Here is a 72089-nt window from a genome sequence, read left to right as displayed (position 1 = left end):
ATTATCTTCAAAAGATTAGTCTTAGATAAAATGATATGTCAAAGAATGAATGCCTTGAATACCTTATATATACAAAACAGTGGTTTAGTGTCAAATCACAATCTTCTGTTGTATCTAAATTTGTATTCCTCGAAATAAAACAAATCTTCCTTGATTGAATTTACAAGAGACTATAAACTATGGGTGTTCTCAATATTTGACGCAAGTATTGACGTAGAAAAGAGGTGCAAACTACCCTCAAGCATTTTAATGCAGTTTGAAACTTGAGAAACAAATGGCTTGACCTACCAGCAATTTTGTGGCGACTTATCATCTTTCGGATTTTAAATTTCACAATTTTTCGCATGATCAGCTTTTTGTCTTCTCACCATCATTTCCCCCGTCGCTGACGCCATTGTGACACAACCATGACTATTTCCACTCATGTCATTGCTATCTAACGTTACCCCACAATGAACCTTTCATATAACTAACACATCGTCACGCTAATAACCAAATTGCGTAAGTCATTTTTAGCAGTTTTGAGAAAAACGTAAAAAACTTTCTAATGATATTGCAATGCCATTGAGAGTCAATAATTAGCCATGGTTCAATTTTTTGATCGTAGCCGGATTTAACTTAAATTGTATGACGCAGTCATGTGACGTCATAATGGCGCACTGTGATTTAGGCAAAAGTGTGTCTATGAATATGGGACATACGCAATTTTGCAACTTGACTATATGTACCAGTCCTGAAAACCAAACAATCCAAAAATGAATGTAATTCTTAGTATATACGATGTCTAATCCCTAAAATAGCAAATCTGTTTCAATTACATTATTTTTTATGTTTAAAAATATATATTTCATCAATATAACACGCTCTGCACATCCACCGAAATAAGACTAAAGTTAAATATAAAGAATAAAACAGCAATGTACCCTGTATATAAAAGCCAATCAAGGTGAACTGGACTCAGACAGTAAATATCACAAGTGCACGCCTTCCTATACTGTAGTATAAATTAAAATTTATTAGCGCTAAGCTAGAATCTGAGATGCAAAAACTCGAAAATACTTCGCGGAGGTTATTTTTGCCTTTGTGACGTCACAATAGTCCTGCGTTAACAATGATAATTCATTATGACGAAACAATTGAACAAAATTGCATATCATACAAAATCTCTATTTTTATGGTTTCGGAATTCTTAAAATAAAATCTGAGTTAACAGACAGCTGCGCAGCATTACATAAATACCTATTTTATGAAAAACTCAAAACCGCTAAAAAAGACTTACGCAATTCGGTTATTAGCGTGACGACCTGCTCTTATAAAAAAATGCTCCAAAACGTTCATATCGGTTCAAACAGCAGTTCAAATCATTCAAACAAAAAATGCCGTTTCTCACGTGATATTTTGCGATTAAATACGGAACCGAAATTCGTAACTGTTATCAAGGTCACGCAATACAAACAGTAATCTTTCTTATGAAATTATTCGCATAATTACGTAAAACGCCAAAAGTAGGTTTACAGTTATAAAAAGTAGATTTTGAGTCTGAGATTATGTAGGTATTTAAAATTTGAAGAATGCTAGTTATATCTTACACAGAAACTGTTCAATCTCTCAGGTGCTCAAAATTGCTTACACCAACATTTTAACATTCTTCATACTTGTTCAAAACACTGTGACAAACAATGCGGCAAAATAAAAGGTACTCCTGTAGTATGCGCCCCAAGATGTCGCATAACCTGAGCTCTAACCTGGTACACAACCTGAGTTGAGGTTGTGCGCCATCTTGGTGCGCATACTTTAGGAGGTCAAAAAATTTTTTTTATCGGTGTACCGTTTAGACAATACCCATGTATATGCTTTTTTTTTTCATAAGACTGGTACTTCTTCAAATAGAAACTGCTATTTTTTGTAAAATGTTTTATGATCAAATACGCAACCGAGAAACGGAACTGGTAACAATGTCACGCGATACAAACAAGAATGGTTCGTAATAACGTTTCAGCATAATAATGTATATAATAAGATGAGGAACTTAAATGGTAAATTTGGTACTCATGCCACGTATGTTGAATAAAAAAAGTATGTACTGATATGGCATCCCATGCGTAAAAACAGGATTGCGTTTAGGGAACCAAATTTGATCGCACAAATGTACACCCAGTTGTTACGTAAGCTTTTCACCCACATAACCAAACAACGAAAAGTATCTGCTTCCCCTGCCGCCAACGCTATCGTCACAAAACAATAACTATTCCCACACAGTTCATTGTTATCGAAGATAACAACACAATGATCTCTTTCTATAACCTTGCGCAAAATTATCTTCTTCATAAATTGTGATTGCGCTGGTTTCAACCGTTCGATACAAATGGGTTCATACAATAGCGCAGGTGTTTGGCGCCACAAAAAGGTTTTGAAAACCATTGCCATGAAGTCTAGACAAAACCTTTTTTTTTTCTATAATGAATCAAAACTTTGGTATCGATGTATCGTTCAAACAAAGAAATTGACTTTTCTCACGCGATGTTTGACGAACAAATACGGAACCGAAATTAGTAACAGTTATCAAGCTCACGCGATAGAAACAATAACCTTTCTTAGCAAAGGATTCTCATGATTACGTATAAAGGTGGACCAAAAGTAGGTTTACAGTTATAAAAAGTAGATTTTAAGTCTGAAATTATGTGGGTACTTCAAATTCCAAAAATGTTAGTTATATCTTACACAGAAACTGTTTAATCTCTCAGGTGCCTGAAATTGCCTCCACCAACATTGTAACATTCTTCACACCTGTTCAAAACAATGTGACAAACAGTGCGGCACAAATTGTGATATTTATCAATGTCTTTGAAGGCGTCATGCATATAATTTTTTGATTCATTCATTGTATTAGACCAATTTGTCGAAGGGCAAGTTGAAATATTCGACAAAATCATATGGTCAGATGAATCGTGCTTCAAATTATCTTGATATGCGAACAGCCATAACTGTCTGTATTCGGCCGGTGAAAGCCCTAATTTGATCACAAAGAACCAGCTTAGTAAGTCTGGTGTTACAGTTAGGGGCGCATTATCTAGCGATTTTTATTTACTTTTTAGAGTTGGAGAATAGAGAAAACTATTTGGAAATGCTTCGTGAAGGTACTGTAACTTGATACCAAATGTAACTTTCATGAACTCTTCTTTCAGCAAGATGGGACACCCCTACATTATGCGTTAAGAGTAAGAGATTATCTTACAGTTAGGGGCGCATTATCTAGTGATTTTTATTTATTTTTACAAAATTGAGAATGGAGAAAACTATTTGAAACTGTTCGTGAAGAGGTAGTACTGCAACTTGATACCAAATGTAATTTGTATAAACTCTTCTACATTATGTGTTAAGAGTAAGAGATTACTGTGGTGGTTTGAAGATGAGGTAGCATTGAATGGCCACAAGGTTCACCTAACCCCCTGCCCCGACACCAAGACATTTCTATTTTCGGGGTGTTGTAAAAACAAGGTGTAGAAGAAGAACAATAACAAAGACATTAATGAAGATCTTAGTTCGCGCGTCACTGTGTTTTGTACAGGTGTGAAAATGTTACAATGTTGGTGGGGGACATTCTGAGCACGTGAGAGATTAAAAGTACCGTGATAACTAGATAATGGAGTCTCTTGTTCTGTTCATTTGCTAATCACTACATTGAAAATTATAATTGAAATGGTAGATTGAAAGGAGATTCGGAGAGATTCAATCATCGCAATTACATTTTGTCACTGGGTAATCATCCATTTGTCAATATCTATAGTCTGTTGCCCATAGACTTTTTGATTTATCCAGCACCCACACTTTTCTAAATTCCGAAGTGTCGAAAGGGGCGATTTTTATTTCAAATAGAACTGACAACATAATTGATCGATATACATGATATACAATACAATCAAAAAGATGAATATACAGCCAACTCATAAACACATAGCGCATATTCATCCTAATGCATATTCTAAGTTCCGATGAAATGAATAGAAAAATTTTCATTGGCGTGTTGTTTAAACACGAACTACGAATATGCTTTCTTCGTGAGACTACTACTTCTTCAAATAGAAACTGCCATTTTCCGCAAAATGTTTTAGGATCGAAACGACAAAGATAACTGTTAACAATGTCACGCAATACAAACAAGAATCATTCGTGCTAAAGTTTCGGCATAATGCTGTATATAATATGAGATGAGGAACTTAAATCGCAAATCTAGTTTAAACATATGCCACTTATGTATGTTAAATGAAACAATTATATAGTGATATGGCATTCACCGCGTGAAAACGGTATCAGATTTAGTAAAAAAAATGTGATCGTTTTTGTTGTGCTTTATTGACGCTGACTGACAAACTTTAACTGAAAATAACATTAGGAAAATTACTAACTCAACCACTGAGGTGCGTACACAAACCTGTAGATTTAACCTCGCTATCGCAAAAAAAAGACATTCTTTGTTGATATCGATAAATTTTAGCTATTGATAATCTTATATAAATGATCTTTAATAAATGCTAACGGAATCTCGAATCCATGGCATTTATAAATAAAGGAGGTCCTAAGAATAACAGAAGTATCTGATAGGCGACTTACGATGAAATCCGCTACCTAATCATTCTAAAGGTTTAAATCAAAGTAGTAAGTAAATCTAGTGCCACCGCCTTACAATTTGCTGGTAGGACCCTAGCTGTGAGTAAAAACGTGATGTGTCAACAAGATGATGAACTAGTGTGATGCAAACCAAGTAATATGTTTACATATATCAAAACATTTAGTTGAATAAAATATCTTCTGACGATTATGGCCATCTTTAGTAGTGAACATTTTAAACCAACTGGTCTATTAGTTTGATTTTGCCCATCTTCAACAATTTCTCATTCCAACAAATACAACAACTATTTTTGCAATACGATACACTTTGTGTCTAAAAGTATCTCTAGTAACTTGATAATGCTGGCTCTTGTTCGGTTCATTTGTTAACCTCTATATTGAATCAAAATGATTGGAATTATCAATTGCAAAGGGGTTTCGGAGCCATTGCAAATAATCACAAATACATTTTGGCGTTGGATGATCTTCCATTTGTCAATATCTTCAGTTTGTGGCCCATTGGCTTTGTGACTTATCGAGCAAGCTCACTTTTCTAGACTCCCCGGTGTCTAAAACCAGCGGTTTCTTTTCGAATAGAATTGACAACAGACTTGGTCGATTTTTGAACAACCTGTAGTAAATAGAATGAGATCGATAACATAATATACAAATACAGTCAAAATATACCACCTATACAGCCAACTTATATACATATAGCGCCAATGCCAAATGCCTATACATCCAAATCAATCTAATATGCGTTCATTCAAGTGATGTACATACACAGCAAAAATATGCATTTATATTCAACCAAATGTACGTATACGGTCATTTAAGTTATGTACACACAAAACCCAATGACAAATGCATATATATCTAACTCCATATACATGTATACAGCGCCATGCAAGTACTGTACATCAATAGTCAATGTTATATGTTTATTTAGCCAACTGAATATTCATCAACAGTCATTTAGTTAGGTTATATATGAAAAAATTCAATGTCATATGCATATACAGCAAACTCAATTTACATACACAGCCAATAAAGGTATGTACATGAAAAAGTCACCGTCATATGCCTGTACCGCTAACTCATATACATATATGGCCATCTGATTTATGTACCTGCAAAAATCAATGCTATTTGCATATTCAGCCGATGTCATATATAATGACCCCACATATTTGGAATAATAAATCATTTTTCTAAAATTATTTTATATTATTATAGTTTTGAGAAATATCATAACATAATCACTTACAATATTCCATTTATTCTGTCAAAGGATATGCTGGTTCATACAAAGTAACAACAGGCGTCTTTACATTTGTTCATGTTTTTTTTTTAGTTATATACATTTAGTTAGAGTGCTTTAACTTTGCACTCTAGAAATCTGGAGATATCTAAGTGTACAAGTTTATCGTTGAGAAATTTTTAAATAAGTTGATTTTATTGAATATTATTTATGAAAAGTAAACGTGGATTTGAAAAATCAATCGTATGAGTCAATCTTAAAATACCAAGGGTCCACGACTAAAAAAATTGTCTAATCTGGAATATCTATTTACAGTAAAAAATTCCAATATTTAGCATCAAAACTTCAGTGAGTTCATGATGAAATTTTGATATAGCTTTAAAGCGTAGCTTACAAAATGAGGAACTAAAATGAGGAACTAGTATCAATGTCACGCGATACGAGTATAATAAGTCTTTTCTGCCAACGTTTCGACATAATAATGTATATAATAAAATAGGTAACTTGAATAGCAAGTCTGGTTTAAACTCATGCCACGTATGATAAATCATAAAAATTACATACTGGTATGGCATCTCCCGCGAAAAAACAGGATCAGATTTAGGGAACCAAATGTGATCGCACGAATGCACACACAAGTTTTATGCAAGTTTTTGTTGTACTGTCTTGACACGGTTTGATGAACTTGAACTGAAAATAAAATTAGGAAAATTACTAACTCGAACACTGAGGGTCTATAGTTATTCAGACCTATACATTTAACCTCGCACAATATCATTCATTGTTGTCGATAAATTAGTTATTGATGATCATATATACAGGATCTATTTCATAAATGCCAACAGTACCTCAAATCCGTGGCATATTTAACTAAAGGAAATTGTTTTAAGGCTTTACTAACCTCTATATTGAAGGATAATTGAAATTATGATCTAAAAGGAATTCCGGAGAGATTAAATTGTCACAACTACATCTTGACGTTTGCGAATCATTCATTTGTCAGTATCTAAAATTTGTTGCCCATTAGCTGTGGAACTACACTACATTTTGCGTGAAATATTCCTAGACTACACAGTGTCTTAAACAAACGTTTTCGTTTCGAATAAAGTTAACAAATTGATCGGTTGTTTACAATTCATTATCATGTTCTAGAAAAGATGACACTTTGGGTAAAAAAAACACTCATTGTTGATATCGATAAATTTTACCTATTGATAATCCATAAACATATATAAATGATCTTTAATAAATGCTAACGGAATCTCAAATCCATGGCATTTATAAATAAAGGAGGTCCTAAGAATAACAGAAGTATCTTATAGGCGACTTACACTGAAATCCGTTACCTAATCATTCTAAAGGTTTAAATCAAAGTAGTAAGTAAATCTAGTGGTGAACATTTTAAAACAACTGGTCTATTAGTTTGATTTTGCCCATCTTCAACAATTTCTCATTCCAACAAATACAACAACTATTTTTGCAATACGATACACTTTGTGTCTAAAAGTATCTCTAGTAACTTGATAATGCTGGCTCTTGTTCGGTTCATTTGTTAACCTCTATATTGAATCAAAATGATTGGAATTATCAATTGCAAAGGGGTTTCGGAGCCATTGCAAATAATCACAAATACATTTTGGCGTTGGATGATCTTCCATTTGTCAATATCTTCAGTTTGTGGCCCATTGGATTTGTGACTTATCGAGCAAGCTCACTTTTCTAGACTCCCCGGTGTCTAAAACCAGCGGTTTCTTTTCGAATAGAATTGACAACAGACTTGGTCGATTTTTGAACAACCTGTAGTAAATAGAATGAGATCGATAACATAATATACAAATACAGTCAAAATATACCACCTATACAGCCAACTTATATACATATTGCGCCAATGCCAAATGCCTATACATCCAAATCAATCTAATATGCGTTCATTCAAGTGATGTACATACACAGCAAAAATATGCATTTATATTCAACCAAATGTACGTATACGGTCATTTAAGTTATGTACACACAAAACCCAATGACAAATGCATATATATCTAACTCCATATACATGTATACAGCGCCATGCAAGTACTGTACATCAATAGTCAATGTTATATGTTTATTTAGCCAACTGAATATTCATCAACAGTCATTTAGTTAGGTTATATATGAAAAAATTCAATGTCATATGCATATACAGCAAACTCAATTTACATACACAGCCAATAAAGGTATGTATATGAAAAAGTCACCGTCATATGCCTGTACCGATAACTCATATACATATATGGCCATCTGATTTATGTACCTGCAAAAATCAATGCTATTTGCATATTCAGCCGATGTCATATATAATGACCCCACATATTTGGAATAATAAATCATTTTTCTAAAATTATTTTATATTATTATAGTTTTGAGAAATATCATAACATAATCACTTACAATATTCCATTTATTCTGTCAAAGGATATGCTGGTTCATACAAAGTAACAACAGGCGTCTTTACATTTGTTCATGTTTTTTTTTTAATTATATACATTTAGTTAGAGTGCTTTAACTTTGCACTCTGGAAATCTGGAGATATCTAAGTGTACAATTTTATCGTTGAGAAATTTTTAAATAAGTTGATTTTATTGAATATTATTTATGAAAAGTAAACGTGGATTTGAAAAATCAATCGTATGAGTCAATCTTAGAATACCAAGTGTCCACGACTAAAAAAATTGTCTAATCTGGAATATCTATTTACAGTAAAAAATTCCAATAGTTAGAATCAAAACTTCAGTGAGTTCATGATGAAATTTTGATATAGCTTTAAAGCGTAGCTTACAAAATGAGGAACTAAAATGCGGAACTAGTATCAATGTCACGCGATACGAGTATAATAAGTCTTTTCTACCAACGTTTCGACATAATAATGTATATAATAAAATAGGTAACTTGAATAGCAAGTCTGGTTTAAACTCATGCCACGTATGATAAATCATAAAAATTACATACTGGTATGGCATCTCCCGCGAAAAAACAGGATCAGATTTAGGGAACCAAATGTGATCGCACGAATGCACACACAAGTTTTATGCAAGTTTTTGTTGTACTGTCTTGACACGGTTTGATGAACTTGAACTGAAAATAAAATTAGGAAAATTACTAACTCGAACACTGAGGGTCTATAGTTATTCAGACCTATACATTTAACCTCGCACAATATCATTCATTGTTGTCGATAAATTAGTTATTGATGATCATATATACAGGATCTATTTCATAAATGCCAACAGTACCTCAAATCCGTGGCATATTTAACTAAAGGAAATTGTTTTAAGGCTTTACTAACCTCTATATTGAAGGATAATTGAAATTATGATCTAAAAGGAATTCCGGAGAGATTAAATTGTCACAACTACATCTTGACGTTTGCGAATCATTCATTTGTCAGTATCTAAAATTTGTTGCCCATTAGCTGTGGAACTACACTACATTTTGCGTGAAATATTCCTAGACTACACAGTGTCTTAAACAAACGTTTTCGTTTCGAATAAAGTTAACAAATTGATCGGTTGTTTACAATTCATTATCATGTTCTAGAAAAGATGACACTTTGGGTAAAAAAAACACTCATTGTTGATATCGATAAATTTTACCTATCGATAATCCATAAACATATATAAATGATCTTTAATAAATGCTAACGGAATCTCAAATCCATGGCATTTATAAATAAAGGAGGTCCTAAGAATAACAGAAGTATCTTATAGGCGACTTACACTGAAATCCGTTACCTAATCATTCTAAAGGTTTAAATCAAAGTAGTAAGTAAATCTAGTGCCACCGCCTTACAATTTGCTGGTGGGACCCTAGCTGTGAGTAAAAACCTGATGTGTCGATAAGATGGTGAACTAGTGTGATGCAAACCAGGTAATATTTTTACAAATATCAAAACATTTAGTCGAATAAATTTTTTTTAAGGATCAGCATTCTGTCGATTATGACCATCTTTAGTAATAAACATTTTAAAACAATTCATCTATTAGTTTGATTTTGCCCATCTTCAACAATTTCTCATTCCAACAACAACAACAACTATTTTTTGCAATACGATACACTTTGTGTCTAAAAGTATCTCTAGTGACTTGATAATGCTGGCTCTTGTTCGGTTCATTTGTTAACCTCTATATTGAATCAGAATGATTGGAATTATCAATTGCAAAGGGGTTTCGGAGCCATTGCGAATAATCACAAATACATTTTGGCGTTGGATGATCTTCCATTTGTCAATATCTTCAGTTTGTTGCCCCTTGGCTTTGTGACTTATCGAGCAAGCTCACTTTTCTAGACTCCGCAGTGTCAAAATCCAGCGGTTTCTTTTCGAATAGAATTGACAACAGTCTTGGTCGACTTTTGAACAACCTGTAGTAAATAGAATGAGATCGATAACAAATTATACAAATACATTCATAATATATACCACCTAAAGGCACCTATACAGCCAACTCATATACATATAGCGCCAATGCCAAATGCCTATACATCCAAATCAATCTAATATGCGTTCATTCAAGTGATGTACATACACAGCAAAAATATGCATTTATATTCAACTCAATGTACGTATACGGTCATTTAAGTTATGTACACACAAAACCCAATGACAAATGCATATATATCTAACTCCATATACATGTATACAGCGCCATGCAAGTACTGTACATCAATAGTCAATGTTATATGTTTATTTAGCCAACTGAATATTCATCAACAGTCATTTAGTTAGGTGATATATGAAAAAATTCAATGTCATATGCATATACAGCAAACTCAATTTACATACACAGCCAATAAAGGTATGTACATGAAAAAGTCACCGTCATATGCCTGAACCGCTAACTCATATACATATAGAGCCATCTTCTTTATGTACCTGCAAAAATCAATGCTATTTGCATATGCAGCCGATGTTATATATAATGACTCCATATATTTGGAATAATAAATCATTTTTCTAATATTTTTTTATATTATTATAGTTTTGAGAAATATCATAACATAATCACTTACAATATTCCATTTATTCTGTCAATGGATATGCTGGTTCATACGAAGTAACAACAGGCTTCTTTACATTTGTTCATGTTTTTTTTTTTTAAATATATACATTTAGTTAGAGTGCTTTAACTTTGCACTCTGGAAATCTGAAGATATTTAAGTGTACAATTTTATCGTTGAGAAATTTTTAAATGAGTTGATTTTATTGAATAATATTTATGAAATGTAATCGTGGATTTGAAAAATCAATCGTATGAGTTAATCTTAGAATACCAAGGGTCCACGACTAAAAAAAATTCTAATCTGGAATATCTATTTACAGTAAAAATATATTTTCAATATTTAGAATAAAAACTTTAGTGAGTTCATGATGAAATTTTGATATAGCTTTTTAAAGCGTAGCTTAAAAAATGAGGAACTAAAATGCGGAACTAGTATCAATGTCACGCGATACGAGTATAATAAGTCTTTTCTGCCAACGTTTCGACATAATAATGTATATAATAAAATAAGTAACTTGAATAGCGAGTCTGGTTTAAACTCATGTCACGTATGATAAATCATAAAAATTTCATACTGGTATGGCATCTCCCGCGAAAAAACAGGATCAGATTTAGGGAACCAAATGTGATCGCACGAATGCACACACAAGTTGTTATGTAAGTTTTTGTTGTACTGTCTTGACACGGTTTAATGAACTTGAACTGAAAATAAAATTAGGAAAATTACTAACTCGAACACTGAGGGTCTATAGCAGTGATTCTCAAACTACGGTTTGAGAGCCGCATGCGGCTCTCAACAACCTTTCTCGCGGCTCTTGTTAATACTTTGAAAATTAATTACTTTCAAAAAAAAAATTTACATTGAAAACTAATCATTGACTGGAAATTTAAATGCGGGAGTCTATTAGTTAGTCGAATGGATTCCCCCGTGTTTATTTGCTTAGCGTTGACTAGCGTTGTCTACAAGATGCAATAGTGACGCGACAGTAAGCGTTTTCGCTGCCACTTAGACACTTTTCACTTGGAAAGATTTTAGACATCAATGTAATCATTGGCTTGGTTTCGTGGATTTCCAGTTTTTGTCGCATTTCCGAATATTATATATAAATCAAATAACTCAATAATTATTTAATTTTGTCCCAGTAATCGAAAATAGTCCCGATATATCTGGCGATCATCTCAAGCAGCTACTGCATTTTGAACCCTCCACGATTACGACCCGCTTTGACAAACTTATTAGAAATCAAAGCCAAATTAAATGGCTGTTAGTCTAGGTTGGGCAAAATCGAATTTGTTTTCGAATCGAATAAATTGAATATTTTTAACGAATACGGAATAGTGGAATATTTAATATTTTTTTTATACATAACAATGATCCAGAACGTCGGAGGTCAATACTCAGGTCACGTGGTACCAGATATTCGAATAGTAAAATGGCATTCGAATATTTCATTATTCGAATATTTTGCCCAGCCATAGTTGTTACGTGTGTTGTTGTTACGATGACTTGGTATTTTAAATAAGCGCTTAAGGTTTGTAGCTATTTTACCTTGCGTTGTTTGTGTGCGGCTCTTCACAACTTCGAGGTTTGAAATGCGGCTCTGGTACTAAAAAAGTTTGAGAACCACTGGTCTATAGTTATGCAGACCTATAGATTTAACCTCGCACAAAATCATTCATTGTTGTCGATAAATTAGTTATTGATGATCATATATACAGGATCTATTTCATAAATGCCAACAGTATCTCAAATCCGTGGCATATCTAAGTAAAGGAAATTGTTTCAAGGTTTTACAAACCTCTATATTGAAGGATAATTGGAATTATGATCTAAAAGGAATTCCGGAGAGATTCAATTGTCACAATTACATTTTGACGTTTGCGAATCATTCATTTGTCAGTATCTAAAATTTGTTGCCCATTAGCTGTGGAACGTCACTACATTTTGCGTGAAATATTCCTAGACTACTACAGAGTCTCCTAAACAAACGTTTTCGTTTCAAATAAAGTTAACGACGAATTGATCGGTTGTTTACAATTCATTATCATGCTCTAGAAAAGATGACACTTTGGGTAATTTTTTCATATATTATCGTGCGTACGTGATATTAACATGTCAAGTTAGCTCTGTCAAGTGTTAAGGTGTAGTGATCTCTTTTTTGTTAATTCTTTAATATTAAAAAAACATGAAAGCCGTATGAATGCCAACATGAAAGCCGTCCCACCACTGTCTTGCGTCATGTCAGTATATTCTTCATCCGAGTCAAAGTGATTTGCTAGCGCTTTTAAACTAGAATACCGGTTAGAAACCGAAGACTTATCGATCGAAGGTTAGGGGATCCCCAAAACAGTGGTCTTACTCCATAGTGACAGCGTGTGTCCAATCACTAATTAATTAATAACTCGCTAATTATAGGACATAATCCATCCAAAATCAATAGGCTCCTGATCCGAGCTATGATGAATGCACATGCAAATTTTGGAGCAGATTCAACCTCGCTTCCGTGAGATATCGCGTGCATCTAACACACAGACAAACAGACAGACAAATACATATCAACATACTTACCGATCTTAAGATCGATAAGTAATAACACATAAATCCCAAACGACCATATCGTCACGCTAATAACCGAATTGCGTAAGTCATTTTTGGCGATTTTGAGTTTTTTATAAAATAGGTATTTATGTAATGCTGCGCACCTGTCTGTTAACTCAGATTTTATTTTAGGAATTCCGAAACCCATAAAAATGGAGATTTTGTTTCGCCATAATGAATTATGCTTGTTACCGCAGTACTCTTGTGACGTCACAAATGCAAAATAACCTCGGCGAAGTATTTTCGAGTTTTTGCATCTCGGATCTTAGATTAGCGCGTATTAATTTGAATTTTTACTACAGTATAGGAAGACGTACACTTGTGATATTCACTGTCCGAGTCAAATTTACCTTGGTTGGCTTTTATATTGGGTGCATTGCTGTTTTATTCTTCAAATTTAATCTTAGTCCTATTTAGGTGGGTGTGCAGAACGTGTTATATTGATGAAATATATATTTTTAAACATAAAAAATAATGTAATTGAAACTGATTAGCTATTTTGGGGATTAGACATTGTAGATACTGAGAATTACATTCGTTTTTGGAATGTTTAGTTTTCTGGACTGGTGCATATAGTGAAGTTGCAAAATTGCGTATGTCCCCAAATCATAGACACATTTCTGCCTAAGTCACAGTGCGCCATTATGACGTCACTTAACTGCGTCATACAAATTAACTTAGATCCGGCTGCGATCAAAAAATTGAACCATGGCAAATTATTGACTCTCAATTGCAACACAAAATCATTAGGAAGTTTTTTACGTTTTTCTCAATACTGCTAAAAATGACTTACGCAATTCGGTTATTAGCGTGACGATATGTTCCAAAAATCATTGCTACACTTGGCCTTCAGTTTATTTTTATTTGCATAGCAAATTTACCCGTAATATTTTTTGTAGGCCCATAGTGCTGTCAATATTACCTCAGATTACAGTTTAGGGCACTTATTTACGACAGGAACTTCCAATTAAGCAAACGTTATTCATCAGCGACCCTAACAGGATTTGCTTGAAATATTGTATATTTTCAATAACCACCTCGGAAGATGCAACTTTCCCACTTCCCTTTCATGCCAAACCAAAATAACTGACAAGTTTCTCAAACCAGATCAAATATTTATTCAAGATTTATAAAAAAATAAACTACTTTTTATTTATCGTACAACTTGGACAGTTTTCTCTCCTTTGTCCCAATATTTTTACATTGTCTTCGTTGGTCGAAGATACATTGCTCCCAAATACGATCTACTCATAAGTGTGTCAATAGAGGCTTCTTCGGGCATTTTTATTTCCATTCTTACGAGCGTAGGTTTTTCAATTTGGAACATTTTCGAACCTTTTAATACAACACAGGAATGGTTTTGAAGATGTGGATGCATTTTCTCTAATTTTTTTCTACTTGTTGAATTTCGATGGTTGTGAGAACAGACTACGCTTTCTTCCATTTCCAAAACATCTTTCGTTTCATCTTCACGCTTGCCACTAGCTTTCAGAAGATGAGCCTTATAGCTGTTAAATTATATAAATTTCATTGTTATTAAGAATAAGATCCTTATTTGGCAGTATTCGATACAATATTCATTACCTGCTTTTAATGGAAATGTTCGACCTGAAGTGGATCTGGAAATATATGTGATACCACCCGGGTATTGTGAAGTTCATGTGACCGTCTACGTGCTGGATTCCATTCTGAGAATGAGCAATTTCGTTGCCAGTTTCCCAAATCCATGATACATTCCTCATATCTGGATTATCTCTTTTATCTAAAATATAAATTTAACACTATGGTAATTTTACTGGACATATATGCAAAAATTAAGCTCCATACCTAGAAACATTTGTTATATTCTGTTCTAATGTGAATAATTGAAATCATGGTGTCCAGGTGGGAATATATAAGTAACGGGTGTATAAATAAATTGTTGCATGAGTATGAAATTGAGAAGTTACATTAAAAATGATACTCACTGGCGAAAGAGGGTCTTTCACTCTTTTTATCAAGGTACCAATGTGCAGATGGTCTCGGAACATTTAAGTTGAGTATCTGTATTCGATTTAACACCGAATTACTGTCCTCCATGTTCATGGCACTTTTTAGTGCTGTTTTATATAATAATAATAAATTAAACTGATTGCAACTATTTAAACATGAAGGAGTAATTTCGATCAACCACATATTTTTTTTTTATATTGTTTTAGTGATTTTACTGGGATGAGAATCACGACATGAAAATAATTAACAAAATATACCGAATATAAAAAAATGAACTAATATTGATATAATTAAGGGAGTAAGGAAATGCGGAATTCGAAGTTACACTGCACATATGGAACTAATGGTTTATTATGCACAAAATCGAATCAAGCTTCCCTTCCAATATTTTTCGATTTTAGGGAATAAGTACGAGATATAAGATTAATACTTTCTTGGCAATAAAATAAAAAGATACCGTCAGAAAATATTTATCATCTTACTATCCATATGAGCTTGGTAAGAAGGTCCTGATTTAATCTTTTTATCAATTATCTAAAATTAAATAAAATATCAGTTTAAAACTCATGCAAAGGTTGTATATCGCATTCTCATATTTTACATTTATTAAAAGTAATAATTTATTTACCGCTGATAAATATTCTTTTCTGTCTTTTGTTAATTCGCAATCTTTCGTGTTACCATCGTTATTTTCCGATCTATAAATATGTAATATTCATCTATAGTTTGAAGAGCAAAAATTTTATTACGAAATTATGTGGAAAATACAAACGTATCACATTTCCATATCGCTATCGTTTCAATTTAAAACATGCTGTTGATGAATAAACTAAATTCTATATATTTCGCAAATAATGCAAATGCAGCGTAGCAAATTGATATTTTTTAACAAATTTCTAGAAAATTTAGCAAAATTATATCTTCAGAAACTTGTTATTCACCATTGTATTTTATTTCTGGCGAATATAAAAAATGTTCATACTTTACATCACCATTTGCGATATATGTACATTATTGCCTATTTCTCCGTCGACCTCGGCTACGCTTCGTCGAGCTGTATTTACTAAGTATCGACAATTGTAACTGTTTGCTATTTTGTATTTTCCGAGCTATCACCCAAGCCATTGCTCACCTTGGCATACATGTTGCTTCACATCCGTCCTTTTCAAGTCCAGCTTTGCAAAGGGCACATTGAACCTGAGGTCTTAACTCTTCAAGTATCTTTGCTGCCTCTGATTTACTCGGATGAAAAACTAAAGCAATTGCTGCAACAAACACCGAGGCTGCCAACATAAAGCAGGAACAAGCCAAAAGAATAGTCGACACTTTCAACATATTGCTAGTCGTAGTTTATAACAAAATTGAACTGAAAAAAAATCTCCATGATAAATAGACTATAAAATAGGGTCATACGTAACAGATTGCGCTGATCTTCTACTTCTACTAGTATTTCTTGTTCAGCTCAATGCAGGCAGTATTTAGCGAAATTCAGTAACTCGTAGTGCTCCAGGCTGCATCCAATGCTAATATTACAATTTGATGTCATCAAACTAAAAGGGGATATATCTAAAAACGCTCAAAAGGCCATTTCATTCTAACAGCACATATCGATGTACGAACGCGCGCGATATACAAACGCCTTGAAGCGAGTATTTGTAAAAAGAGGAATAGCTGCGAACGGACATCATTGAATAGATTTACGCCCCAGTGATCACTCGGTAGATGTAAACGAGTCTACAATCGACAACGACCTAAATATAGCCGTAAAGCGGAACCAAAGCCACCTGGTTGTATATCCAAGCGGGGGAGATTAAATTACCAGTTCCTTGCTTTCTCAGTCGGACCACGCGTACAACAACGCTATGGATTGCGTGGACTGCCATAAAAACGGTTCTATAATATAAGGCCAAAACACGATTGCGCTTGCTAGATGAAAAACGACAATGGGTAAAAATAAGGGGGGATTTAAAACCGTCTACAATCTTTACCTGGAAGGACACCTTCGTTCTTATATATGTATGATGTAATAGATAGATTTGTTTGTTTGTCGCGGTGACCGTACATTTCAGCCCACGTACATTTGAACCCATGTGTATATCCGCGGGTTCAATCTATATGCGGGTGCTAAAACCCACGGGTTAGGGTTAGTATGGGTTCAAATATCCGTAAAAAAACATCCGTAATGTAATGGAACCTTTTTTCGTATATGTTAACTAATGATCGTTTTAGTAATAAGTAGTAGTTAAATTATCGTTTTCTGTATATAACACTATTAGGGCATGTTTTGTGCTGGACTTGTGGGACATTGTGTTGAATCGTCAGCAGGCTTTGCAGCCATAGATAAGCGTTTCGTTGTTTGCTTTCGATAGAAAAAACAAAGTCAGATACGCACATCGTACGATCAGGTCATTGACCATGATATGTACAGAATATCGCGTGATATGATATACGCTTGTTTATTCGTCCTCGAATAGCACTCTATAATGAATCCAGGTTAATAGTTCACTTTTGAACGGAACCCTTCGTGCTCGTAGAGGAACTTGGAATTATTTTTTGGATAACAATAAAAGTGATGTCGTATACGTCAATATTGTATTTCGTGGAAAGCAAACCTGGTAGCCGATACCGAATTCCGATAATTGAGAATATTAGTCCAATATTTTGATGCCGATACTTCTAAGAATGGATAATACAAAATAATCTTGGTGTACATAAAGTCCATTTAAAATTTAAAAAATTCTTAACTTTTAATAAGAAACCAATGCCGATGGTGCATAATGAACAATATATCGGTACGATTTTTGTCGTAATAACCCCAAGGCGGGAGGGACTCTCTTAATCATCTTTTCAATAAAACCTTTTTTTTATAATTCTAGGTAAATGTTGTTAATATACTATAGCATCATTCTAATAATTCCAGTGCCATTTCATGGGATCTTATGACCAGCATATACAATATACCGCATTCAAATTTTATCATACAATACGTGACAAACAAGAAATTAATAAGAACGAATGGGTGCATGGAGATCATAATTTATTTTTTTCCTATTGATATATTTTAATCGTTCAATAAATCTTTTGTTGCCAAATGAAAATTTACAAACATGAAAAGTATACACGTAATAGTGATTTATAAATGAATAATAAAATGAATATAAACTCACAGCCACGGAGAAACTATTTTCTACACATATAATGATCGAGCCTAACTTGGGTAATCACATCAATATGGGGTTGTGTATATGTTAAATCTTGGCTGTTTACGTATGATGTCATCAATGGAACCTTTCACGATAAACCTTAACTGAGCTTTGTTTCGCGCTTGTTTTTTCAGCGTGAAAAGAACATGGCATGTCGCGTTTTAAAGCTCGAAGGCCGTGTTTAGCTTAAAATATCCTAAAAAATTCGAGTATAAATATTTCTCCGCTGAATGACTCAAGAAGATTTATGTTGTTTGTTGACCTTTGCGTAAATAGCTCTCCTCTCAGACACATCAGCTTCGCTTAGAGCTTTTCCGGAATCTTGCACGTCTTCCTGGGTAAGTAAAATCTTACATTCGTTATCAGATTCGTCCATTGAATTGTCTGACAAAATCCAGCGGGAGTCATCCTGAGTTCTTTCATCCGCTAGTGAATAAACATTGTCATATTCGTGTTCACTCTCTCTATTACTACGATAGTCACCAACAAGGGCGTATTCTGGTTCTAAAATAATTCTACTTGGATTGTAGAGAGACGTTGTTTGAGTCGCAGAGGACTGCAACTTGCCTTCGGGAAACATGTTGCAAAATCCCGATTTTCCAGCCTTCATCTGCGTGTATTTGAAATACGCGATTAGAGTAGAAATGAATACGACGACGAGAATCACTACAAGAACAATAAGCCAAGCGTGCGCAACTGCAAGTTTAGATTTGTGTTTAGATTTCAAACGGGCAATATTATTTTGAAATTTCTTGACGAGTGGGCTGACATGGCAGGAAATTAGCTGGATATCGCAGGGAAGAGTAATTTTATTTTTTTCCATTCCGCAAAGTTTTGGATTCAATTTGACAAAACTTCCATTATATCGGCAATGTTTTTCCCACGACATGGTACCTGCCAATGTTCCGTTTCCACAAGGTGGTACTATGCTCGATTTGCTTTTACATTTGGAAACTTTAATCCACTCACTCCAGCTTGGTTTGGAACCAGCAATGTCCACATAATATGATGATAATGTTGACTCGTTTCGTTGGCGACAGAATTTATTGTTGACAATGCTTCCATCGCATTTGTAACAATTTGCTCTTGCCGTTGCTCTCGCTGTTTTCAGTTGTAATTGCTTTTTACATTGAAATCCTTTTGATTTCTCCTTTGTTTTTGGAAACAAGCTATACCATGGTAGCAGTGAGCACACATCACATCGGTGGTAATGAAGCCAGCATTTATAGTTACCGCAATTGAGATTAACTTTTACATACATGGATGCAGTACTTGTCATGTTTGTGACATGAGGGCAACGTTTATCGCCTTTGATCAGATGACAAAGTTTACCATTAACATCAGAATACAAGTTTATAATTTTCCTGGCATTGTCATGTCGATTGTTATCGTTGCAACGATACACGTTCCTGACTATGAATACCTGTTGATGATATATTTTCGGTAGTCTATCTTTTCCATAGCAGAGAGTATGATATCCTCCTTGTGTCCACGTTCTTTCCAATTTCCAGTCTTTGCAGACAAAATCTGTGCTGCTGCATGTCGCATCTTTCAGAATACCTGTTTCGCTCAATTTCAGTTGTTGTAAAACGATAAGTAATACTATGATTTTCTCTGCGTCAAGCATCATAACGAAAATTATAAATTCATTGCTTGAAAAACAGTCTACTGCGCTCCTCCATTGTTCAACCAGTCCAAATGCTATAAAGACATTGCCCACGCGGAAGCGCTCGATGTAAAGATAGCATACCACATGCATATATGTTATATTACCAGAAGGTTACTGCCCGCAGCAACTCATAATTTTTCTTCGTCTCTATTATACAAGAAATCAAATCGGCGCAGTGGGTGCATTTCGACAGCATAGTTGTAGCGCCGTTTCGTATTTCCGGATCTGTACCTTCTAGGTAAATTGAAGATATGACTCTGTTCAAGCACATCGCGATATAGAACTGATGCACTTTGATAAACAATTCAGGAAACTACATTATGCCAACTAATTTATTGATATTGTCGGTTCAGTAGCATCAAAGCATATATAAAAAGGCATATGAGTTTATCATATTGCATATTGTTCTGTAATAACAACTGTGGAAGATTTGTATAGAATTTGTACGACAACCCCAATGTTATTTCAACTGCTGTACATGCTTTTATTTCAGGTGAATTTTGGAGATTGACTCACCACAAAATTCTAAAACTTGTTCATGAGTGAAAATAATTACAACATATATACACCAAAAGTAGACTGATGTCCGTCTTTGTTGGTAATTGAAGTACCGTCGGGCTTGGTAACAGTAACTCGTAACAGATCTCCCGATGTGAACCGGTAGATTCCTTTTTGATATGATACGTGCGATTTTTGGCTAAATTTACTTTTTTCGCATAGCTGGTAGTTGTTTTCCATCAAAATTTTTGGTGAATCTCTACTTCGAGCAAGAACTTCAACATATTGTACAGCGTGTCTGTGTATTTGTGGTACTTTAATTTCCACTGAAATGAATTTAACAAAAAATCATTTAGTTATAAATTTTGTTTGCCTAATTTATTTATTCAAAGTTGATAATGAAAATTTCTAATTTTTCAAGAACATATTCATTTACTTTTGTTTCCACAATGTAATGATACTTGACTGTAAACAACGTAATATGCATCCATTGGTATCACAATGTCGTTCTCTTGTAGTTTGGGATCCACATCTTTACACTCTCCCCCATACTTCATTTCCCATCCGGTCACCGTTTTCATATTATCTACATTTCCTAGAGTATATCACGAGATTAAAACCATGAAAAATATCTATATTATAAGAAAAAATTTTATCCTACCTTGCGTTTGGCTGGGGTCTATAGATAGCTTGTCTGCTTCAAGATGTATGAATCCTCTTGGTATTTCACTCCATAGATTCAAGTACTGTGTTTCGTTAAAATTTTCATTGATAATAACTTGTCTCATTTCTTTGTTCATAAATGAAAAAAAAACGTATTTATGTTACATTGAAATAAATACGATCATTATGGCTTCAGTCGTCTTTTATATAAAATATCTTGTTAGAACCACGTATCATTGCAATATATCAATGTTTTCGCCTAATTCAACAGTTTATAATCAAATTATTACGCAACTCACGCGTTATCGCGGACAGTGTACGATGACACATTTTTTTGTGACTGGCAATTTTCCCGACCATCTGCAATAAAAAAGAATATTTTGTAATTTATCCTGATTTTTTGAAATTGGAATTTGAAATGGCTAGCACTATAAAGAAACTCGTACTACTCCTTCAAGTTTAATTAGGTCAAATAATGTTGAATAAATCGAAATTGGAAGATGAATAAATCAATTTTACTGTTAATAACAACGTTTTAGAAGCTTGAAATATAGGATTAATTACAGTTATATTTCAATAATATACACGAGTCAAATATTGAAATTCTTTACCAAATTTACTTGGTGTTCATCTTTCTGTTGGTAAGGTTTCATCGCTTGATATTGATTTTTCAAATCATCCAACTGAGCCTTTAATCGAGCTACGAAAAAAATCGTCAAGCGTTAAAAAATTATGATATAGGTCATAGGGGAACGATAGAAACATAAGCAAAATATGAACCACATGCATATGTGGGATAATGATCCAACGATGAATTGATCGGGATTCAAAAATTTTGAGTTCGCATGATTTGCTGTTCTCGCGGAAGTGTATAGATCAGGTTCTGTGAGCTTTGCAGCGACGGTTATTTATGCATGCTACCTTTACTCTTTCAAAATCTATATGTTGGTATTAGTACCTGCTTATGTGGCAACATTTATATTAGTAGTGTTTTCAATTTTAAAAACATAAATTACCCCAAAATAAATTCTTCCCAGAGCCATTGCAATGTTTATATTATAAAAATCAAAATATCACCAATATTGTCTTCTATACTGCTTTTCTCTGAATTATGATCCAAGACAATATAACCCAACAACAGGGTCACAGCAAGTGCAAATACATAAAATGCACCCGATAAAAGTTTAGAGTTGTTCCTGTCTGCGCGGTAAGAAGGTCCCTGAAAATAGGTCAACAATTTAAATTATAACACGATTAAAAAAGTGAAAAAAATTCCTAAGAGAAATGCAGACAAGGCTCGAAATCTCGGAAGAAACACGAAATAGGAAAAGTAAAGAATAAATAATATTGATAAAATAAGTACCTGATCTGTGTATAATAAGTTTTCTCCGTCCATTTCTTCAGTCATATTCACTCTTGTATCCTGCACAAATATTCTATACAATCACCTATTTTAAGCTGAACCTTATCAATCGAAGATTTTTATTATAAATATGATATAGCAGTTAGCTAATACATGACTATCACTATTAAATTATGAATGCTTTGGTGCCTAAATAATTCTTGTCGACGAAAGCTGTATCAAATTGTCGAACAATCAGTCAGTCACAGGTATTTATCTCAAAGCTTTGTGGATTTGCACTGTATTCTCTCAGCTATAACGTTGCGAGGTCGTTTCTAAAGCGGAACTCGACCGTATCTTTGTTGACGACGAACGAGAGGTGAATTCCGAGGGTAGATATTACAGTTTCGACATGTTTGCGAACTGTACAGTCGCTGGCGAAAATTCACCGTGCTGAACATGGGGCATATATAGGTCGATATGTGAGAGATGTTTGATTAAAAGTCGTTTATTGCTTGTGTTCTCGTAGATATTGTCAGACATGAATAAACAGCCGATAAAGTTTTGAAAGAGATAAAGGGTTTGGCACTCCTGAAGTATGAGTACCAATATATGAAGGTAAATAATTTTTTTGCCTGCTTTAGATCAATTTGTGTAAAGGTACCGAAACCGGTTCCATTACATTTGAACCCGCGTACATTTGAACCCATGACAATTGCACCTGTATGCTATTGCACCTATAGAATTTTTTTTGTTTCACGGATAGTTAAACCCATACTAACCCTAACCCATGGGTTTTAGCACCCGCATATAGATTAAACCCGTGGATATACGCATGGGTTCAAATGTACGTGGGTTCAAATGTACGGTCACCACCGAAACCTATTGACAGGGTATTCACTTTGCTAACACTTGCATTCCCGAGATCGTAATAGAACTACAACAAGGAAGAAATTATGGCGTAACCCTAACCTGGTACTCATACTTCGGGCGTACCCGGGATTTTACTATTCTTTCCTAACAACACAATTGTTCCACATACGTATTATTTGATTCCAGCAAAATAATCGAAGTCAATAGTCCTAAGAGGATAATTAGTTAACATAGTTATCGTCGACAGGTCATACTAAACGTGAACAGTATTTTATTGCCAAATTCATATGCTTCAAAAGTTAAGTTGAAGCAGAACACTTGGGCGTAAATTTGATTTGATGATTTATGTTCTGGGTTAGGGTAGATATAAAATGCCCAGAGCAGGGCTACTCAACTATTTTTGGGTCCGTATACAAAATTTCAACTTTCTGGGGTCCGGTCTGGCCAGAAAATGTATCTCATACTGCGCCTAACTATATTTTTCGGTTAAAGAGTTAAGGGAACGCGAGTTGTGGAAAACTGAGTAACCGCAAAATATTCCACACCCTTTTACATATTCAAAGTTGAATGGAGACAATTCTCCAAAATAAAAATAAAATCAGCCGCTTGAAAGGTCCCTGAGTATCCCTGGCCTAGAGCATTAGGGTTGGAGTGCCTTGATACAGTTGCCGAGGCCATTTGTTTATATTTCTTTTTGAAACAGCTGCAGAGGCGGAAGATATCGGTGATCACGATAAATATTTTTACGTATATTGGAAGTGAAATCTTCAATCAAAGTAGTGATATAAATACTTCCTGTTAATCTTTTTTTCAAAATAACGAAAACAGGCGAAAAGATGTTAAAAATCCCTTTTTCTTTTTCGTGTTCATTTAAATTGCAGTATCATTAGGTTGGGCTGAATGAAATAACTCACATGTCAAGAAAACATAAATTTTTGGAAAGTAGATTAGTGTAACATAATAAACGGTATCCTAACTTCATCTGCAAATTTGTAAATGTATTGACTAGTTCATTTTGACATAATTAATCATCAGCATGAGATAACAAGCACAAGTTTTTTTCAATTAAATGTAGTTTAACCCTTAGCTCCAATAACAGAGAAAAGAATTAAAAAGATCGTACGTTGGAAGGTTTTTACAGAAAGCAAATCTTTCCATTTCGGGAAATCAAAGATTTAAAGTGTCATTAATATGTCTTTACGTACGATTGACCGGTAAGTAGTCCGCAGACGCAAAGAAAGTTCAATATTTGGACACGGTGACAGCATATTTGCACCCACCGACATTACATATAACATCCCACATAAAGATTTATGCACCCGCATATATATATATATATATATATATATATATATATTGCACCCTCGGACATTTGCTCCCACGAACATTGGCACCCACGAACGTTTGTACCCACGGACGACATTTGCACCTCCGTACATCTGTAGCCATGCACAATTGCATCTATGGACCCATGAAACCCATGGACCCCCCATTTGCACCCATGGAATTTTGACGCATATGCATTTCGCCCCATGGACATCCTTACCCGTGGATATTTATTCGCAACTGCATAATTTGAACTCACAGTCATGTTCGCTCGGAAATAACTGTATTTTAGACAGACAGTTTTAGACAATTGCATCAACGGACATTTGCACCCATGACATCTTCATTCATATGCATTTCTCCACGACGACATCTTTAACCGTGGATATTTGCACCTGCATAATTTAAACATACAGTCATGTTCGCTCGCGAATAACTATGTTTTAGGGTTTTAGACAGTTAAATTTACCTACAAATATTCTGCTCAAATTTAACTTTCCAAGCATATGAATTTGGCGATAAAATACACTGCACGTTCTGTACGACCTGCCCGCAATAACTGGAATAACTAAATATCCTCTTACGCAGGACTATTGACTAATAAGGGTATAAACAAATGATTGTTATTGCAAAAATGTATGAAATTATTTATGGATGATGATTCGCGACATCTATGACTGTAGTGCTGAAAATTACGTAGGTGCAAATATGAATGCTTGCAGGTGTAACTTACATTAAATTTCTGAGATCACAATTAGCAATAGAGGTAAATGTATATTAGCTTGGGTTTTAATATTTGTGGACCATATGTCTGTGAGTACAAGTGTATTTTCTAGATACAATTACCTAATTTCCCATTGGTGCGAACTAAAACGTAACAATCGTCGGTTAAAATTAATGTACAAATGATAGTCAATAAATTAGTGTAAACGTACTAATGCTATATGAGGTTTAACATATTGGTTTATTAAATAAATGCGCACGGGTGCAAATATGCTCTTGCTGAGCCGAAATATGAAAATTTGTTGGAAGGCTATAAAATATATTGTTGCCAAATTGATTTAAAGAGCATAATCCCAGAAATATGGTCATACCAATAATCGGTCAAGTAGCTTATATCGTCACGCTAATAACCTAATTGCGTAAGTCATTTTTGGCGGTTTTGAGTTTTTTATAAAATAGGTATTTATGTAATGCTGCGCACCTGTCTGTTAACCCAGATTTTATTTTAGGAATTTCGAAACCCATAAAAATGGAGATTTTGTATGACATGCACATTTGGGCAATTGTTTCGTCATAATGAATTATCGTTGTTACCGCAGGACTACTGTGACGTCACAAAGAAAAAATAACCTCACTGAAAGATTTTCTAGTTTTTGCATCTCAGATTCTAGTTTAGCGCTTATAAATTTGAATTTAATCTATAGTATAGGGAGGTATGCACTTGTGATATTCACTGTCCGAGTCCAATTCACCTTGGTTGGCTTTTATATTGGATGCATTGCTGTTTTATTCTTTATTTTTAATCTAAGTCTAATTTCGGTGGGTTTGCAGAGCGTGTTATATTGATGAAATATATGTTTTTAAACATAAAAAAATGTACCTGAAACAGATCAGCAATTTTGGGGATTAGACATCGTATATACTGGGAATTACATTCGTTTTTTGATTGTTTGGTTTTCGGGACTGGTGCATATAGTCAAGTTGCAAAATTGCGTATGTTCCCAAGCCATAGACACATTTCTGCCTAAGTCACAGTGCGCCATTATGACGTCACATAACTGCGTCATACAAATTAAATTAAATCCGGCTACGATCAAAAAATTGAACCATGGCAAATTATTGACTTTCAATGGCACAACAATATTATTAGGAAGTTTTTTACGTTTTTCTCAAAACTGCTAAAAATGACTTACGCAATTCGGTTATTAGCGTGACGATATGTAAATATGTATATTTTATCAGGCGTTTATCATCATTATAAAATGCGGTATGGCCTGTCAATACTCTTGCTATACGATTTTTTTATTTCAACTTTTTCGGAAAATGATCAAAAATATCTCGTAAGCCTTTATTGCGTTATACCCCAAATAAAGTGCAAACAATTCTGAAATAGTGCAGCAATTTTCTACCTTTCGTCATAATCATTGATCACTATCCCATACATCTCACCTAAGATATTCCCTTGTCGTTAGTATAATATTACGTCTTTACGCAATTACTCGAGGTATAATATTCCTTTAATAAATAAGGAGGCGACATAGGCAGTGAGTGATTCCTAATGTATGAGTTGCAACCCAAAGTTGTGCCACTTCATTATTCTCTAGGTTCGTGTTTTTGCAGCAAAAATTTAAAGATTTTCTAGTGATTCAAGGCTTTTGTGGTACACTAACACAAATATATTTCTGACAAGGTTGGTAATCGAATTGTGTATTCTGAGGAAGTCTGACCTTGGTCAGATAAAACGTTACAGAAATATATTTGTATTGGTGTGCTTATATTTGTGTTGGTGTGTCTTGCATTACGTAGACTCGTAGAGTATAGTTATCTTCAATCTTGCTACAGCATCTTTGCATACGGATCCGTATATACGCATAATTGGTCCAACAGAAACTCAACCGATAGCACAGAAAACATATAAAGATATTGAATAAATTTTATTATTTATTTTATATTTGAATAGTTGATTAATAATAATTGTACAAGTGCGAAGTACAATAGCATAAAGTCGCTTGCTTTTACGTGCTGGTGAATGTAGCTATGTTTATGAAAACGTTTCAACTTTTACATGCGGCTTCGTTCAGGTAAAGCCGCGCCACGATTCGCTGATGAAACGTAATACCTATAGCAAATATTCTGCAAACATATTGGTACTTTCATTTTGTGGCCATAACATCACTACCTGACGTTGAATACTTGTGCGTAATATTACTTGGGTCGCGAGATTTCCAAAATCCTTTTTATAAAAAATTGGTTTGAAACCATTGATATAGGGAATCAGACATGTTGGGACAAGCATGTTTTTATTTGTATTTCATGGTACCATCGCGACTCTATGTAAACCGATTCTTAGTGCAATTGTAATCAAAATAGCAAAATAGTACATATAACAAAAGAGTAATCATATATATATACAAAAATGATTAGAAAAACAAAAACTTATCACCCATTTATTTTCAAAATCCATACAATATACAAGATTATTCCAACATGAAAATGAACATTTGTAGCATCGAAGAAACAATTCCTGGTAATGTGGGTTCGTACGTGTATGGCTTTTGGACAAACACTGTTAATAATGCCCACATGGACTTGGTATGAGCCGGCTCCTAACGACGACATAATAGATTTTAGTTTAACTGATGTAATTTTCAATTTGAACTTTCCCATCAGTCAGGCCTAGCTAATGAATAATTTTGAGTTAAATTTGTATTTTTAAAAGTTGTTGTGCCAGTATGTACAAGTATTACATAGATTAATAATTCATATCATCAACCGCCAACTTCTCTGACCGAAAGTCATTATAAATATCTATTATTCAATGTGATTGAAAAAGAAACAAATGGGATATTAAACGGTCTTATATCAACAGCTCATCTCCTTCTTCTGATTTGAGTTTTTCAACTTCAAGTAATTCTTGACCTCCATTATTTATGCTTGACTTTTTCTCATCTTTTTCATTTGTGAATCTAGTTCTGAAAAAAAAACCACATAGTATTATCAAACTTTAAATTCAACATCAAATTTGTTTCACAAAAATGGCATTGTTTAAAATATAAGAAATTTCGGAAATGTTCAATTTCAGTCTCTTCATATCATAAGCTATTAATTATACAAATTTCGTTAGGATAACCAGATCGATAGTATACGAACGAAAATATATATTCAACGATTTGATAATACGATATTATTTTCAAATCTTTATTTCAATATAAACATACCTTCCACCCGAAGCCAATTTGCATTGAAATATATCATATTTTGCTGGAATATACTTTTTTTCGAAAAGAAACTTAGCCAGGTATGATAATGAGAGTAGGGTTCCTAGAGACATCAGCATAGAAAATGTGCGGAAAGGAAACGTTTTTCCGCCAGGATAAGGGATGATAGGATCAAAGTTGAAAGCAGGCTCTCCTCCCCCGATTCTCAGAAGAAAGCCAACAAAGAAGGCAGGCAGTGCTCCATAAGTGTTAATATCGAAGTACAGTACGCAGACCATCTAAAATTTTATATATGTACAGTTGGAAACAGTCAGAAAATGTTTGTTAATTTAAACAGAATGGATTATAATGAAAAAATACCAAAATGACTTATTGAACGCACTGTTTTTCGAGTATCCCGATTTTAAAAGAATGGGTACAATGAAAAAAATTTGCTGTGATATGGTCACGATGAAAACAAATTTTTGCCATATGGCACATACAAGTTATTTATGTGTGAGACACCAGTAAACAATGGACTACTAAATTTTATTAATTTGGTGTAAACTTAAGACAAATTTTGAAAACAACCAATCAAGGAGTGGTAATAAAGATGATGATTTTGACTGTAAATTAATTCCAAACATGTTTGAAATACAGCATACAAATATATACATATTTATTTGAGCTAAATAATCAATCAGTATATAGTATATCGATTTACGTCATCTAGTAGTTTATAAATTTGATAATGTTTAATATTGAATAAGGTTAGGAATAAACGGTTGTCGATTGCATAGCATAGTATAAAAGCAAGTTATAATTGAGTGATACGACGTAATGATGGATGTCCCAATACTGGGTACTTCAGAAGGTCAAACCACAATGTATGAAGATTCGACAGACTTTCTATTATTAAATAACATGAGGTACTAGGTCATGAGGTCAAGCAGATGCTGATGCTACTGGTCATACTTTATGTATCTTACGCCAGGGCGCAATTTAAGGTTTATATCTTGAGTAAAAGTTGTGCAAAGGAAATTAGAAAAATATATATATTTTTAAAAAAAAAAAATAAAAAAAAATAATGAAATACAAAAACAGAAATCTCAAATTTTATACCTGTGGCGAAAGTACGACAAATGCCACATCCACACAAAGAACAAAGAGTCCATATACCGATGTTGCTGCAAGTGCAAGGGCGCAAGCAGCAGCACCAATTACAATAATACCGATGCGAATTACCCAAACTGTTTCTCTGTCAGATGCCTGAAAATATATACACGTTAATGTTAATATCTCACTCACTAAGTACGCCGGGAACAAGTTATTACCCAGCTTGTAAACTCAATCAATCAAATCAAAGAATTTGAATTAATGCTCAGTAGGTTGGATTTAAAACAGTAATCTTCAGTAATCTCTATATCGATGGTGCAAATCAGTAATTAAAATATTAAGTTTTATGAACAAACAACTTGAGATGTGGGAGAAAACAGCACTGTATTAATCTGTACTTAAACTTTTAACGCAGCTATTCCAGAATCCACAAAAATTCATTCTGGCAATCGATCGTATATCATTAAAACATCAGCTTACATGCGGACGGATTACTTTCTTGTAGACGTTGTGAGAAAACATCGAAGCAGACGATAAAGTTATCGAATCAGTAGATGACATCACTGCTGAAGAAACCGCTGCTAAGCCTATAATTGCTACAGGCGTCGGAGTAAGATATTGTAAAACCAGCGGCAAGACAAGACTCGATTCATTGTTTGCTGCAGGCCCGTCTGCAAATTCATAATCAGTCGCATTCCAATCTGTAGATAAATTAAATATAAAATAGTAGGTTATAACTTGAGTTCAAATAATCAAAATGAAAGCTAATCGTTTCATGTCTTCAATTTAATGGTTAAAACCACTTTTTCCATCAGGGAAGGAATTTTTCCCCGGGAAGGTTCCTTGTTATGAAGCAATTTTGCTTTGTTTTTGCTATAGTATTATTATAATAAATTCAAACCAATTTAAAAATATTCCGCAATTTACGGAGTGATCATAAGTTGTACCTGTTGAAGCTGCAATAGCACCAATTATAACTGGTGGAATAGTCAACACGAGAAAACCGGCTGCAGATACAACTGACAAAAGCTTTGCTGTACGTGCATCTTTGCAAGCTAATACACGTTGATAATAGACCTGCCAGGGAACGGCACCTCCGACCTATGAAAAGGCAATACAGTTATGAAAGTTCAACGTTCAAACCCAATTACCCACGTTGGCTCGACATGATGTTGATTCTGATCGTTTTGACAAGGGCGTGATAGGTTTCAAAATATTGACTCAAACTATTGTGATTATATGTCAATTTAGTAGTATCTTTGAAGTAACAAAATACGAGATTCCAATTAATCCTTCCACCTATTTTACATTTAATTATTTCGTCATAAGTAAATAATATTATAGGCTTACCAATGTGACGGCGAAATCGAACCACTCCCATCCTAGTTTTGGATCCAGTTCTCCAAGCCAACCTGTCTCGTTTCCGTTCATGTGACTTGTCAGTGTTATTTCGGTGACAGCAGGATGAGTCATTGCAAATGGAATGCAAAGCCACTGCAATTCAAAAACAACAAGTGAAAATCTTGAAAATATCATAACGACAAATTACAATTTTTTTTTGTTCTACAGTCACGCAATAACTGATATTTAGAAAAATATACCTCAGCCACATCCAAGATCAATGTCATTTGATCTCTAATAGTCTACGCCAGGGGTGTGGAACCTTTATTACAGGAGGGCCAGATTCAGGTAATTGGGTGAAGCCGCGGGCCGCACTTTTATTTAAGATATAATTTATAGTAGTTTCAGGCACAAAAAATGTTTTTGCTATAGCTATTTTTGGTAATATGACTGTGGTCTCGGGTACTGGTACAGGCTTTGCCACGCAAAGTGATTGGAATTGCTCGCACGTGCCAGAATAACCAAACTAAAAGCTCGTTTCGCGGGCGCACCATTCAAAATTGGCACTTCTCCGCAGGCCGCTCAATATTACCTTGCGGGCCTCAGTTTGCACACCGCTGGTCTACGCCAAATTTTATATTTGAGAACATTGAAAATAAGACTCCTGCACAAGCTACAATATACGATTGTAAAATGAAAAAAATTGTTGGATTTTGCGGAGGTTAATTTAACGCAATTGCTCAGTGACAACGATTTTCTCCAGTAATAGGAACATGAGCAAACTTTTTTGTCGAAATTCCAACTCAGTCGCAGTCAAATGCACAGTTATCTCTCGCAACGATTTTCGATAGACTGGCCGAGAGTATACAATGTTGACAATGACAAAATTCCAAGTTTCACTAAATTTTACAACATTAAATTATAGCTTTATATTAGGTGCTTGAAGCTAGAATGATATATTTTTGTGCGCATGAATACTTGACAATGATCTTGATAATAGAATACCTTGAAGGGCAACTGGTATGAGACGTCATCTTAAGACCTAATGCTATATAGGGATGAAAATCAAGCTGCAAATTCAGCCGAAGCACGTTAAAAAATAATTGGATATTGGAATCCCAAAAAAGTGATATCATTATCTCATTTTATTTTTGGCTCAATAAAGGTATATATTAATTATATCGGCCTTTTACATAGTTAACTGATACCATAAACATGAAGTGATATGACTGCAACAGCGAAGGGAAACGATGACGCCGATTCAATTATTTTTGATTATTCACGCGCAGATTTGTATACAAACGGATGTTGTTTTGTCACATGCATGAGCATAAGTAAAGACACGATAAATGCTATCATCTCCGCCACTCGACTACGGACGGATGGCTTTCGCAGGGAACAGCTTTCAAAAAAAAAAAGCTTAGTTGCGTTTGTGGTTTATACAGTTTTGTGATGTTCATTCTCCACATTAAGTCTGTTTTGACGTGCATGCCGTTCGTAACAAGCCTTCAGCATGACGACAAATAGCCTTGAGGTTGGTTTTTTACGAAGAAATTTTAAATTGACGATAGGTGAAAAACAAACAACAACTCTCAAGGTCAAATGTAACGTTATTCTGGTATAACACAAACAACAAATGCGCGATTCTGCATGCGCAGTCCCAATTTTAGACCCGCCAATATATACAGCGACAGTGTTTCGATAAACATGGATCAATGCTGTAAGCAACAATATTTACGTTTCATAAGTCTGGTATTGCCAAAGGCAATAACCAAAACGTCTAAACAAATTCCTGAAATGATAAATAAACTGGTAGCATTGTAATGCAAAAAAATGCAAAATATATATTTGATGGGTCAACTCTTGGTACAAGTGCTAGAATGATGCGGTTTAGCAATAAATTTCATTTGAACCCGTGGAAACGACTATAAAATATATAGTCAATCAATTGCCTCAGCAGCGTGAATTTTTGTGTAAGGAATTCTTTGACTGGTTTTAACATCTATTTAAATACTATAAATGTATTTATATCAAGCCTTTCTTAAATTTAATTTATTATTCCGGCAATATGGCGTTACCTTCCAAATGATCTAATTTTTACAATGGTACAAGTAGTGAAAAACATTTCAGCATAAATATGCAGTCGCTGGGTTTGCCGTGAATACCACCTCTGTGTAACTAAATCAATAGCTTAAAAGTTTGAACGGAATCAACAGATAACTAAATATGGCAGTCTGGCAAAGTTTTCCTGTAAACAAGAAGACCTCTGTTGCTCTACATTGAATTCGCTGATTGGATTAAATTGGCCTGGTTTGTCGTTCAAAATATTCATTCATCGATTGGGTCAAATGTCACACCGGTTTAAATATTAAACAATAGCCGGGAAAATAAGTTTGAATTCTAATGAACTGCATGATAGGTACAGAGTAGTATCAGTGCTATATTATATATCATATATAGCAAACTGTGTATAATCAATAAACGACCAATGCGAGATTGAAATGAATTGCACTTTAAGATCCAAAAACTAGAAATGTCATATTTGCAATTACCAACTTAAAAATAGATTCTTACTTTTTACGCATTCGAAGTGAATGCTTAACGATGAGAAACTCAATATTATATTTTTGTTTTTGTAGCACAAAGGTGTAAGCGGCTTATTTAGTTTAACAAACAAAATTTAATCCTATAGGCCGGAACTGCAATTTTGGATCTTTGAAGCAATAATACTTTCCTGAGTGGCATGTCGAGATTACAAGTCAAGATTACACGTTTTTCAATTGTTGATTAAAAACAATTTCACATACAGCATGAACTTCTTATAATGAATATTAGCGAAATATATGGCATCGATGTAAATTTATTTTGACATGTTTTGCTCGTAAAGATTTTAACACTGGTCTTATATTGTAACATGCAAGATAAAATCGCCGTTAGAATAAACAAACCATACGGACAAAAACGTGAAAATAAAAAGTAAAACTTTCTGAAAGTTCTATCCAATACTAAAATACCTGGTGGGTAGACGTAGAAGTGCAATCCAAATACATTGATGGGACGTTCCACCATGCACTTCGTTCTGCAAAAAAACTATTTGGCGAAAATATCCCTCGCAGTTAACGAGAAAACAGTTATTCTCTCGTTAATGGGAAAATTAAGAGTCAAATTGCCAAGAGAAGTGAAAAGAAATTGTGAGATGTGATGATGTTTATGCAATGACTGAAAAAAGGCAATTTCAAGTCATACATGTCGATAAAATGAAAACCAAATTCTTTATTTATACCCAATTTTTGTTTTGAATTTTACTTTGTAATCAAATCATTGAATCAACCTCTGCCTCGTAAAAAAGTGGCATCTTGGCATATTTAGGCGTGTAATATTTCAAAGACAATATCATTATTTCGACACATACATTTTTATGTTTTGTGGAAAAGAACAAAATCAAATGTAACATAAACTGTTTTTAAATCTGTATATCAACCAAATTATACTGTATTTTTCTTCAAAGTAAGATTATTTTTAATTCTGAACTATAGTTGGTGAAATATGCCAAATCATCACAGAAACATACGTGTAGAGTTGATGACACAAACCTGGCAGCAAGCGCATGTGGATCCCCCCCAGTCAAATAAAAAACAACAGCAATTCTGTAACATCGTTTATCACATTGGCCACGCGCTTCATCAACGGCACATACTTGGCTGATGAAAGTTCTGCGTGAATTTTACAAATAACGTTTGCATCATTAGGATAGGAAGTATCCTGAGTATTAATCGTTATTGACCTTGCTCTGCTAAAGTCTAGACAGAGTCAGGATTTCATCTGTAAAAACTCGATTCGTGTTTGTTGAATGGCACAATGGAAGCCGTCATATTCACGATATTCTTGGCCCAACCATATGGATGTGGAAAATATATGTTATTATATTTTGATGTGTGTAAGAGAAAAGGAAAGAGTATGAAAGCTCCATGCAATAGAGTGTCAATACGAGAAACAAAAACTATTCATTTCATGCAACCTTCATCAGAAAAAAAAAATTACAAAATATTTTGAACTTACCAAGCCTCCAAACATACACAGGAGTTGCACGACATCAGTATATGCAACAGCATAAAGACCGCCGACTAGTGTGTAAAGTATGGATACACAAGATGAAAATATGACGGAAATTTTCACGTCAATATTTAAGATGACAGATAGAGTTCCACCTATTTAAGATCATGAAGTTTTTAAATATTTTTAAACTTTGATTCGCAGACAGCAAAATTGGCATTCATATGTAATCAACTCATTAGTGGGTGGAGTTCAGATATAGTGCAACAAAATACAAAAGTTAAGCAATATAAATAAGTTGTTAACGCGGCGATTCGTAAACAATTAACAGTTGAATTTAATCGCATTGAAGCGATAGTCACGAATCGTGGTTTCAAATTTCAGGATGGGAATCAAGCATATGGAAAATAGTACTGAATGTTTTTCCAGAGCTTTGTACATAAATACTTACCCAAGGCCGACAGTATTGAAGCAGCCCAGAATATATCGCCACACAATGCAGGTAGAAACAAAAGTGCTCCCATATGACGTCCCAACTTATTTTGCAATGGATCCAACATTGTAACATATGACTAAAAACAATACATTTTTTACTTTTACACATTACTATCGCAAAGTTTTTTTTTGAGCATTGCAAATAAATCTAAATACACTAAGGATACAAAATTAAACGAAGAAGAGACGGGTATTGCTTGATTATGCTTGCGATGCTAAAAGTTTTATATTTTTAATGAGCTCATGTACATGGCTCAATCCATCGTATTCATTTTCATGCATGAATATCAACTGTTTGATATAATACTGTATATGAAAAATGTAGCGTATTAATATGACTTTTCACAAACTAATGACTTGGTTCTAATGTCCCCAATGTATTTTAGTATTAGTTATAGAAAACCTTCAATAACATGATTCTCGTTGCTATAGCAGTCACGTGGTTGTGCCTCTATTTATCAATTTTAATTGCAAGTGACTTACAGCATTTCTCATCTTTTCAGCGATGAAAAATCCAACGAGTGTCACACCAATTGCAAGACACCACGGTGCCTGGGTCCAAATCAGTCCAAGACCTGGTGCGTATACAGCTTCAGAAGTGCCATTAATATATCCACCTCCTACCCATGTCGCTGAACAAAAGTGTTACATAAATTTATAAATATGACATATCGCAATTATGGTAATTTGCGATGATAAATATCAATTCATGGTATCACGTGGAAGCATATTATATTTGGAACATCAGCCTGTTGGTTAAGTACAAATGTAACAACAAATGTGAGATTACTAAAACATACTGATTAAATGCGGATTATTTTGTCGCATACAGCATATTTTGTTAAACATTCGACGTCAATTTCGTTGTAAGCTAACCAAAACACTAATACTTGGAAATATTTTCTCTAATCGGAAAGCATTGTGATTACAAAACAGTATATATTTTTCTCATAACAACTTTGCGAATACGTAAAAACAATTAGATAACAGAGCTCATATTACAGTCGAGTAAATATGATTTATTCATTTCATAAGTAGATCAGGAAGGTTTTCCACTGGGAGTCAAGGTTTTCCACTGGGAGTAATATGCGGCAAGATAAGATTGTTTCAGATCGCATTACAAATTTTAATTAAATGAAGAAATGAAAAATAGTAGACATTTAATATCAATTTGGATATAAATCACTTACCGGTAACCGTGAAAGACCCTAAAAGAAACCCAATGTCTCTGTTTGCAACCATGATAACTTCACTTTTATTTCCCTTGCCTTTTCTTCTATTTGTCCAAGCCGCCCAAATGCCGAGTAATAGGATCGCCAGGTACAACGCTATGACTACACACAGTCCTAGAATGTTAAGTGCCATTTTTGGAATTGTAAATAGGTATTGCACGCTAAGACCTGGAATAAATCACATGAGAATTGTTTATTAAACGTAAACATCGTGTTTGTAGATAAATTCGTCGGGACGATCATTCGATAGTGAATCGTTAGTACCGCGTTCCGTTGATATAAACAATTCCAGTACCTTCTAGCAAAATACATGGAACCTTTTTCCTCAGCCTATAGAGATTTCTAGTTTACATAAAGTCAAGTGAAACGTGGAAAAAAGATCCATTCATCTATGTGTAGAGAATTCTCGAAGCAACGAAGGAATTTATATTCTTATCAAACCCACACAAACAAATTCCAGGAACATCCCGGCCCGTTTGACTCTGCTGTCAAATACAAAGCTCGTCTTTAACACAATTCCCAAATGCAAAAGATTGATACACATTGTAAAAAAACTCCTTGCTAAACGTCTATAAATTGAAACTGAAAATCCGATTTCAAGTTATCCATGTTCTTTTTTTAAAGCGCATTTTCATGCTAATGAGTCCATGCTAAATAACCTCAATGGTTTAAAGATATATACCGGATGCAAGACGAGAACGTCGATCGATACAACGAGTTATGAATCATTCGAAAGATAAAATCATTTCCAATCAGGATGTTAGAGACAATCGCACTATTGCGTTACAAAAATTAGTCTCAAGTTTTCAAGTTGCAATTAATTAAACGTAATATAAAATATAAAATCAGACAAAATCTCGCAATGGCGTTTCACGGTCTCACAACTATGATCACCAATCAGTATTTACTGAATATAAAAAATAATCTAAAACCCCTAAAACAAATAACGCTGCTAAGTAGCCAAACAGTGGTATTTTGTAAATGACAGGGAGATAGGAAGCTTGAAGTTATGCTAAACCTCTTATATTTATGCGTATTTCACTATATCTCAATTTAATTCTTTCTGATAACGTAACCTTTATGACTATGACAACAACCTCAATCATGCGCTGTCTGGTTCGCCAAGAGAATGCAACAGCTAGTCCAAGTATGAATCCAATATAGCAAGGCGAGATGTATTGTGATTTAATTTGCTTCGGCATTGAATGGAGGAACTATTATTCTAATATTATAATTTATAGCATATGAAGAACCGCTCATCATCACATATTCAAATACTAATAGCTTTTGGGTTGTCTTTCAAAACGCCTCATACAAAGTCTGTGAATATAAATTAAACTATGCTACATTACTTATTGTTATTGGGGTTCTAATGTTTTAGCCAAATGAACAGATCAATGTATAAAACTCAATGAATTTGTAAATCGCTTCAAAATCATATTACTTATGACAAGCTTGACTTCAAAGTAGCAATAATTTAGAATCTATATCTCCATACCAATCGGAGGATCCATTCTCATAATCCACTTTAATCTGATCTCTAACATAGTAATTAATATTACAAAACGAACCGAAGAAAAATAGATGACATTTTTCACAAACCACAACCCACTTAGAAACAGCTAAGTTCTCTAAGCTAAGATTATGAGTTTGCTCTCTTTGGTATTAAGAACATCATTCGGCTGAAGATCTAATTGAAGTTACCGCATGTGCAACAAGCGCAAATTAATTCTTTAACTTTCAGTAGACGTCAATTCAAATTTCTTATTCTTTTATGATAAATGATTGTTTCTTACCGTGATCCTCACTGCAGTTGATCTTTAATGAGTTGGATAACTAAATTTTTACAGTAAACTTCTACAACTTGTTCCAAACTTCTTCTTTCCCAAAACTATTAAATTGAAAGTAGGCAATGTGGCCACTATCTACGTGAAGCGTAGTCGTCAAATAATTTTTAATTGGATTTCAATAATAGTGCAAGACAGAAGGTAATTTTTTCGCCTTTGTTCAAAGTTGGTGTATATTATTTCGCCTGCCAGATACCTTCGTGCATGAACTGAAGTTGAATACACATCGACGTTGCATTTCATCAACGGCCGGTAATGATCGAATAAAGTGGATTCGTACGACAGCAAATTTTAAACTCGTGTAATTATTCATTACATGACGAGTAAAACATATCCCGTTCAGTTTTTTAAATAAAATTATTTCAACAATAATCAACGATGTAACGTTGAATATAAAATTGCTAATATTATTGAAAATTACAGCGCTTTTAACATTTTTCGTATCTTCCGGCTATTTATATGCGCTGCAACATTCTACGGTGTCCAATAATCATCACGAATGAATCATTTTCATTTTTTGTACACGAACACATCTCTTTGCTTTAATATTATTAAAGCTATATTCAAAATATATTATGTAATTTATTTGAAGTTTAACATGACTAAATACCGAAATCATTAGCTTCAATTGATATTTTTGGTCGTATCAAGCAGTACCACCTGTCCCAAAGTCTTGAAATTAACTATTTCATGATTGCAAATAATTCGATTTTACACTTCCCAACATGCCGTAGCCAATCACAGGTTTGTGGGCGCACATACTCTAATAAAGTAAAATTCTGCCCGCGACCAAACAATATTTTTTTGAATCCATGGAGTAAGTACAAAAGTTAAAATATCCCAATCATCTAAATGGCGTTGATGATAAAAAAATAATTATAAAAAAAAACAGAATGGATAAAAAATTTTAAGCCACAAACTTAATTCAAAACAGTTACATCCTACCTCACTTATGCGTGGAAAGTTTGCAAAGTATGTTTAAAAGTTGCTGGCAGCTCATTTAATCCAATAAAATGGAACACCCACACTCATGTTATGAACAAAATTTTGGTATGTGAATTACAAGGCAAGCACTAAACCCGATCAAGACCTGCACGCAAAAACCGACCACCATGCTCGTTCAGCATTTTGAAAGAAAAAATGGTGTTCCCGAAGTATTGGCGCACAACCTGAATTTAGTATGTGTACCTGGTTAGGGTTATCAGGTTGTGCGCCATCTTGGTACACATACTTCTGTAGCGCCAAAAATATTTTTTAAAATGCAAGGTCATCTATATATGAAGTTGACGGCCAATATATATTGCATAATAAATTTTGCAATATAATGTGCAATAATTGTTCCGCTATAACGTTTTCTCATTTTAAGCACAAAGCGACTCTATTTAATAGTACGGCATCAATGGCGAAGAATAGGGATAATAAAACCTATATAGCAATTTATGTTTAGCCCATAAAATACAGAAAATGAGAAAGTATAGTCTATTTTTTGATACAATACTAATTAAAGTTTTATTACTTACTGAAATACATGAACAAATTTGCACGCGATCATAAATGATCTATTACTTCCTCACGTGGAGCTAAGTCTATGCTATTACGCTACATAATTAACCAGCATTATTACTCTTTTTAGCATTATTACTCGCCACATCATCGCCACTTGTGGCAAATTTCGTCTGAAAACAATTTTATTTACACTGGGTCATTGAGTTATTAGCACTGTTATATAAGATTCAATTTTTTTTTGTCGTTCGTGGTCTCATGGGAAAAAGGAAGTAGACAGCTTGCACCAACTTCCCTGCTGTGACACGCACTGTCACCAGTTCAGCTGCGTTTCCTTTTTGTTTGTGAAGTATGGTCTAAACTAAAGCTCTGTGCAAGAGAGAAAATATGCATTTTGTTTCACACATCACATTCCTATTTTGATCTGTGCTATATATTCTCACGTCAACCATACGAATACCCGTACGACAAATAAATCTAGACCATTTTACAGTATAGAAATTTGGGGTACTTTTAGTGGTCGTGGATTAAGCCATCCAAAAATTGCCTCTAACCCCGACACAGTCTTTCTTTTACCGTAAATACAAAACAAATAAAAATCAATCTCACAAAAAAAATGTTAGAGGTCCAACATGCTTTTCAACAAAAAATTCTTTTTTTTGCCATAAAGTTCAATCGCACAAAATTGCATTCTCCCAACAATCCATTTGCTCGAAAGTATATTCTCGCAAAATACAACGGCCCACGAATTCATTTACTCATCACTACTGTCACAGAAAAAAATCAGTTTACGCAAAATTACATCTGAGCCAAAGTTCCTTTTCGCAAAGCTGCCTCTTCGCGCATATTCCTTCTTGCATAAGGCTTATTTCGCGTGATATTTCCTGCCGAGTTGAGTGCTCTCATTATCTCTAATGTCTGTGACTCAATCAGTGCCCTACTTTGTCTGGCAATATATATGTGTTATGTATAAAAAAATTTCTATACAACATCTGCTGCTGTTAACTCAGTCCATTAACCTATAGATACATAAATTCTCAGGACCAGCGTCTTTACTTTTTGTAATACACGTATGTAAGCGAATATTACAATTTCTATTCACTACACAAAGTAAAAATGCTAATCACATCGTTGTTCCTAACAAGCTAGTGCTAATGACATAAAGCTGATGGATTTGTAAAGACCGGAATTTAAAGGAATTGACATAGTTATACCAAATTTTTGGACCTCCTGAAGTATGCGCACCAAGATGGCGCACAACCTGAACTCAGGTTGTGTACCAGGTTAGGGTTCAGGTGATGCGACATCTTGGTGCGCATACTTCAGGAGCACCAACTTTTTTATATTGTAAATCACGCACGCGGTGGCTCAGATTCGAAAAATTATTCGATCACGATTTTAACAGCTAATCTAGTACATTCTATTATACCATAGCAACGTAATTAAATTCAATAATCATTTTGCAAAAATATAAATAAGCCAGTACCGCCCCAGGGTTTCAGGCTACAGGAAAAAAGATGGATGTTGAATTGAAGTTACCGCGAGTGCAACAAACCGCAAATTAATTCTTTAACTCTCATAAGACGTCAATTCAAATTACTTATTCCTTTATGATAAATGATTGTTTCTTACCATGATCCTCACTGCAGTTAATCTTTAATGAGTTGGATACCTAGATTTTTACAGTAAACTTCTACAACTTGGTGCAAAACTTCTTATTTTCTAAAACTATTTAATTAAAAGTATGCAATGTGGCCACTTTCTACGTGAAGCGTAATCATCAAATAAATTTTAATTGAATTTTAACAGGCTAATAGTGCAAGACAGAGAGTAATTTTTTCGCCTTTGTTTAAAGTTGGCGTATGTTATTTTGCCTGCCGGATATCTTCGTGCATGGACTAGAATACACATCGTCGTTGCATTTCATCAACGGCCAGTAATGATCGAATAAAGTGGATTCGCTCGACAGCAAATGTGAAGCTCGTGTGATTATTCATTACATGGCGAGTAAAAAACATTCCGTTCAATTTTTAAATAAATTTATGTCAACAGTAATCAACAATGTACCGTTGAATAAAAAATTGCTAACATTATTGAAAATTGCAGCGCTCTTAACATTTTTCGCTCCTTCGGCTATTCATATGCGCTGCAACATCATACCTTCTAATAATCATCACGAATGAATAATTTTCAAATTTTGTACATTAACACATCTCTTTGCTTTAATATTATTAAAGCTATATTCAAAATATATTATGCAATTTGTTTGAAGTTTAACATGACTGAATACCGAATCATTAGCTTCAATTAATATTTTTGGTGCATATCAAGCAGTACCTGTCACAAAATCCTGAAATTAACTATTGCATGATCGTAAATAATTTGATTTTCAGTTACCAATACGCCGTAGCCAATCACAGGTTTGCGGGCGCTCATACTCTAATAAAGTAAAATTCTGCACGCGACCAAACAATATTTTTTTGAATCCATGGAGTAAGTCCAAAAGGTAAAATATCCCAGTTAGCCAAATAGTGTTGATGATAAAAACAATAAAAAAAAAACAGAATGGATAAAATTTTCAAGCCACAAACTCAATTAAAAACAGTTACATCCTACCTCACCTAAGCGTGGAAAGTTTGCAAAGTGTTTTTAATTAAAAGTTGCTGGCGGCTTGTTTGATCCAATAAAATGGAACACACACACTCATGTTATGAACAAAATTTTTGTATGTGAGTTACAAGGCAAGCACTAAACCCGATCATGCACGCAAAAACCGACTTACCACCATGATCGTTCAGCATTTGGAAAAAAAAAGAGGTGTTCCCGAAGTACGTGCACCAAGATGGCGCACACCTGAACTTAGTATGTGTTCCAGATTAGGGTTATCAGGTTGTGCGCCATCTTGATGCACATACTTCTGGAGCGTCAACAAAATATTTTTAAAAATGCAAAGGTCATCTATATATGAAGTTGACGGCAAATATATATTGCATAATAGTTTTTGCCATGTAATGTGCAATAACTGTTCCGCTATAACGTTTTCTCATTTTAAGGACAATGCTAATCTACGCCGTAATAGTACGGCATAATTTATGTTCAGCCCGTAAAATACAGAAAATGAGAAAGTTAAAGTCTCAATAGGAAATTTATAACGAGGACAGGAAACAAGTTCATCACTAATGCGACACGGAGTTTTATACTGGCCTCGCAAAAGCTTAAATGTGCTACTGAGTAAAAATTCATAACATATTAGGTTTTCTTATAAATCTATACTCATGCAGTTTAATATCATATTAGATCGTATTGAGATAAAACTATTGACAATATTCTTAACTTTGGTTGGGAAATGTTTTCCATAGCTTCTTTGATTGTTTCAACGCTGTTTTTTTTACGCTTGACTACAATGTTTCTGTCTTTGATTATTTTCAGACAATGTTTTCGAAGCAGATGACAAAGATGGGATGATGACAACCATTTCAATTGTCACTGCAGCTTTGTGTCTCAATCAGTTTGCTAGTATTTTTGACATAATTAAAAAATTGGAGTATGGTAGGCGGCAAGTATCGCATGTCCCTCTGATAATTACGTTCAAATCGCACACTACGTGATGAAATGGTCTATACTGAATTGAGTGTAAATTGGACTTTCATTCACTCCGGCGTTATTAAAAAAAAAAATATATACTCAAAATGTAATAACCTCTAATAGAAATCAACAGAAACACAGGATAGTGCAGGAATACTAAAGCAAATTTGTCCTAGAAATATTACAAGTATTTCAAAAAATCAGTGTTTCTAGTCACAGTACTTAAATCTGTGGTAAACATCTGCCATATTGCCAATTTTCTGACAGAGAACTAAAGAAGTTTTATACAGTAATGCTGCGCCCCTGCGCCAAGGATTAGACGTTGTATACATAATTGACAACTGTCAGCATATTGATCAAGCTCAGAGATTTCGCCGCTTTGCTTATTTTATGCGTTTTTTATGATATATTATATATATGGCATTTAATCACCTGTTCATTTATTACTTATCGACCTTAAGATCGGTAAGTATGTTAATAGGTATTTGTCTGTCTGTTTGTTTTTCTGTTAGATGAGCGTGATATCTCACGAAGGCGAGGTTGATTTGCTCCAAATTTTAGTTAGCGAGTTATTAATTAATTAGTGGTGGGACACGCGGTGTCACTATATGGTCATGGATCGGAACCGCAGTTTCGATCGATAAGTTTTCGGTTTTCGACCGATATTATTGTTTTTATATTGATACGCATTGGATGTTTATTCGGCCATTTTCCTCTTCTGATCAGTGATGTTTTTTACGTTTTCTGAACGTTTTTTAGTGCAACTTGTACAGATTCTTCTTGTTTAATTTAATACGCGCCATGTTCGCCTACAATAGTGAGAATAGCACGCTTTCTCAAAAACCTATATCTTGATGGTGCATAAATTGCTATAGTGTCTAAAATTCTAAATGACTCTTGCGCCTTTGGAGGAAAACTGCTGCAATTGAGACAGCAAGTTTTCTTTCAATTCAAGCGAAATAGCTAAGACAGAGGTGGGCAATTACTTTTCTGAATGGACCAGTTACTTGTAATAGACTTAAGCTCAAAACTCAATATGGAAAAGTATGAATAAAAAACTAAAGCTAGTCGAACAGATTGGTAAACGTTTATATTTATATAATATAAAGAAGAAAGATGTAGCAATGACGTCTTTATGACGTTGTTTTCATAGGAAAACTGTAGTCGTCATTTCAACAGACACAAGTGAGACTGATAAACACTTCAGTGGCCGAATTGCCCACCCCCGAACTAAGATGAATCCTGGCCTTATAGCAACCCCCCGACTATCTTGTATTTATGTTTTTAAATTAGATGATGTTAAGATGTAATCCAAAGCATAACTTTGTAACCTTTGCTCTTGCGTTTCAGACCAAGAGTTTCATGGGAATACATTATGTTATTTTTCCCACGAATAATATCTCGTTGAAGCATTCCTGTGGCAAATTGTATATACAAAGCTCTATAATGCACAAATATGAGCAACTAAACTACTTGACTCCGTCAACTATCAGATCAACAACCTCTGCAAAAAAAAATCTGTGGAATATCGCAATTGTTTACTCAACATGTGATTAATATAAATAAAAACAAAGTGTGGACCTTTCCCCGAACCTTGACCCCAGAAAATTTCTCACTATACTTTACTATTGCGAAAGTTTGGATGCTTATTTCGCGAATGTTTTGAATAGTTGACACTAGGGTTGCCACTTCTGGATACTTTTTTTTCGAATCGAATCTCGAATCAAAAATTTTCGAATCGAATCTTTCCGAATCTGATTCCATTAGGCTTTTTTTTTCATTGCACGCGTATGTTTGCTCAAAGTTTCTATCGTGATAAAAAAAGAAGTAGGTCATAGATATCACTAATAAATGCATTGATGTAAAACTTGCTGTTGCAGCTTATCTGCTAGTCTTGCAATACTGAGTTATTATTGTGTTATACTTGTATCAGGACTGAGACAATTTGATGGAGTTCATGTGAGAAAATAAGCAGGGAAAAGTTGTACGGTTGTGTCATAAACACTGCTTTCCCTAGTCCCATACCAGAATATGTGACTGTGGTATTTCACTTCTTGTTACATTGAATTAAACCCGACCTTATTACCGATTTTTTATCTTCAAAATTTTAGTACAATGTTTTATATTTATGCCAGCAGCATAGAGTAATACGACAAAAACATTCTAATTGCATCTGAATTACTATAAATGGGAAATGCTTGCAAGAATATGCTTGAAGACGATAAAATTAACGAAGGTTAAATTAAATTAATTTCGAGAAAAACAATCGTTCACCCGACTACGATTGCGAACAAAAATTTCCATAAATACTAGAGACAATATTATTTGTGGCTAACAGCGTCATTGTCCAACTAGGGCTTCATTTATATCGTGGACTACGTTTAATTTCGTGATTCAGATAGTCCAAATGTGCATAATGGACGCCGCGGTGACGAGCGGTAATTGGTCGACGCAGTATCTCGATCAAACATGGTCGCTGAAGCTAAAGTGAGACGACATTCGCACAGTATGCTTGGTCTGGTATCAAATCTGGCACGTGTTGCGATATTTGCTAGAAATAATCCGAAACGTTTTATTCCCTCTTGTATGGCGCTAACAAATTTAAAAGAAAATACTACATTTCTTTTAATGTAACAGCTGGAAAAATAAACGTATATTATGTCTCCTCATTTCGTTTACCGCCACGCGAGTGGAAGCCTGACAAACGCAAATAAAATAAATATATATATATTTTAGGACGAGAAACATGATTGTCAATTAAGATAGCCGGCCAATGAACTCAGTAATCATTCTCTTCAAATGTACGCGAAATATTTCACTCAGAATAAAGTTTATTAATTAATTAAATTTCAATCAAAATCAAATATTATCTAGACGTCGGTAGCTGATTCTTTATCCAATCATGCCATGGCGTACAATAACTTAGTCGCAGCGCAAGTGTGCTGTTGAAAATTTTCATCAAAATTGTCACGAATTTTCAGGTATACGATCCTTTTAAATTCGCGCATAATAGATAATCAGGCTATTCGGTGGAAAACTGAACTCGCAGTTTGGTGGAAATTACGCAACACATCATCTCGAGTGATGCGTAAAAGAGTGTGTTGTGCCGAACTTGAAACAAATGACGGCAGATAAGTAGAGAAGTCAATCGCCAAAAACAACGACTAATAAACATTCAATTTTTTTTTCGGTAAATCGCCCTCTTTTTCCGAATCGCCTATAAATCTGATTCGAATCGATTCGGAAAAGATGCGATTCGAATCGATCCGATTCGTAAATCCGAAAGTGGCATTCCTAGTTGACACTTACAAAATAATTTAGAAGGAAGACCAGAAGACATAATGACAATTAAAATACTTCATTCACAACTGATTTTTGGAAACAAAACTAAAAACTGACAAATAACACGCAAAACCAAGGCAATGTTCACTTGAATATCTGTCTGAGCGAACGAAGTGCCTGAGCGGCTGCCAGAATTCTGATTGTTACGTCATCGTAGACTTTTTGCTGATTGGTCATTGTTACGGAAATAAACAAGAAAATCGATGGTCGGGAAAACACCCATTGTAAGCTAGAGAAGATATTTATTACAGTGACCTTATTTTAGCTAGTTCATTTGTTTCCGAGACAAAATAGATGGCGCCACTCTAGTATGAAATCTCACTTACCGTGATCTCAATCGCATACCAACATGGCGCTATAGGATATTGAGTAATTTAGCTTCTTTTGGTTAATAGTTACATACAATAGAACTAAAAGCGACCCAAAGTGAAAAAAAACAATTAGAAGATCTGCTATGACATTACAGCGTCATGCCCTCGGGATACCATAACGAGTTATAAATGGCCGCTTGTTAGGAGGCATTAAGAACAATGGGCAGATAGAATTATCGACTCGTCGTGCGTGCATTGAAATTTGGATTTTGTTTGGCTTATCAGCCATGCTTTGGAATTGTTCTTTGTATTTATAAATATATACAATTGCAATAAATGTATTCGGAACCATGAATATGTCTTCGTCAGATCAGATACCAACAACAGCTAAGCCAGCAAACAACAAGAAATATCCTGTTAAACCCTACAGCGCCACTTTAATATGCGTTCGATCCCATAAAGACATTCTCATAGAATTGAGTTCCTACCCTCCCAGTTTACTTCGGTCACCTTTTTTACACTCATTGTATGATGAATTGATTACTTGTAGCGTGAGCAGGCCTAGTGCTACCGTCAAGAAAACAACCAAGTTCGTCTAAGTTGGGACCTCGGACCCAGATAATAAAAAAAATGGATTGTGCGGCGCAATTCATTCTCTATTTAACGATCACAAGACGTCATTCCCATATAGCCACCGTCTTGACGTTTATAGATACAACATTGAAATTTCGTGATTTTGACAAACATCAATCCCGACATCGGGGTTAGAAAAAGACTATTCCCAGTTGGAATAGTTTAAAAATAAATCAAAATTGTTTTGCTAATAAATACAAATAACTGCCAATAGTTTAGCAGTGTTCGCTAAAATTGTTCTGAGCGCCGCACAGAATGTGTCGTCGGGTCGCAATTTGGACCACCTCACTTATTGTAATGACAGCCATCAGTGAAATATTCCGTGTGTATAATATAGAAATTGCAACCAGTGTTCAGAATTTGAACCTTTCTAGTCATAGTCAAGATTTTTTCTGGTATTCATATCAGATAAAATTCTTTAACATTTATCGTTTGATTTCCAATTTTTGGAATGGCATATATATATATATGCAGTATATATATATATATATATATATATATATATATATATATATATATAATGACTGTTTCCCGTACATTTGAACCCACGACAATTGCACCTGCATACTATTGCACCTATGGAATTTTTTTGTTTCGTGGATATTTGAACCCATACTACCCCTAACCCATGGGTTTTAGCACCCGCATATAGATTGAACTCGGATATATACACACGTGTTCAAATGTACGGTCACCATAATGACTGCTCTCAAAATCTTGCAATGTGAATATTTTTTGTTTTCAAATGTGTTATCAAAGACAAACCTTTTTTGTTAGGATAGAAATTTTTTTTAAAGTTTAAATTAATCTTATAAAAAAGGAAAAAATACTGAAAATAAGAAGACTTTCTCTTTTTCAGTAATCCCTTTATATCATGGTTTTTGCTGCTAGATAAAAATCGTTATTTTAGTATTTTTATTGAGTAACCAAATTTAAAAAAGATTTGAGTTTTTTATAAAATAGGTATTTATGTAATGCTGCGCACCTGTCTATTAACTCAGATTTTATTTTAAGAATTCCGAAACCCATTAAAATGAGATTTAGTATGACATGCACATTTGTGCAATTGTTTCGTCATAATGAATTATCATTGTTACCGCAGGACTATTGTGACGTCATAAAGTCAAAATAACCTCGGCGAAATATTTTCGAGTTTTTGCATCTCGGATTCTAGCTCAGCGTGTATTAATTTGAATTTATACTACTGTATAGGAAGGCGTGCACTTGTGATATTCATTGTCAGAGTCCAATTCACCTTGGTTGGCTTTTATATTGGATGCATTGCTGCTTTATTCTTTATATTTAATCTTAATCTCATTTCGGTGGGTCTGCAGAACGTGTTATATTGATGAAATATATATTTTTAAACATAAAAAATAATGTAATTGAAACTGATTAGCTATTTTGGGGATTGGACATTGTAGATACTGAGAATTACATTCGTTTTTGGAATGTTTAGTTTTCAGGACTGGTGCATATAGTAAAGTTGCAAAATTGCGTATGTCCCCAAGTCATAATCACATTTCTGCCTAAGTCACAGTGAACATTTCTGCCTAAGTCATCCGAATTGAACATTTTCCAAAGAGTTATATTTGGGTCAAACCATTTGAACGAAATGGCTCAACTAAACAGAGATACTCAACTTTCTTTGGACATCTTAGATTTTAGTGTGGCTTTGAATTAAAAAAAAATCCGATGAAACACGATTTACAACGTCGACGAAGGTTGTATTGGAAAGTATTTTATTAGTTTGTCGTCGCAACTGACAGAAGCAGGAGAAATTAGCCTCCTACCAGCAATAGCTCACTAGAAATAGCACCGGTCTCGAATTTGGCTGCTAAAATACAAACATCTGCAATGTCAAAACTTCCTTGTCGTTCTTGACAAGCACACTTCGAAATTAGGGCATGATTTATCCGTTAAAGGCTTGCATCTAGACTCGGTGTCTCTTAACCTTGGTTAGATCGAACCCCTGGGGTTTGGTGAAACTGTACCAGGGGTTCGAGAAAAGTCCTATGAAACATTTGAATATTATGAAGTATATCTATTATCTGGCCTATCAATTATATAAAAATAATTTGTTTTACATCAGATATCCAAACTAACTCACAAAACAGCTTAGCTATGTGTAGTTTTGCACGGATATATTACGAGTTTCTGTGGACCCCACAAGATTCATTTCCATGGCATACTTCAATCCAAAATGTCGCACGTTTTGGTGCGCTTTGGCAAGATAGCGTTTTAGAAGATTTCTGCTTATGACTACGAAACATGCGAGTTGTTATGACATACGGTACGTTGGGGATTCATGATGAATATTTGGAGTTTGAAAATAAATAATGAGAGCCGTTACCGCCCTTGTTTTTTTGTTTCAGCTTCCGGATCTCAAAAGTGTCATTTTTGGCCTTTCCACCCACGAGTTAATTATACAACATAAAACACTTTTCTTCCCACAAGTCATCTGTTGTAGATGCCATTGTGGCACAACAATGGCTATTTGGGCAGAATTTTTCAAAGTTAAACCAATGACTGAATGATACCTTCAACACTTTTACCTAGTGAAGTCATGGATTGTTACACTATCTATGTGTTAAAGGTGTCGATGGTTACACCACAATGATCCCAGTGGTTGTTAGTTTCTCCGAAAAAGGCGGTCCGGCGCATCGTGCTAAGCGTTAGGAATACGCTCGACAGCGCATCTCTGATTACCCTTCGTGGGTTCGCATCCCCTGCGGGGATGATCATGTGCGAGAGAATTGAACTCCTCGGCGCGGCTCAACGGGCTAAGCGTTAGGAATACGCTCGCCACCGCACCTCTAATTACTCTGCGTGGGTTCGCAGGTTCGAATCCCATGCAGGGATGGTTATGTGCGAGAGGATTGCTGGACTCCTCGCCGTCGTTGGGTGGTTCACGTAACCGCTGGTCGGTTACGGCTTCCTCCACCACCAAGTCCATGCTTCCGAAAACAAACAATACAGTAAAACTAATCCCATACCCGACTTGGAATGGTAACCGGACGAGAGGCCGTGGTTCGCCATATGGATAAGCCGTCTTATCGCCTTTCCTCTCCCCCGGGATAAATATGTAAATCCTATCCTCGCCGCCGCAGGGTGATTCACGTAACCGCTGGTCGGTTACGGCTTCCTCCACCATCAAGTCCATGCTTCCGAAAACAAATTAACTGGCTAACTAATCCCATACCCGATCTGGTAATCAAACAAAAGGCCGTGGTTCGTTATATGACTAAGCCGTCTTTCTTTGCTCTCCTCCAGGATAAATATGTAAATCCTATCCTAAAGCCCGAGGAGGTTTTTGAGGAGTATGTCAACCAGAAAAGGCACTCAGTCAGATGATGAAATTTACATATTTATGCAGGGGGAGATGAAAGAGAAAAAAAAGACTGCTTAATCATCTGGCGAACCACAGCGTCTGGTCCGGTTACCAGTCCATGTCAGGTATGGGATGGTGGAGAAAGCCATTACCAACAGAAACGTACGCATTGATACCTACGTGCGATTCTGCTGGTGATACACAAATGTCTTAAGAATACTAATGTACACAACTTCATCATGCCCATACAACTAGCTATCAATTAAATAGAGAAATGTATAGTCGCGCGAATGGATAAGCTTCGGCTTCTGCACATTGGAAAAAAAACGGTAATCGAGCTTCCTCACCTCACAAACCTAAATTCAATATTTCCCTGCTCATTAAAAAGCGTGGTTGCGAATAGGGTCATGAAAAATTAATCAACTCCGATTACAGGTTGAAAAAAAATTTGGACTCTCGAAAATGAAATCCAATGTCATTCTTCAAATTATAATGTCTGGGCAGCTGTTTGTCATACATATACTTATATTTGTGGCCAGTGGTACAATATTCTACATAGCTCTCCTGAAACTCCTGGTTTGAAATAAAAATCATGCAATTAAAATAATCTTAAACAATAATCGGTATTACGACATCACAAAATCAAAAAACAGCAAAATGGGATGGAACTAAAACTTTGCTCAATCGTCTGGTTTGTATTTGCGACTCAACTTGCAAAATGTCAATGCTGGACCCCAGACACAGATGTTCATCACGACAAAGGCGCCCATGAGTTCCTGAAAATAAGCATTGTATATTATATTGCTTTCACTTAATAGAGGTGTTCACTCGGATGACCTAAATAATTCTATACTACATATATAATGATTATTAGAGCAGGGGTGCACAACTCAAATGAGAAAATGTGACAAAATAAATTAAAATATTTTAACAGCATGTCACAACTCACAAGCTAATGTCCCAAGCTGATATTTTCTTATTTTTATTATTAAGTATGCCTGTTCACAACTGCACATGCTGCAAATTGACAAATCCTGATTTTTGCATTTCTCAACAAAACTGGTTATTTTTTCTTTCCAAGGCGAAAGTTCAGTAATGAATTTTGTTGTAAAACATCATTTAAAAGATGGTTGAATTCTAGAGTCCAGAGAAGTTTTAGTTGATTGTCAGCTTCACCAATATATTTAGTATCCACCTTAAATAAACAAATTCTTTTGCATCTACTGACCATCAAGGACCTTGGAAATGATTAGTTATTAAGATTTATAATAAATACAATTTATACCAAACTGTCCTGTGTTTTGCACCCCTGGATTATAACATTACTGTTCATCCCAAAAATGCATCATTCAACAACATATACACAAGTAGAATATGTAATACCAAAATATAATAATGAAAGTTCTAAATACCCCTAATGGGTGTGACTTGGTAACACTGGGACAACAGTCGTTGAATAAAAAAAACTTATTTTATTCCAAACAAAAAATCTCACCCCAACTGTAACTTTATTTACAGGAGGTCTGTAGTGAACTACTCCATGAGTGAGTCCTCTTCTTTGTGCATTTACAAGAGGGGTTTTCAGCAACCGCAAAGCAATCGAACGAAGCATTGTCAGATAGTGATGTTTCCAGAACTTAATTTATAATAGATAAATGATATAATATGAACAAGAAAAATACCTTCATATTACCAAAGAAAATTTGAGTCTACTACAATTTATTACATATCTACCTCAAAATAGAACTGACTGGCCTACACTATAAGGTTTTTTTAGACTTTTATTGAGCAAAGAACAAAAGGAATTATGGATGGTGCGAACAATCTTACAGTGACATAAAGATTCCAATGCTCTCAGAAATTATGTGTCATTGGTCTTGGGGTTAGGTCATAACCAGAATACAATTATCAACATTGGTTTATGCTGACTAATAATATCAAATGAAATAATATCAGCAGACAGGTGAAACAAATCTAAAAATAGTTCTATAGCCAATCTATTATTCATATTGAACTAAATAAAGTTTGGTACTATGTATTGTAGTACTACATTTTTTATTGAAAAGTACTCGTGGTACTAAACTACAGAACTATACTAGACCCCATCACCCCACTAAGGCTATATAGAATAGGATTTACATATTTATTCGGGGGAGAGGGGAAACCGATAAGATGGCTCAACCATATGGCGAACCAAAGCCTCTCATCCGGTTACTGGTACCGTACCATTCCATGTCGGGTATGGGATTAGTCTAGTTGAGTATTTGTTTTTGGAAGCATGGACTTGATGGGGAGGAAGCCGTAATCGACCAGCGGTTACGTAAACCAACCTCTGAACCTATCCTCAATTAGCCTATTACAGTATTATTACTGTATTACCGGTACTACCGTACTGTACCATGTGGCTCAGCCCTCAGTCTGTCAGTGGATGCATTATACAATTACGAATACTGAGTTATAGATCCTGAGATCAGGCTAAATAGCCTACATTATCGGTACCTGATTACTGGACACAGACTCCTTAATGCAGTAATGGCGGCGTAGCATAACGAATTTTGCATATGTTATTCCTAACCCCCACCCGACTATGCCATCCAAAAATTACGTCACTACTATGTCGCCATCATGTCATAGGTCTTGCCAATGTATAATTACGATCGCCCGAAATGACATCTGCGCCGCCGATAACGAACGTAATTTTTGGGTGACGTAGTCAGGTGAGGGTTAGGATTGACATATGCAAAAATTGTTGAGCCAGGCCAACTAGAAGTGCATGTGGTACTAAACTATACCAGACCCAAGCCGGCGATCTCTCTCCTATAGTGATCGTTGTGACGAGAAAACGAGAGAAATTGCTTGCTCGATTTCGGGTGAACGTCTGTGCGTTTTGGACGAGCATCCCTATACTTCGGTGGGCCTTATTACGCCACTGTGACGTCGAAATGACGTAATTTTTCGGTGACCTAGTCAGGTGGGGGTTAGGATTGACATATGCAAAAATTGTTGAGCCAGGTCAACTACAAGTACATGTGGTACTAAACGGGAAAACGTGAGAAATAACTGTTCGATTTCGGGTGCTCGTTTGCGCGTTTTGGATGGCAGTTCGTATAGTTTGAAGGGCTCTATTACGTCACTGTGACGTCGTAATGACGTAATTTTTGGATGGTGTAGTCAGGTGGGGGTTAGGATTGAAATGTGAAAAAATTGTCATGCTACACCCACTAGAAGTATGTTAGGTAAGAAACTACATGAGACCCGTACTAAACTATACCAGACCGGCTTTAGCAAGTTCATTATCGGCGGCGCAGATGTCATTTCGTGCAATCGTAATTAGGATAGGATTTACATATTTATCCCGGGGGAGAGAAAAGCCGATAAGACGGCTTATCCATATGGCGAACCACGGCCTCTCGTCCGGTTACCATTCCAAGTCGGGTATGGGATTAGTTTTACTGTATTTTTTGTTTTCGGAAGCATGGACTTGGTGGTGGTGGTGGAGGAAGCCGTAACCGACCAGCGGTTACGTGAACCACCCAACGACGGCGAGGAGTCCAGCAATCCGCTCGCACATAATCATCCCTGCATGGGATTCGAACCTGCGAACCCAGGCAGAGTAAATAGAGGTGCGGTGGCGAGCGTACCGGTATTCCTAACGCTTAGCCCGTTGAGCCACACCGCCGCGCCATACCGGTACTTTGGCAATCCCTATGACGTGTTGGTGACGTCGTAGTGACGTAATATTTGGGTGGCATAGTCAGGTGGGGGTTAGGAATAGCATATGCAAAATTCGTTATGCTACGCCCACCGGAAGTACCGGTACTTGTGGTACTATACTATACTAGACCCCGGTACCGGTACCGTACCGGGCGGTACCCCAATCTTTAACTGATGTGCACGGGCGCAGTGCTGATACCGGTAACACATGCCACGCGCTGCAATGTTATAAGATAACCAAAGTGACTGGGTTATAGTCACTTTGGTTGTTACTCACGTTAGGTTACATAGGTACGGTAACCTACATGCCACGGCCCACGGCAAACAATCTGATGAACAAACCGAGGCGAGATTTAATTCAGATTCTCGGGCAGTCGAAAGTCAAACGAAGTGGTGGACAGAGCTGAATCTGTGAAAGTAAACTATGCCTTTATCATACGTTCAAATCCTCCACGATTGTCTTATCGACATACATGACGTTATAAGCCAGTGATATTCAACCTTTTTCAACGTGTTACACCTTTTACAATTTTTCAAGAACTTTGTATACATAACAAATACCGATGTTTAATTATGAACAGAAAGTAAAAAATGAAATCCGGGGAGTGTGGGCCAAGTCATTATAAATGATTCTTTCAGTTCTTACTGACAGAAGCAGCTACGAATTCCCCGCAAAAGTTTGGAAAAAACAAAGGTAATTTAGTAGCTTCTTTGTTCTTATATAATATGGCATTTTGTTTTCAAATGCTCTCCACATGAAAGAATCATTATTAAAATTTAGATTTCACTTTTTTGACTTAATTTTAACAAGACTAGAAAACTCTTTTCCAGAACATTTTTGCACTCGGGAAAATTCAAGGAACAATCAAAACTAACGATCGCCAAGCAATCTGATAAGATGCAACAACAGGAATAATATTTACCGTTAACCAAGACATATGCCTGCTATTATCGGTTCTTTGCGGAAATGACATTTATACTTCATTGTTTTAAATGCCGAAGTTAGCGTAAATTAGGATATTGTGTCGGCTGAAGGATGTCTTTGACACTGTTTCAAAAAATCCCCCTCCCCCTCTGATTACGGCTTTGCACAGACCAATGAGCATATATACAATGAGTGGAAACTTGAAAAGATTTGCTCATTGTGGCATTGTTCCCTGCATTCTTACGTCGTCCAGCTAAATGGTTCGTTGCATATTAAGAAAACGCATTGCTCGCTGCCAAAATCCCTTGCTTCAGCCGAGTCGGGTGCGAAATTGGCCGTATTACCTTGACTTGAGGTCTTTAATTCTTCAATACATATTTGATTTTGGGTTTCGAAGTATGGTACGCTGAAAGCATACATCTATGAGCATATGCTTTTTGGGAATGCATATCTATTAGACAGAAAACGTATCTACAGAACAGAATATGAACCAGTCGCCGAGAGGAGTGCGGGTATTTATGTATTTATTAATTGATATAACATGGGATTTACATATTTATCCAAGGGGAAAGCCGAAAAGAAGGCCTAAATATATGGCGAACCACGGCCTCTCTCAATCATAGCTCTGTGCTCCATATGAATCACATGGCTCTGCGAGCTACCGTATTCGTTTACTTATTAAAAATACTGATTTTAATTATAAATTACTCTGGGATATCTTGCCATTGAAAACAAAAGCCAGAAATTGGAAGAAAAGCAGGGAATGAAATGTGTGTATTATGTAATGGAGAACCTGAGTTTGTTTCATATATTTTCCTGTATTGTAAATCTACAAAAAATATTTATGAAGATTTTGATTTAGATATATTAAAATTTATTAGAATACAATTTGTTATCAATATGATTCTTGCATATTATTTAATTTTAAAGATCCTTTATATAGTCGTATAGATACTGTTGATTTGGATGCAATTGTACTTTTGTAATCAATAGTGAGAAATATTTCATGACTGGTATTAACTATGTGAGCTATTTTTCCTTTGTCTGCTATTTACTATTTGAATTAATTTTTCTGTAATGAAAAGTATTTCCATAACTGCTTTTACTATGTGGGCTGTTTTTTCGGTACTCGTAGTATGTGTACCAGGTTAGGTTACGATTCTCCTCATCTTTGTTCTATTAAAAGTTCGGGAATTGTCTGTGTTACACAAGTGAATATCCCCCTACCGATAGAATTTAGTCCATTTACACAACTTGATATAAAGTAGGCGAACAAAATTAGTTACCTTCATATTGGTACACATACTTCTGAAGCACCATTTTTTTTTGTAATGTAAAATATTTAATATGTGAACTAATTTTTCTGTAATGCAAAAAATTTTCTACAGCTTCTGTATTTTTTATATGTCACTTTTCATTTCATCGATAATACACATTGTTCATTCGTTGTGGAGTTTTTGGTAACTTTACAGATGGAATAAGACCGACATTCAGCTTTTTCTGTTTCACAACTGTAATACAAAAAGGTACTCTTGAAGTATGTAAACCAAGTTGGTAGACACCGGTATAGGGAGAAAGAGATGAGATGCTGATGATGGGATAAAGACTATCACCCATATGTTTAAGTTCGATTCCCGCGTTATTGTTTTGACACGCGTTATGGAATGTGACTCCAATCTGGACTCCTTCAGACGATAATAAGCACACAGTGTTGATGCTAATCGTTGTTGTATATTATAGGAAGATGCACAATCCAAATTCCGAAAACAGATAAAATTGAGACACACTTAACTCTTAACACAGTAAATCAGGAGTGAATCAAAACACATCACACTTAACGCAGTAAAAACAGAAGTGGATCTAAACACAATATTATGCAGCCCTCTCGGCAAGCCGGGACGATACGTCATCAAATTGGTCGATACGAGAAAGGCAGTACATGTAATCAGTAATCAGTGTTGCTACAATAAAATGACCTATTGTGGGAAATGGAACACACTATTAAAATGAAAGGGTTAAATACATTATAATTCATAGTTACACAATGCACATTCGCTACACAATTCCCCCTCGACAGTAAAAAAAATTAACTTGATAATTTTTTAAATTTTGGAGTCCGGCCGCCGAGAGATGGAGTGAAAGAAAACAAAATAACACGAATTAATAAAAGATATTGGTACGATATGATGAGTAATGGTTAAGGTATACAAGAGAATATACGCCGTTTACGAGAGAAAACAAAATACGAGAAAAAAAATTCAAAGGGTCTCTCTCTATGTTGCTTAGAAATGCTTAACACTATTAAAATGGAATTGTAACGAAATAGTAAACAAAATGGCGACAATACTTGAAAGAAAGGACCTAAAAGAATGTAAAACACTTGATGTTTAAAGGAAGGGCCTGAGAAGAAACAAATGGCGGAATTAGTACTTGATAATAAAACCGAAATTGGTTTGGTGTTTAAGATTGTAAAATTGGCATTAGAGGGTATTTGAAATAAAATAATAAGAAAAAATCCTGTAAATTGAATAGTGAGTAATTTGACAGATTATTGAACCATTGAATCCCTGAAATTGAACCTGAATCAAATTCTATATGAAGTAAAAGAACTCGTGATATCTAAAAAACAAGGCATTGATTAATAACAAGTATTTACACAGAAAAGAAAACTGACACTGCACAATTATTTTATTTGTATGTTTTTTTTTTTTTATATTTAAATTCTTATACTAAGGTGTTTTGATGTTTTATAGAAGAAAAAAGTAATAAAATACAAAACGATTAAATTGATAAAAATAAATACAGGATGATTAATAACGAGGCGACACATTGCGAGATACACACCATATACAACTCGCAACGACCGCCGGAATCGAGTTGACTTAATAGGGTGGGGATAAATTAAAAGGTTGTTACAGTCAAACTTTCGACTCCATTTGAGCTTGGGTGCTCGCACCTGAGAAGTTGCTAGCATTTTCCATCGATTCATCGTCAATTTCGACATCGGATAACTGGTGTATTTCTTGTTGTTTGTTGAATTGTACTACGGTTTGTCGTGGTATGCTGAGAAGTCGTTGTATTGGTTGCAGCAATCCATTTGTTAATGTACGGCGAACGGACATTCGGCAGTTTGGCAAGCTTCGATAGATGAAATAACCTATGTAAAGCAGGGGTACAACGAATAAAGCGTAAATGAGGCCAAATAGCGGCCACGCCTTTATGACGTAATCTGACAATGTCTTGGCAGTTGTCATTTACGTTTAAAACAAAGCCATTGTATGCACAATAGACTTCGTTTAATTCAATGCAAGATTTCGTTAGTTGAGAACAAGTTTCGAAGGTTTGCAATGATCGGTATTTCCAATCGGTAAGATTGCCCGATTCATTGTAATATAACAAGAATTCGGTAGTGTTGAATTTCGGAAAGTTGCGAGCTCTACAAGCTTTCGTATCTTCAACATTCCAAACAAATGTAAACTCACCGTTCCGGCAAAAACCGGAATTGGGTGCGCATTGGCTGAGGTATTTGAACGTGTTAGATGTCTCGTAGATGTTTGCTGAACAATTCTTCATTGTATGAAGTTTGTGTCGATTACAAATAGCTAGTTTGCGTATGTCGTAAGTCTGTCCATGTAACGATTTGTGACATAATTTCAGTGGTCCCTCAACGGCTTGCGTACTCATACAAAGCATGACAAAGCAAAGTATTGAAATATGGTCATCAGATATCCATCTGAAATTCGCCTGATAGAATAAAGTCTTTGCTTAAATGGCGTGGGAGTTTTCTCAGCCTTCGCGGCCGATTTGATTGTTGCTGATTTGACATTTCCGGAGACGGCCCCAGTCGATGTGCTGAATCTGTAAAATGAATTTCTGCATCGCAATTTGATCGTTTCGTGCTTGTATCGGATATCGTATCATTATTATTTGAAATATTGAAATTGAAAGTCCGTGGGCGCGAAACAGTGACATCGCTCGCCGGTCGTTCATTTGATTTGGCGCCAAGATTCCTATCCTCAATATCTGCATGCCATAGGTCAGAAGTTGGTAGGTGTGCAACTTTTAAGTTGTCAATTGAACATTCATACGGCTTTGAGTTCCGGTCGACGATAAAATGCTTACTTCCACGTTTTAAGACCTGGAAGGGTCCTTCATAGAAGTTTTCCAGTCCTTTTCTTGATCGACTGATTTTGATGAAAACATGGCTACAATTTCTCAAGTCCTTTGGTATATAAGTTTTCCTTGAAGGCTGTTTGCGTGTTGGATTTGAACAGAGATTTCTGAAAAATCGCTTGAGTTTATTTACATATGTATGAGGGTCAGTATTTTTCGCGTCTGGTTGCGGTTCCACAAACTGTCCTGGAAGGCGTAATGTTGATCCGTAAACTAACTCGGCAGGACTGAAACCCAAATCTTCTTTAACAACTGATCGAATACCAAGTAATACGAAACCCAAATTCGGAAACCAGTCAGATGGATGTTCACAAGCTCTAAGAGAAGCTTTAACAGTTCGATTGAGACGCTCAACTAAAGAATTTTCTTGAGGACGATATGGCGCTGTCAATATATGTTTTGAACCAAGGAATGTCATGAAATCTTTCCAAGTTGTTGATGTAAATTGCGGTCCATTATCTGTAATAACGGTACTAGGAGCACCAAAATGGCTTATATAATTATTAGTGAAAGCGTGTACGATTGTATTAGTCAAACTGTCCTTCAATGGAACACAAATGAACACAAATTGGATATCTTGTATATCTGTCAATTATCATAAGCAAATAAACATAACCATGAGATTGGGGGAGTGGTCCAAGTAAATCTACGTTGATAGTGCTAAAACGTTCATCTGGAACTTTGATGTTTTTCAATTCTGTGCGTATGTGTCGTTGAACTTTTGCTTTCTGGCATCGTATGCACTCACGAACAAACTTACGGATGTCTTTACTCATATTCGGCCAGACATAACTGTCTTTTATAAGTTGTTGAGTTCCTGATATTCCTGGATGACACAAATTATGAGTTAGGTTGATAATACGATATCGTAATGAAGTTGGAATATATGTTCGAGGTTTGCCAGCAAGGCTGACGTCACAAATAATGTTTCCCGCCAATCCTGGGACTGGAAATTGTACTAACTGTAGAGAATGCTTGCTTGCGTTCGTTAAAAGTTGCTTTAGCTCGTGGTCGTTTTGTTGTGCGTTATAGATGTCAGTTAACGGGATAATTTCTTGTTGAGGTACAATGGCATTTATTCCACCATGCTCTGCGGGGTGAATTTCAATTCGGCTCAATGTGTCCGCTGCGATATTCAATGCACCGGCAATGTGTTTTACTGTGAAATCGAAAGTTGATATATATTCAAGCTGACGGGCCTCCCGTTGGATTAATCGCTCTTTCGGACTTTGAATAGCCTGTACCAGGCTTTTCGAGTCAGAGATTAATTGAAATTTTCTTCCTGTCAATTCATGCCGGAAATATTTGATAGATTCAAAAATAGCCAAAAGTTCCTTGCCAAAAGTAAAATAAGTTTTCTGGGGACCACGAAGAGCTCTCGAAAACATGCCCAGAGGTCTCCATTGATTATTTTCAAACATTTGCAAAACACCTGATATTTCAATGTCAGATGCATCAGTAATTAAAGAAATGGGTGCTTGATGATGTGGATGAACCAACAGCGTAGCATTGGCTAAAGCATGTTTAATGTCATCAAAAGCTTTCAAAGATTCATCATTCCATTTGATTCGAGAACGTTTACTAGGCTTCCCAACTGTCATCTCATTTAAAGGTCGTATAATGGTAGCAAAGTTCTTTACAAAGCGATTATAATATGTACAAAGACCAATAAAAGATCTTAATTCTCTCTGAAATTCGCCTGATAGAATAAAGTCTTTGCTTAAATGGCGTGGGAGTTTTCTCAGCCTTCGCGGCCGATTTGATTGTTGCTGATTTGACATTTCCGGAGACGGCCCCAGTCGATGTGCTGAATCTGTAAAATGAATTTCTGCATCGCAATTTGATCGTTTCGTGCTTGTATCGGATATCGTATCATTATTATTTGAAATATTGAAATTGAAAGTCCGTGGGCGCGAAACAGTGACATCGCTCGCCGGTTGTTCATTTGATTTGGCGCCAAGATTCCTATCCTCAATATCTGCATGCCATAGGTCAGAAGTTGGTAGGTGTGCAACTTTTAAGTTGTCAATTGAACATTCATACGGCTTTGAGTTCCGGTCGACGATAAAATGCTTACTTCCACGTTTTAAGACCTGGAAGGGTCCTTCATAGAAGTTTTCCAGTCCTTTTCTTGATCGACTGATTTTGATGAAAACATGGCTACAATTTCTCAAGTCCTTTGGTATATAAGTTTTCCTTGAAGGCTGTTTGCGTGTTGGATTTGAACAGAGATTTCTGAAAAATCGCTTGAGTTTATTTACATATGTATGAGGGTCAGTATTTTTCGCGTCTGGTTGCGGTTCCACAAACTGTCCTGGAAGGCGTAATGTTGATCCGTAAACTAACTCGGCAGGACTGAAACCCAAATCTTCTTTAACAACTGATCGAATACCAAGTAATACGAAACCCAAATTCGGAAACCAGTCAGATGGATGTTCACAAGCTCTAAGAGAAGCTTTAACAGTTCGATTGAGACGCTCAACTAAAGAATTTTCTTGAGGACGATATGGCGCTGTCAATATATGTTTTGAACCAAGGAATGTCATGAAATCTTTCCAAGTTGTTGATGTAAATTGCGGTCCATTATCTGTAATAACGGTACTAGGAGCACCAAAATGGCTTATATAATTATTAGTGAAAGCGTGTACAATTGTATTAGTCAAACTGTCCTTCAATGGAACACAAATGAACACAAATTGGATATCTTGTATATCTGTCAATTATCATAAGCAAATAAACATAACCATGAGATTGGGGGAGTGGTCCAAGTAAATCTACGTTGATAGTGCTAAAACGTTCATCTGGAACTTTGATGTTTTTCAATTCTGTGCGTATGTGTCGTTGAACTTTTGCTTTCTGGCATCGTATGCACTCACGAACAAACTTACGGATGTCTTTACTCATATTCGGCCAGACATAACTGTCTTTTATAAGTTGTTGAGTTCCTGATATTCCTGGATGACACAAATTATGAGTTAGGTTGATAATACGATATCGTAATGAAGTTGGAATATATGTTCGAGGTTTGCCAGCAAGGCTGACGTCACAAATAATGTTTCCCGCCAATCCTGGGACTGGAAATTGTACTAACTGTAGAGAATGCTTGCTTGCGTTCGTTAAAAGTTGCTTTAGCTCGTGGTCGTTTTGTTGTGCGTTATAGATGTCAGTTAACGGGATAATTTCTTGTTGAGGTACAATGGCATTTATTCCACCATGCTCTGCGGGGTGAATTTCAATTCGGCTCAATGTGTCCGCTGCGATATTCAATGCACCGGCAATGTGTTTTACTGTGAAATCGAAAGTTGATATATATTCAAGCTGACGGGCCTCCCGTTGGATTAATCGCTCTTTCGGACTTTGAATAGCCTGTACCAGGCTTTTCGAGTCAGAGATTAATTGAAATTTTCTTCCTGTCAATTCATGCCGGAAATATTTGATAGATTCAAAAATAGCCAAAAGTTCCTTGCCAAAAGTAAAATAAGTTTTCTGGGGACCACGAAGAGCTCTCGAAAACATGCCCAGAGGTCTCCATTGATTATTTTCAAACATTTGCAAAACACCTGATATTTCAATGTCAGATGCATCAGTAATTAAAGAAATGGGTGCTTGATGATGTGGATGAACCAACAGCGTAGCATTGGCTAAAGCATGTTTAATGTCATCAAAAGCTTTCAAAGATTCATCATTCCATTTGATTCGAGAACGTTTACTAGGCTTCCCAACTGTCATCTCATTTAAAGGTCGTATAATGGTAGCAATGTTCTTTACAAAGCGATTATAATATGTATAAAGACCAATAAAAGATCTTAATTCTCTCAATGTGTTCGGTTGAGGATATTTCTGCAATACTTCCACCTTGTCGGCTAAGGGTTGTATTCCTTCGGGCGTAACATGATGGCCTAAGAATTTAATTTCTGATTTGTTGAAATGGCATTTATCTGGATTTATAGTAAGTCCATAAATGTGTAAGAATTCTAGAACTTGATCTAGTGTTCTGAAATGTTCTTCCTCTCTTTTGGTTGCAATGAGAATATCGTCGAAGAATACAAATATATTGTCGATGTTCGCTAAAACTTCGGTCATGAAATAATTGAACGTCGCTGGGGCAGATGCTAGCCCGAAACAAAGAGTTTTAAACATGTACATTTTATTGTTGCAGGAAAAGGCTGTTTTTGGTTGATCCGATTCCAAGATAGGAATATGATTATAAGCTTTTGTGAGATCAAGTGTAGTGAAATGTCGACAGCCATGCAATTTATTGACAAAATCGTACAAGTGTGGCACGGGGTGTTTTTCCTTGATCGTGATTGAATTCAAAAGTCGAAAATCGAGACACAGCCTGATAGCATTAGAACCCCGCTTTGGAACGATGGTAACTGGAGAATTATAAACTGAATTACATGGAATTATATCTCCTAAGGCTAATAAAGTTTTAATTTCTTGTTCCACAGAAGCTTGCAAGTGAAAGGGTACTCTTCTTGGTTTGGCTGAAATAATTTGTCCATTTGTTTGTATTCGATGTACTGTATTGTGTTTAAAGCGAACAGATGTATGTTTAGGAATAGTAATATCTTCATATTTCCGTAGTAAGTTTGTAACTCGACTATCGTGGCTAGGTGAAATGAATGAAGCAGCAATTGTCGGCATAAAGGTTCTCCTGCCTTTAATGTAGTGTTGAGAGCGTGGATTTTTCAATGTAGCTGAACCCACATCGAGTAATAAGTTGTATTTGGTCAGGAAATCAATGCCAATGATAGGGGTTCGCACTTTCGCGATTTGAAATTCAAAGTTGTAGGTAAGACCATCTCCAAGATCAAGGGTTAACAAACGAGTCCCATACCATGGTATCTTCGTACCATTGATGGCATAAAGGGAATGACTAAGTGGTTTCTTTATAGGTATAAAATCAGCTGGAATAATTGAAAGAAATGACCCAGAATCGACAAGAAATCGACGTCGACTCGATTCATCAATTATGTACATAAGAGAAGTTGGTTGTTGCCATGCTGAGTTTGCTGTTGCACAGATTCTTTCGGGTTTTCGACAACTTTGACCCGATCTTAGTGAAAATTTTGAGGAGCCATGGCACATCCTACACCTTTGCATTTGTAAGCTTTGTCGCCAAAAGTCGCGTGATAGTAACAGAGATTGGGGTCCGTGTTTTGTTGAGAAATGTTCATTGGCGGTCCATTATTGTGTCGAAAAGGCGGACCGTGAAGTTCCGGGGGTGGACCACGATATTGGCGATCTCGTCTAGGCGGTCCTCTCAAATTGTTGTATCTCTGAGGTGGTCTGTCCTGGTAATCATTGCCTCTCTGCTGACGGTTGTAATTTGAGCGGTAGGTTTGCTGTTTTTCCTGTGTAACCTTGTCTAACTGAGTTTTAAGCTGTTTCATCTCTGCCAACAACTCTGAATAAGCTCTTGTGTCAGATTGTGGTGTTGTTTTAGAATTAGTAGCAACGCCTGGGAATTTGTATCCCAGAATGTTTCTGCCATGTCTACAATTTGACTCATGGAGCGTTTTGTTCCACTTTTTGCAAAAAGTCGCCTTACGAAAATCGCCACTGGTTCTGGTACAAGTTGAACAAAATAAAACCGTAATATTTGCTCCGGAATCGGGTTTTTTGAAGCGTGGAAATCTAGCGTACGACAAATTAAGCTGTATATTTGGGTAGGTGTCATATTCTTGCATTTAGGGCCTAACGCCTCGATTTGGTCGATGAAATTTAACTCGAAAATTTGTTTGATAGCGTCAATAAAGTTATCATATTCATCCTTCGTTATTTTAGTGTCTCGATCTGGCATAAACTCCTCCATTCTAGCATACTGATCTGGCGTGAAACTCTGAATTACATATTTGAGTTTAAAATCAGGATCGATGATTCCGAAATATGTGAATGAAGCAGTAATATTATCAATCCATTGCCTGACAGGCTGCTCCCAAATAGGCTCGCGTTTGTTCGAGGTCAAAAATTTTATATAGTTATCAGGCAACATAACCGTCTCCGTATTCGAAGAGGTGGAAGAACTGAATGAGCGCGGTGTAGGGTTCTCAGAACTGACATTCTCTGTAGTTATTGAAGATGTAGAAGAACTTGATAATCCAGGTGTAGTGTTCTCAGAAGAGATAAGTTCTGTAGTTGTAGGCGAAGATGTCATTGTGCACTGTGTGGTTTTGCGTGAACGAATTTTAGTAGTTTGTATTGCTACACTTATCCTTTGTGGTTGAGTTTTAAGTGAGGTTGAATCAGAACGTCTGCTTTCTGAATCTTGCTTTTGTTTAAGGCGTTGCGACTGTCTGGTACTTGACATGCGTAACACTAAAATCTAGCGGCGACGGAACGCAACGAATGCATAAAGTGTGTATCTGGCATTCCTATATAAAAATTACACATTACAGTAAAAAAACATAATTTAATGTTCGTTTGAATCATTTGTCCGTGAAAACGTCTCGAGAATAAATATGAAAAGGTATTTACTTGGAAAGGCTGCTGTCTTCATTGTTGAATTCCTGAATTGCCATCATGAAGTTGATTTTCCAGTTGTTGAATTGATTTTTCGAACTTGTTGAATTGAATTTCCACGCGGTTGCGTGTCTTTACACGTCGGAGGTCATCAAAATATAGGGAGAAAGAGATGAGATGCTGATGGGATAAAGACTATCACCCTATATGTTTAAGTTCGATTCCCGCGTTATTGTTTTGACACGCGTTATGGAATGTGACTGCAATCTGGACTCCTTCAGACGATAATAAGCACACAGTGTTGATGCTAATCGTTGTTGTATATTATAGGAAGATGCACAATCCAAATTCCGAAAACAGATAAAATTGAGACACACTTAACTCTTAACACAGTAAATCAGGAGTGAATCAAAACACATCACACTTAACGCAGTAAAAACAGAAGTGGATCTAAACACAATATTATGCAGCCCTCTCGGCAAGCCGGGACGATACGTCATCAAATTGGTCGATACGAGAAAGGCAGTACATGTAATCAGTAATCAGTGTTGCTACAATAAAATGACCTATTGTGGGAAATGGAACACACTATTAAAATGAAAGGGTTAAATACATTATAATTCATAGTTACACAATGCACATTCGCTACACCGGAACCATGTGTACCAGGTTAGGGTCTACTACATACAAACATTCCCAAACTTTTCAAGCCGCACCCCCTTTTTAGAATTTGTGAAGTCTTGCGCCCTACCTCAAAAGTAATTAGCTAACAATAATAAGCTACAAATAACAGTAGTAAGGCGTAAGTATGTTTTATTGGAAAAACATGTGGAAAATACATGGATGGAACAAAATAAATGACAAGTTTTGATATGCATAAAATTAGCCAAGTCCGGAAGTCAGTATTTTAAACTAATAGAGAGAGAGAGAGTTTATTTCGTTCGTCAAACCATGAACATATATAAATTATATTAAAAAAAAACCAGATGCTTAGGTGTTTGACTGGGAGACAACGTTACAACATTTCGGGTCATTTAACAGGTTCGGTGTTAAATTCTTCAATACCTCTCATATACCTTATTCACTATATACATTATTCACAAGAATTTTTGATTTGGAAAGTACTAAATAATCATGTTTTGTCCTAAGATCATCATTTATTCAGCTGATAAGTTGACGTGTATTGCATATCAACTGCATAAAAATGGGTTAGCGAGGATACCTATTATTTGGTAAATTTGTCTACTAAAAATGAATGTAATAGGACATGGATTTTTTATAAGCAAAGATGGGGAAAATTCTATTATTATAGCACTTTAATTATAAACATTTGATAATAGTAATGAAATCATGAGTAGATTACTTTATACACTATAATTTGAACACATCAAATTATAATACTTGATTATGACTGGCAAGTGATTTGGAGGATAGTAACACACAATAATACATGATCAGGATTTGACCCTTCTCCAGCAGATATATATATGAAATAAAGTGCTCATGTACATATCTATATTCGGCTACAGAGCACGTAACATAGAATGAATTTTAAGGCGAAATATTGATAATATACTGAAATAGCAATGATACCCAATAGGTTGTTTTTAAATAAGTATTACCAGTACTAAAAAATGAATAAAGTGCTCATATACATATAGATATTTGGATACAGAGCAAGTATCATAGAATGAAATTTAAGGCAAAAAACTGATAAAATACTAGAATAGCAATTATAATAAACATTATGATACTTTTAAATGAAGTATTACTAAAAAATAAATAATGTGGTCATGTACATAGATATTTGGATACAGAGAAAGTGTCATAGAATGGAATTTAGGGCGAAGTATGGATGCAAGTATGATAAACAATTTGATATTTTTATAAAAAGTGTTACTAAAAAATAAAATAATAGATTATGAAGTTCCAGCAAGTGTGCTCATAACAAATAAAAAGATAGCAATTCATTTACCACAGTGAATTAAATTCATTACACATTACTACTTGCTATAACACAGCAGGCACATGATACTCATCGTGTTTTGAACTTTTTTAAAGGTTTTGCTCGCTCTCCAGAACTCTCCATTTTTTATTTGTTTGTATTGTCAGATTGTGGACTTTTCAAAATAAACTATCTCTATCTATAATATCAATGAATACAATATCCCAGGTCCCCACTTGGCTGGTTCATATTCTGTTCTGTAGATATAGTCCGGCAGAATAGGGCCTTAACATCGTTTTGGGACATAAAGTTTTTTTTATTGTTTAGATATAATGTATAAGACATATATAATGATACCCAGGTGGGTGTGGAGTATATAATGTTGAGCAATTTTTTTAAGTGGATTTAAAGTATTCGGTCCAAGATGACGCACATCCTGAACCCCAACCTGGTAAACATACAATGTTCAGGTTGTGCGCCATCTTGGTACAAATACTTCAGGAGCGCCTTTTTGTTAAAAACAATTATTTCATAACTACATGGTTTAGTTTTGCATACATAGTAACATTGAATCTCCTTACAATGTCAGAAATTCAATTTTAGTACAATAAATGGTAGTTTATTTCACAAGCCAAGATCCATCGACAGCATCTAGCCACTTTCTATTGCGCTCTTCAAACTACATTTGCGTTGCCGCGCGCATTTCGTTTTCCTAGTTTAAGCTTAGGGACTTGGGAAATATTTTATTAGTTGAATTGAATTGGAATATTTGACCTCGTTTTTCACTCCGGACAAGGCCATGTAAAACCATCCACTGGTATCTAAAGATGTGTAACGTGTTTTCTTTTGGAAGAACCGCAACCTTTCAGTGCTGCATTGACTTTGGCAAAATTAATATACAGTATCCTTGTGGAGATAGAATGTATGCGTATGCGTATGCGTGCACCTGTTATGCCAACATAGTTGAGTCAAACGTTTTGAATACTAATACATTACACGCATTTTCCTGCGTGCTTCGGTTGTAAGTAGTAACGCGCACATTTTTGCGCACATGCATCAAATTCCACTTGATTATTGAGCTATAGGTTCTTGACGAGCTTTTGTGTATGATTTAATTCCATAGAATTTGTATGCTGTTCTAAAGAATACTAGTTTCAGCTTTTTCATTCTCTTAAACCGCGTGTTGAAAGTGAGTTTTGTAATATTGCGTGTTGGTTTCCAACATCCTTAAATCGGTGATGCCAGTAAATCTTTAATACAAAAAGATCAGTAACATCTGCAATAAAACAGCAGTACCCACTCAAATGACAGCTGGGGGATGGATAATCTTAGTATCTGCTCCATCGCGTGCCTCTTACAGTCTTACCAGTTTACATGCGTGTCAATAGGTATCTAAGCTCAGCCAGAGACAAAAAGTTTCGGACTGCAGTTGGCGTGACGAAAGGTTTTTAAATATATATTCAACAATAAGATTATTTGATTGCATACTACTGAAAGTTCCGCCTTATATGTCTTTTCCCATTGCACTATTCCTTTACTGATATTCGATAATATGACGCTCATCTGACATAGTTCTTAAAGTGTGTAGATGAGTATAATCTTTTCCACGCTGTTCAGATGGGAATGCGCGAATATATATAAGAATTGCTAATATTGGTTTGCAATGCGATGAAATCCCATCTTGGCATTTCTGCCTCTCGCAATCGCTGTGTATACCTATCGGGGAAGTTCTGTGGCGTGGTTATCAAATGAAAAAAAAAACATGGGAGTATTTTTTCTACTTCCCTACTACCATCGAACCTCGACATTTTGTGAAAACTTTTTTCCATGCAACCTTTTTTAAAACATTCCTAACAACCACAATTAATTCTGTTATTAAACTTCCGAAACAAACACACAAAATCATCAACAGATGCATATCACCAAGTATTGCGATATTGCTGAATTGATCTTTATTTTACCATTTTTCATGTAATTCTTTTTGGTAAACCTGTTATCTATCGTAAATACAGCACATTTGACAATGCTGTAGTGTTTTGGCCTCACATTTTTGATATTTGTAGTTTGAGCTCTTGGGGCTCTGTCAAACAAAGGTACATACAAAATATTGGTTGTAAATTGCAAAACATGATCATGTTGTTGGGATAACTTGGCGTTTTACCACCCGTATATCATTCATTGTTGAGAATATTAATAAAATCATAAAATTTAAAAATCCGTTTTCGTGAAATTTTTGTTGTAGCTGAATTCCAGGGACAGCATGACAACAGGCAAGAGAAGCACGGTCGCCTTTTTCATCCTTGGAGGCCGCCGATCGGTTATCTGGGAGCACGAACAAACAGATGGAGATGCAAATATATATTATATAATAACAATGTATTTTTATAGAAGAGAAGAAGCAAAAGTGTTGAGAGTCTTTGGTAGTTTGAAAAGCATTGGCATGGAACATAAGAATGAACTACACTCTTTCCCAGGGATATACTATAAAATGTAGCAATTTTCTCATTCTTGTTCTCGTGATATCATTATCTTTCACTGCGTCGTCGTGATTATCCCGCTGCATAACAATTCTCGCTAACAAATAATTGTTCCCCACCGGGCGTATATCCACTTGAACCACTGGCGACTGCATTAGCAGACTTGTATTGTTAATTGCAACCAAAACGGGTATTTTGAAATAGTACTCTTTATTTTACGCGTATGTTTCGACAGTATTTCCATATACTGTATATGGGCCGCGACCCAAAGCTGGGCTCAACAAATACCTAAAAGTTATTGATTTTATTTCCTAGTAAATTTGGTGCTTGCATAGTTTGTGCACCAAGATTGCGCACAACCTGAACATAGTATTGTAACAGGTTATGGTTCAGGTTGTGCGACATTATAATGCACATGTTTGACGAAAAACACTAATACAAATATCTCAATAAATATCTAAAAGTTATTGATTTTATCTCCTAGTAAATTTGGTGCTTGCGTAGTTTGTGCACCAAGATTGCGCACAACCTAAACATATTATTGTAACAGGTTATGGTTCAGGTTGTGCGTCATTATGATGCACAGGTTCGACGAAAAACACTAATAC

At 35.3% G+C, this 72089-nt stretch overlaps 4 protein-coding genes and 2 long non-coding RNA genes across 10 annotated transcripts; all 6 read right to left on the bottom strand.

Annotated features, from left to right (window-relative positions):
* Positions 1-3891: 3891 nt before the first annotated feature.
* On the bottom strand, positions 3892-9447 carry LOC144419872 (uncharacterized). Of its 5 annotated transcripts, none has more exons than XR_013474330.1 (4): positions 8861-9447; positions 6771-7666; positions 6434-6559; positions 3892-5239 (listed from the first exon to the last, which is right to left on the bottom strand). It is a non-coding gene; the product is annotated as an uncharacterized LOC144419872 (long non-coding RNA). The 5 variants fall into 5 exon arrangements; XR_013474332.1 differs by having other exon boundaries at positions 7503-7666; XR_013474331.1 differs by having other exon boundaries at positions 6434-7666; positions 8861-8986; positions 9198-9447.
* A 5154-nt stretch (positions 9448-14601) lies between these two features.
* Positions 14602-16866, bottom strand: LOC120335902 (uncharacterized). The gene is made up of 6 exons (XM_039403522.2): positions 16632-16866; positions 16128-16197; positions 15982-16033; positions 15475-15606; positions 15092-15269; positions 14602-15015 (listed from the first exon to the last, which is right to left on the bottom strand). The coding sequence occupies exons 1-6, from the start codon at positions 16832-16834 to the stop codon at positions 14706-14708; spliced, it is 945 nt and encodes a 314-aa protein (XP_039259456.2). The 5' UTR covers positions 16835-16866; the 3' UTR covers positions 14602-14705.
* A 3940-nt stretch (positions 16867-20806) lies between these two features.
* LOC120335906 (uncharacterized) lies at positions 20807-23153 on the bottom strand. The gene is made up of 7 exons (XM_039403526.2): positions 22896-23153; positions 22610-22751; positions 22144-22232; positions 21832-21892; positions 21531-21659; positions 21306-21464; positions 20807-21195 (listed from the first exon to the last, which is right to left on the bottom strand). Exons 1-7 carry the CDS (start codon positions 22938-22940, stop codon positions 20924-20926), a joined length of 897 nt encoding a protein of 298 aa, XP_039259460.2. The 5' UTR covers positions 22941-23153; the 3' UTR covers positions 20807-20923.
* Positions 23154-27711: 4558 nt separating this feature from the next.
* On the bottom strand, positions 27712-37398 carry LOC120335864 (high affinity choline transporter 1-like). The gene is made up of 10 exons (XM_039403484.2): positions 37189-37398; positions 36482-36630; positions 35955-36075; positions 35510-35658; positions 31460-31603; positions 31057-31210; positions 30590-30810; positions 30116-30262; positions 29015-29292; positions 27712-28768 (listed from the first exon to the last, which is right to left on the bottom strand). The coding sequence occupies exons 1-10, from the start codon at positions 37361-37363 to the stop codon at positions 28654-28656; spliced, it is 1653 nt and encodes a 550-aa protein (XP_039259418.2). The 5' UTR covers positions 37364-37398; the 3' UTR covers positions 27712-28653.
* A 14988-nt stretch (positions 37399-52386) lies between these two features.
* Positions 52387-53424, bottom strand: LOC120335942 (uncharacterized). Its single transcript, XR_005568729.2, has 2 exons — positions 53278-53424; positions 52387-52558 (listed from the first exon to the last, which is right to left on the bottom strand). It is a non-coding gene; the product is annotated as an uncharacterized LOC120335942 (long non-coding RNA).
* Positions 53425-60142: 6718 nt separating this feature from the next.
* Positions 60143-61012, bottom strand: LOC144432026 (uncharacterized). Its single transcript, XM_078120035.1, has one exon. It carries the CDS (start codon positions 61010-61012, stop codon positions 60143-60145), a length of 870 nt encoding a protein of 289 aa, XP_077976161.1.
* Between the last annotated feature and the right edge of the window lie 11077 nt (positions 61013-72089).

This window comes from Styela clava, chromosome 2 (assembly GCF_964204865.1).
Source record: "Styela clava chromosome 2, kaStyClav1.hap1.2, whole genome shotgun sequence".
NCBI classification, from domain to species: Eukaryota; Metazoa; Chordata; class Ascidiacea; order Stolidobranchia; family Styelidae; genus Styela; species Styela clava.
Note: the sequence above shows the minus strand (reverse complement) of the source record. Positions and strands in the feature narration are given on the sequence as shown.

Bases quoted from the DNA above. Each gene is read 5' to 3' on its own strand.
- LOC144432026 (XM_078120035.1), bottom strand. From the start codon at position 61,012: ATGACATTCCTTGGTTCAAAACATATATTGACAGCGCCATATCGTCCT.
- LOC120335902 (XM_039403522.2), bottom strand. From the start codon at position 16,834: ATGTTGAAAGTGTCGACTATTCTTTTGGCTTGTTCCTGCTTTATGTTG. The intron at 16,198-16,631 runs GTGAGCAATGGC...ACATATTTATAG, and splicing joins GAAGCAACATGTATGCCAAG to ATCGGAAAATAACGATGGTA. The intron at 15,016-15,091 runs GTAATGAATATT...ATAATTTAACAG, and splicing joins AACATTTCCATTAAAAGCAG to CTATAAGGCTCATCTTCTGA.
- LOC120335864 (XM_039403484.2), bottom strand. From the start codon at position 37,363: ATGGCACTTAACATTCTAGGACTGTGTGTAGTCATAGCGTTGTACCTG. The intron at 36,076-36,481 runs GTAAGTCACTTG...TATTGTTTTTAG, and splicing joins CTGAAAAGATGAGAAATGCT to TCATATGTTACAATGTTGGA. The intron at 35,659-35,954 runs GTAAGTATTTAT...GATCTTAAATAG, and splicing joins TTCAATACTGTCGGCCTTGG to GTGGAACTCTATCTGTCATC.
- LOC120335906 (XM_039403526.2), bottom strand. From the start codon at position 22,940: ATGACTGAAGAAATGGACGGAGAAAACTTATTATACACAGATCAG. The intron at 22,752-22,895 runs GTACTTATTTTA...ACCTATTTTCAG, and splicing joins ACTTATTATACACAGATCAG to GGACCTTCTTACCGCGCAGA. The intron at 21,196-21,305 runs GTAAATGAATAT...AATTCATTTCAG, and splicing joins ATTACATTGTGGAAACAAAA to TGGAAATTAAAGTACCACAA.